At 39.9% G+C, this 72,089-nt stretch overlaps 1 pseudogene; it reads left to right on the top strand.

Moving 5' to 3' along the window:
- The first annotated feature begins 32,174 nt into the window (after positions 1–32,174).
- Positions 32,175–56,557, top strand: LOC107812885 (putative CoA ligase CCL8; annotated as a pseudogene).
- The last annotated feature ends 15,532 nt before the right edge of the window (positions 56,558–72,089 follow it).

The following is a 72,089-nucleotide window of genomic DNA, read 5'->3' as shown; positions in this document are numbered from 1 at the left end:
TATATATCAGGTTTGTGCATGTGACAAGACAAGGTGGGATATTGTTGATACGGGTGTGGCGAGACAAGGCGTGTATTTATTATTTTATTTCACACACAGTGAGATAAAGGTGGCTATATGGGGATGATATGTGATGGCCTGGGGGCGTTTGTTTATGACGTTTATGTGATGGTGAAAAAGGGGTATTCTTGTGTCACGACCCAAAATCACATGTGTCGTGATGGCGCCTATCACGATACTAAGCAAGTCCATAACTCATAAATAACATGCATCTTTAATTTAAAACATACTGAAATAGGCTTAAGTAAATAAAATCTCATAATAACGGGAAGAAAACACCGCAACTCAACAGAATTCCCCAAACTTTGTGTGTCACTAAGTACATAAGCATTTATACAATAACATGGTCTGACTGCTGAAACACTGTCTAGGAAGGTAGAACAGTATAAATAAAACTAAAAGAAAAAAGAGGAGAGTCAAGGTCTGCGGACACCAAGGCAGCTACCTTTATAGTCTCTAAACTCAATAAGCTCCAACACTAGCAACCTTCGTGCCTGAAAGTACCTGGATCTGCACACGAAATGCAGAGTGTAGTATGAGTACAACCAATCCAATATACTCAATAAGTAACAAGACTAACCTTGAGCTGAAAATAGTGACGAGCTCAACCAATACAGTCCAAATATAGAATTTAACATTACAGAAAAGCTAGAAATATGACAATAATATCTCAGAGAAACTCATAATCTATTGGTACACAGTACAGGAATGTAGACATGCTTCCAAGTTTAATAGTTAAACTCAATACAGAGAAAATATGCCAAGTATGACTGATATGAGGAATGTTACATCTCTATATCTACATGTCAATGTGCATGCCACATGTGATGCATCACAATGAAAACGTCTAGGTACTCATACTCTCAGAGTACTCAATCTGTCTATCTCAGATACCCACTCATCACACACACACTTAGCAATGTACGGTACTTGCGCTCACTGCTGGTATGTCAGACTCCGGGGGGCGGATCCTGCCCAAGCACTAATAAAACCCGTTGTAGCACGCAACCCGATCCTATCATGAATTAATAATACCGATTGTGGCATACAGCCTGATCCTATCATGAGTCAATAATACCTGCTACAACGTGCAGCCCGATCCCATCATAAGTCAATAGTACTGCTACGACATGCAGCCTAATCCCATCAAGAGTCAATAGTATCTATTGCGGCGTGTAGCCCGATCCCATCAATATCACTCACAAACAGGCCTTCGCCCTCACTCAGTCATCAATCTCTCCAGTCTCTCGGGCTCACAACACTCATGACAATCCGCCCAAAACTATGACACATGATGTGACAATAAATAGTAATAGAGAGTGAGATATGATATGCAATGATGAATGTGACTGACTACATAGGTGCAATTTAAGCAAATAACTCAACTACGAAAAAGGACCAATATGGGTCCCAATAATTCCAGCACATAGCCTAAACATGATTGCTAACATAAATCACAGCTCAAATTCTCTAGCACATAGAGTAGACACGAGTATTAGCAAGATTCAGCGACTACACAGTTTCACAGAATTGACCGAGTCACAATTACTACGGTGCACGTCCACGCGCCCATCACCTAGCATGTGCGTCACCTCAACACCAATCACATAACATGTATTTAAGGGTTCCTACCCTTAAAAGAAAGTTTAGAAGTGTTACTTACCTCAAACCGTGTAAATCTCTATTCCACTAAGCCATTGCCTCGCGAATCGACCTTCGAACGCCTCGAATCTAGCCACAAACAACTCTATACAATCAACACAGACTATAGGAATCAATTCCATATGATAAAGCTAAGTTCTCAAGACCACCTGCCCCCGCTTCTTCGAATAATGCTCCGCATATGTGGAGCCGTACCAGCGACGTCATATCTGCTTCTGCGAAGACTGCTGCCACATGCCTTCATCGCACCTACACCTCTTTTCCGCATCTACGATCTCGCAGGTGCGGCCAAAAACCTTGTACCTGCTATGCCTCTCAGCTCCACCTGAACTCGCTCCTGTGATGCCTCCTTTGCTTCTGCGGTCGCGCACTTGCAACCAAATTCTTCGCAGGTACAATTGCAACAGACCTGGTGCACATCAGCAATCCCTCAAGTACAATCTTTGATATGTTAACCATCTAAATCCACCCGCCCGAGGCCCGGGGGACCTCAACCAAACAGACCAACAAGTCCTAACACATGATAGGAACTTAGTCGAGGCCTCAAATCACATCAAACAATATCAAAAACACGAATCGCACCCCAATTCAAGCCTAATGAAACTAATGAATCTCCAACTTCTACAGTCAATGTTGAAACCTATCAAATCAACTCCGATTAACCTCAAATTATGCACACAAGTTATAAGTGACACAATAGACCTATTCTAACTTCCGGAACCAAAATCCGAGCCCGGTAACCACAAAGTTAACTCTCGGTCAAACTTCTCAACTCTGCAAACTTCTATTTTTCCAACTTTTGCTAATTCAAGCCAAAACTATCTACGGACCTCCAAATAAATATCCGGACACACTCCTAAGTCCAAAATCAAAATACGGAGCTATCAGAACCATCAAACTCAATTCTGGAGCCATTTACACATATATCAATATCTGGTCAACTCTTTCAACTTAGGCTTCCAACCTTAGGACTAGATGTCTCAACTCATTCCGAAACATCCCCAGAATCAAACCAACCACCTCGGCAAGTCACTTAACAACAAAAGAGCATGAATAAGAAATAAATGGGGGAATGGGCTACTACATTCAAAATGACTGGACGAATCGTTACATCATCCCCCTCTTAAACAAACGTTTGTCCTCGAACGAGTCTAGAATCATACCTGGAGTCTCAAATAGGCATGGATATCTGCTATGCATCTCCCGTATGGTCTCCCAAGTAGCCTCCTCGACTGGCTGACCTCTCCACTACACCTTTACTGAAGATATGTTCTTTGACCTCAACTTTCGAACCTGCCGATCCAAAATGGCCACCGGCTCCCCAGCACCAATACACAACCCACACTATGTCTACGGAGCCTCTATAGATAAAGAAGAGTATAATGATAATGTCGGAAACAAGGCCCCGGCTATACCTCAACCATAATACATAAAGAACAAAGATACATGACCTCGGGATGAAGTGGGGCTCACCAAGTCAGCTAGGAAGAAGGTGTACTGCTATCACTGATCAATATCCCCTGCCGTGGAACCACCTGAATTTAGGATCAAGACAGTGTTCAAATTAATTTCCATATCTCATATTGGGAGATTTTTAGTATCAATATACCATTGTCCACAATACCATTATTCATAAAACCATTATCACTGTACTCTTAGCACGGAGTCCGATCACGACCCGATCGGCTAGGCTATCTCATTAGAGACATCAACCACAATTTCTCTCAATATCAATACCGCCGTCTTTAACACGGAGTCCGATCATGACCCGATCGGATAGGCTATCCATTAGGGACATCGACCACAATCACGATTTCAATTAAAATTTCCATCACAATCACCACCATATGTGCGGCATTGTATCCGATCACGAACCGACCGGTTAGGCTGTCTTATTTGAGACATCAACCTTTTTATATCAATCATCACATTTCTTAATACTTTCACATCTTTTAATTTCATTGGCACTAGTGGCCATAATTATAAGATCATTCTTGGTATGTTGGCCATATTCAGTATTTCATGCTCACCTTATCAATTTCAAATATCATCCTCATCATCAACAACAAATACAATTCAAATCAAGGTATGTAGTACATATGTGAGCAATTTAGAGTCTAATGCACGTAGAGATATTTCACAAAATTTGGCATAATAGCCTTCATTTGAACTTGACTTAAAGTCGAAACATTATTAATGCACAGTCCATATTTTAACACGTCCTCAATTGGTAACATAACATGAATATAGCATTTGGGATGCTTGTTGAACATATATCTTTCAACCCAATCTTACTCGAAATAGCCAATTTCATAATGAATCATTCGGGGCTTACATAATTTACATGAATATCGTAGGATTCAATTCTAAGAGAAGAGTTTAGCCAACATACCTCACTTGAGATTCTTTACACTCTAAATGTTCCGAAATTCTTAGCAACTTCAATCTATTGTAGAAATATAACAAATTGAATCAAAATTAGGAAGATGATCATGGTTCTAGCTCATTTGAGCATTTTATCAAACATTTAGTGTGCATTAAGGTTACAATGACCTTTTATGGAGAATTTCATCATCCCACAACCCAATCTTTACTATTTTTAGCTCAACAATCTTCCTACATCCTTTTACAACACATGCATGTAAATAAACAACCCTCCTGCCCAGAAATTTTCTTGCTAATTGTCCATTTCTACATAAAATTCGAAAGTGAGGGTTAGGGTGTAGAATCTTACCTCTAGGATGAAGTCCTAGTGACTGTCCCTTCTTAATCTTCCAAAACTTGGGCAAGAATTCAAGAACAATTATTGAAGAACACCTTCTCACTCTAGGGTACTTTCTCTCACTCTAAAATATCATATTATAGCTCAAAATGGCCCAAAGAGTGTATTTAACGAAATAGGGTCGGGTTTTAAAAACCCAAAAATGGAGCTCCAAAATGGTTCTGCGATCGCATATGATATGCGGACTGCATATCGGTCGCGTAATTGCTAACAAAAATGATCAAAAATCTGTCTATATATGCGATCGCATAGTCGACCGCATAGCTACTTCCAGAATAGCCCTCTCCTGCTCACTTCTGCAGCCATTATGCGGCCTGCGGAGTGATTATGCGGTCGCATAATGGACCGCATAAACGCGCTTTTCTGCCAAAAATTTTCCTTTACTTTTCGATGCATTGTTCGACCCAAAAAGTCTGAGCCTACAATACTTAAACACGTAAGTCTAGTACGGCACCATGAAATATTATTTTCTTTGCAAAATTTACCGGGCTTTACACTTAAGTACTTCGAAATTTTTCGGGGTGTTACACAGACTAGGAGGAAATGCAAGCTTGTAAGCCACCTCTCTAATCCTCTCAAGCACCTCAAATATCCCAATATACCGAGGGCTCAACCTGCCCTTCTTCCTGAACCTCATAACACACTTCATGGGTGAAACTCTGAGTAGTACCTTCTCCCCTACCATGTAAGCAACATCACGAACCTTCCGATCAGCATAGCTCTTCTGTCTAGATTGCGCTGTGCGAAGCCGATCCTGAATCAACTTAACCTTGTCCAAAGCATCCTGAACCAAGTGAGTACCCAATAGCCTAGCCTCACCAGGCTCAAACCAACCCACCAAAGACCGACACCGTCTCCTATACAAAGCCTCATACGGAGCTATCTGAATGCTCGATTAGTAGTAGTTGTTGTAAGCAAACTCTGCAAGAGGCAAAAGCTGATCCCAAGAGCCCCCAAAATCCATGACACAAGCGCGTAGCATATCCTCCAATATCAGAATAGTGCGCTCGGACTGTCTATCCGTCTGAGGGTGGAATGTTGTACTCAACTCAACCCATGTGACTAACTCTCGCTGCACTGCTCTCTAGAACTATGATGTGAACTGCGTGCCCTAATCTGAAATGATGGAGACCGGCACACCGTGGAGGCAAACAATCTTGCGAATGTAGATCTCAGCTAACCGCTCAGAAGAATAGGTAGTCCTAACTGGAATGAAATGCGCAAACTTGGTCAATCAATCCACAATCACCCAAATAGCATCAAACTTCCTCGAAGTCCGTGGGAGCCCAACTACAAAATCCATGGTGATACGCTCCCATTTCCACTCGGAAATCTCAAGCCTCTAAAGCAGTCCGCCAGGTCTCTGATGCTCGTACTTTACCTGCTGACAATTTAGGCACCGAGCAACAAATCCTACTATATCTTTCTTCATCCTCCTCCACCAATAGTACAGCCTTAAGTCCTAATACATCATTGTTGTACCTGGATGAATGGAATACCGTGAACTGTGGGCCTCCTCAAGAATCAACTCACGTATCCCATCCACATTACGCACACAAATTCGATCCTGCATCCGCAACACCTTATCATCCCCAATAGTAACCTCATTGGCATTACCGTGCTGAAACGTGTCCTTGATGACAAGCACATGGGGATCATCATGTTGACGCTCTCTGATGCGATCATATAAGGAAGACTGAGAAACCACACAAGCTAGAACCCGACTGGGCTCTAAAACGTATAACCTCATGAACTGATTGGCCAAGGCCTGAACATCTTATACTAACGGTCTCTCACCTACCGCAATAAATACAAGGCTACCCATACTCACCGCCTTTCTACTCAAGGCATCGGCCACCACATTGACCTTCCCGGGATGATACAGAATGGTAATATCATAGTCTTTTAGCAGCTCCAACCATCTCTGCTATCTCAAATTTAGATCATTTTGTTTGAACAAGTGTTGGAGACTCCCATGATCCGTAAATTCCTCACAAGACACACCGTAGAGATAATGCCTCCAAATCTTCAATGCATGAACAATGGATGCCAACTCCAAATCATGAATAAGGTAGTTCTTCTCATGAGGCTTTAATTGGCGCGAAGAATAAGCAATCACTCTACCTTTTTACATCAAGGCACACCAAATACCAATCCTAGAAGCATTACAATACATTGTATAAGAACCCGACGTTGAAGGCAAAACTAGAACTGGAGTTGTGGTCAAGACTGTCTTGAGCTTCTGAAAGGTCTCCTCACAGTTATCCGACCACCTGAATGGAGCACCCTTCTGGGTCAATCTGGTCATAGGCGCTACAATGGACGAGAAACCCTCCACACAACGACAATAATACCCCGCCAAGCCTAGAAAACTCTGAATCTCAGTAGCTAAAGACGGTCTGGGCCAACTTTGAACTGCCTCTATCTTCTTTGGATCCACCTTAATTCCCTCACTGGACACCACATGCCACAAGAATACCACCGAACTGAGCCAAAACTCACACTTGGAGAACTTGGCATAAAGCTTTTCTTCCCTCAACCTCTGTAGAACAATCCTCAAATATTGTGCATGCTTCTCCTGGCTACATGAGTACACCAAAATATCATCAATAAATACTATGACAAACGAATCAAGATATGGCTGGAATACATTATTCATCAGATGCATGAATATTGTTGGGGCATTGGTTAGCCCGAAAGACATCACAAGGAACTTATAGTGACCATAACGGGTCCTGAATGCCGTCTTCAGAATATCCAAGTCCCGAATCTTCAACTGGTGATACCCAGAACTCAAATCAATCTTAGAGAACACTCTAGTTCCTTGAAGCTAGTCAACTAAATCATCAATGCACAGCAAAGGATACTTGTTCTTGATTGTAACTTTGTTCAACTACCTATAGTCGATGCACATCCGTATAGTACCATCCTTCTTCTTAACAAATAGGACCGGTGCACCCCAAGGTGACTCACTAAGCCTAATAAACCCCTTATCAAGAAGCTTCTAAAGTTGCTCTTTAAATTCCTTCAACTCTACTGGTGCCATACGATACGGAGAAAAATAAATGGGCTAAGTGCCCGGCACCAATTCAATACCAAAATCAATATCCCTGTCGGGTGGCATGCCAGGCAGGTCTACGAGAAACACATCCGAAAAGTTTTGCACTACCAGAATAGAATAAATAGTAGGAGTATCAGCACCAATATCCCTCACAAAGGCCAAATGTGACAGACATCCCTTCCCAACCATCCGTTAGGCCTTCAGATAAGAAATCACCCTGCTGGGGACATACTCTTGAGAACCTCTCCACTCGATCATCAGCAATACCGGCATCGCCAACGTCGCGGTCTTAGTGTGACAATCCAGAATAACATGACATGGGGACAACCAATCCATACCTAAAATCATGTCAAAATCAATCATACTAAGCAATAAGAGATCAATTCTAGTATCCAATCGCACAATAGTCACCACACGCAACCGATATACTCAGTCTACAACAATAGTATCGCCCATCGGCATAGATACATGAATAGGTGAATCTAAGGACTCACGGGGCATATCCAAATAACGAGCAAAATATGATGATACATATGAATAAGTAGAACCAGGGTCAAATAATATAAAAGCATCCTTGTGGCATATTGAGACAATACATGTGATCACTATATCTGATGCAACGACCTCTGACCTAGTAGGAATAGCATAGAATCGAGCCTGACCGCCGCCTGATCGGTCTCCCCCTATAGGGTGACCTCTAGATATTTGAGCCCAACCCCGAGCTGGCTAAGTGGATGGTGAAGTAACTGGTGCGGAAGTCGCAGCCTGACTCCTCTGCTGAACTAGACCTCCCAAAAAGTGGGGACAATGTCTCTTCATATGACCAAACTCTCCACATTCGAAGCAACCCCGCTTTGACAATGGCGTCAAGTACTGAAGCGGACCCCCAGAACTAGAATAACTACTAGAGGGGCTTGCACAGATGAACCCTAAAGTGATGGAGCATGAGATAAACTCTAAGCGGGGAGTGCACTGAGAGATAACTGACCTGGGCAAGCACTATATGAACCATGGCTAGCTGATGTACCACGATGAACCGGACGATCCATCTGAGCAGGCCTATAAGGACGACCCCTGCTGTGGTGGGACTGACCCCCAGAAGAAACACCGCTGAAACTACCCAAACCATAAGGCATCTTGGCCTCCCTCTCCTCACACTCCTGACTATGGACCAGCTCTAGCTACCAAGCAATATCAACCACCTCGTCGAACATAGCACATCACATATTCTCTTGAGTCATAACAAAGTGCATCCATAGTTGAGGCCATCAATAAACATCCTAATCCTCTCCCTCTCTATGGGAACCGAACAGATCGCGTGCCGAGCCAACTCTAAAAATCTCATCTCGTACTGGGTCACGGTCATACCCTCTTGGCATAGCTTCTCAAACTGCCTACGCAACTCCTCCTTGTGGGTCGGTGGCACAAACTTCTCCAAGAAGAGAACGGAGAACCCGTGCCATGAAAGTGGTGCAACATTAGCTGGCCTACTCTGCTCATAGGTCTCCTACCATCTGAAGGCTGCCCCCGTCAGCTGAAAAGTAGTAAATGAGACCCCATTAGTCTCCAGAATACCCACCATGCAAAGCATCTGCCGGCACTATCCAAGAAGTCCCGGGCATCCTCTAACTCAACCCAATTGAATGATGGAGGCTTGAGCCTCCCAAACCTCTATAATCTCTTCTGCTCCTCATCACTCATAACAGGACCCACCTGGGCCTGAGCAACTTCAACCAGCTAGGCTGGTAGTACACCCGGTGTTTGGAGTCCTTGCAAAACCTACTCTGGAGTATGGGTGGTGGGAGTCTGAGCACCTCCCCCGGCTTGAGAAGTGGATGGTGCGGCCTGAACAGAAATCGCCTGAGCAAGGCTAGTGCAAACAGTCAATATCTAGGCTACAGCCTCCTAAAGGCCTAGAATCACAATGGGCACAGCTGGTGCCTGAGCTGGTGCCACCGGTTCAACCACATCTGGAATCTTCTCCTGAGCTGGAGCAACTGGTGGATCTACAAGTGCTGCTCTTGTTGCTGTACAAACTGCACCTCGGCATCTACCGCGGCTCTGGCCTTTTGTGGCCCTAGCTGGTGGTACTGGTGGCCGTCTACCTGATTTGATACCACGTGTCCTCACCTTATGTGAGAAAATAGAATAACAAAACTTTACTTTCTGGAATCAACAAATTTGCATGACAAGAATACAAGAAAGTGAAGATTTCCTAATGGTTCGGCAACCTCTCGAAGATAAGTACAGATGTCTCTGTACCGATCTGCAAGACTCTACAAAACTTGTTCATGACTCGTGTGACCTATGTAACCTAGGCTCTGATACCAACTTGTCACGACCCAAAATCACATGTGTTGTGATGGCGCCTATCGCGATACTAGGCAAGCCGATAACTTACAAATAACATACATCTTTAATTTAAACCAACCAGATCACGTGACGAGCCAACTCTGAAAATCTCATCTCGTACAGGGTCCTGGACATACCCTCCTAGCATAGCTGCTCAAACTGCCTACACAACTTCTTCATGCGGGTCGGTGGCACAAATTTCTCCAAGAAGATAACGGAGAACTCGTGCCATAAAAGTTGTACAGCATTGGCTGGCCTGCTCCGCTCATAGGTTTCCCACCATCTAAAGGCTGCCCAAGCCAGATGAAAAGTGGTAAATGAGACCCCACTAGTCTCCAGAATACCCGTCGTGCAAAGAATTCATTGGCACCTATCCAAGAAGTGTTGGGCATCATCTGACTCAACCCCACTGAATGATGGAGGCTTGAACCTCCCGAACCACTGTAATCTCTTCTGCTCCTCATCACTCATAACGGGACCCACCTAGGCCTGAACAACTATAACCAGTTGGGCTGGCAGTACCCTCGGTGTCTGGAATACATGCACCATATACTCTGGAGTATGGGTGGTGGGAGTCTGAGCACCTCCCCTGGCCTGAGAAGTGGATGGTACGGCATGAACTAAAACCGCCTGAGCAAGGCTAGTGCAAACAGTCTATATCTGGGCTAGAGCCTCCTGAAGGCTGGAGTCACTATGGGCATAGGTGGTACCTGAGTTGGTGCCACCAGCTCAACCATATCTGGAATCTCCTCCTGAGCTGGAGGAACTGGTGGATCTACAGGTGTTGCTCTCGCTGCTGTATGAGTTATACCTCGACCTCTACCGCAGCCTCGGCCTCTCTTGGCCCTAGCTAGTGGTACTGGTGGTCGTCCGCCCGATCCGGTAGCATGTGTCCTCACCATCTGTGAGAGAATACAATAAGAGAAGTTTAGGTTCCGGAATCAACAAATTCGTACGACAAGAATACAAGAAAATGAAGTTTTCCTAATGGTTCGGCAACCTCTCGAAGATATACAGACGTCTCTATACCGATCTGCAAGACTCTACTAAACCTTCTCATGACTCGTTAGACCTATGTAATCTAGGCTCTGATACCAACTTGTCACGACCCAAAATTATATGTGTCGTGATGGAGTCTATCGCGATACTAGGAAAGCCGACAACTCACAAATAACATGCATCTTTAATTTAAAACATACTGAAATAAGTTTAAGTAAATAAAATCTTATAATAACTGGAAGAAACACCGCAACTCAATAGAATTTTCCAAAATGCGGGTGTCACTGAGTACATGAGCATCTATACAATAACATGGTCTGACTGCTGAAACACTGTCTAGGAAGGAAGAACGGTATAAATAGAACTAAAACAAAAAAGGAGGAGAGTCAAGGTCTGCGGACGTCAAGGTAGCTACCTCGATAGTCTCCGAACTGAATAAGCTCCAAGACTAGCAACCTCTGTGCCCGGAAGTACCTAGATCTGCACACGAAGTGCAGAGTGTAGTGTGAGTACAACCGACCCAATGTACTCAATAAGTAACAAGACTAACCTTGAGCGGAAAGCAGTGACGAGCTCAATGAATACAGTCCAAATATAGAATTTAACAGTACAAAACTGCTAGGAAATATGACAATAATATCTCAGAGAAATTCATAATCTGTTGGTACGTAGTACATGAATGTAGACATGCTTCCACGTTTAACAGTTAAGCTCAATATAGATAAAATATTCCAAGTATGACTGATATAATGAATATTACATCTCTATATCTACATGTCAATGTACATGTCACATGTGATGCAGCAAAATAAAAACCTCACATTCTCAGAGTACTCAATCTGACTGTCTCAATTCTCGCTCATCACACTCAGTCACTCAGCATTGTACGGTACATGTGCTCACTGCTAGTATGTCAGACTCTAGAGGGGCGGATCCTACCCAAGCGCTGATAAAACCTGCTGCGACGCGCTGCCTGATCCCATCATGAATCAATAATACCTGCTGCGGCATGCAGCCCGATCCCATCATGAGTCAATAGTACCTGCTGCGGCATGCAGCCCGATCCCATCATCAGTCAATAGTACCCGCTGCGGCATGCAACCTGATCCCATCATCAGTCATTAGTACCCGATGCACGTCACTCACAAATAGGCCCTCGGCCTAACTCAGTCATCAATATCTCCAGTCTCTCGGGCTCACAACACTCAACCCAATCACCCCAAAGCGATGATACATGGTGTGACAATAAATAATAATAGAGACATAGATATGATATGCAATGATGAATGCAACTGAGTACATAATGCAATTTAAGCAAATAACTCAACAGCGAAAAAAAGATCGCTATGAGTCCCAATAGTTCTAACACATAGCCTAAATATGATTTCTAACATAAATCACAGCTCAAATTCTCTAACACATAGAGTTGACACGAGTATTAGCAAGTTTCAGTGACTACATAGTTTCACGGGATCGACCGAGTCATAATTACTACGGCGCACGCCCATACACATGTCACCTAGCATGTGCGTCACCTCAACACCAATCACATAACACGTGTTTCAGAGGTTCATACCCTCAAAATCAAGTTTAGAAGTGTTACTTACCTCAAATCGTGCAAATCTCTACTCCAATAAGCCCTTGCCTCGCGAATCAGCCTCTGAACGCCTCGAATCAAGCCATAAATAACTCCATACAATCAACGGAGGTTATAGGAATCAATTTCATATGATAAAGCTAAATTCTTAAGCAAAAGTCAAAAAGTCAACTCAAAAAGTCAACCCCGGGCCTACGTCTCGGAATCCAACAAAAGTTACAAAATATGAACACCCATTCAATCACGAGTCCAACCATACCAAAATTACCAAATTCTGACATCAAATCGTCACTCAAATCCCCAAATTTTACTCTCAAATCCCTAGTCCAAAATTCCACCTTAAAAACACATAAACTAGGTGAGAAATGCAATGGGTATTCAATATTAATGAATAAAAAATGATCAAAAGTAACTTACCTCTTGAAATCTAGTGAAATCCCCTTCTAAAATCGCCTACAACCGAGCTTCTAAAGTCCAAAAATGATAAAATCCCGGAAACCCTTCAAAATATATTCTGCTAGTACTTTCGCACATGCACTCCACTTAACCGCACCTGCGGTGCCGCAAGAGCGACCATTTTTCCGCTTCTAAGGTTTTCCTGAAGACCTCATCCCCCTCCCCCCCCCCCTTGAGAACAAGGCTCTACATCTACAAAGCCGCACTAGCGACATCATATCCGCTTCTGCAGAGACTGCATCCACACACCTTCATTGCACCTGCGCCTCTCTTCCGCATCTGTAATCTCGTAGGTGCGGCCAAACACCTCGCACTTGTTCTGCCTCACAGCCCTAGCTTAACTCGCTCCTATGATGCCTCCTTCACTTATGCGGCACCTGCAATCAAATTCTTCGCAGGTGCGATCGCACCAGACCTGGTATATATACCTTATATATATTCAAAATAGTGTATATACTCTGCATCCATAAAACGCACTCTGAATACACAAATGATACATTAGAGATATAATAAGAAATGCAATATCACTATATATACAACTTTTATATATTATATAACAGTGCATATATACTTTTATATTCATTGTATATAAGCACATTATTATACATGATATAATGTGCATAGAAATTTTATACATTGTCTAGCAGTATATATATAACTTTTATACATTGTGTATATACAACTTTTATATAAAATTATACTTGTACCATTGTCACGGCCTAAAATTCCACCATAAAGGTCGTGATGGCACCTAGTTCCTAAGACTAGCTAAGCTTATCACTAGATGAGATCAAAATGGAGTATAACAACTTAAATATTAAATAAAAGCTGAGAAATGTCATAACATAGCCAAAGCGGGAATACAACAGTCATAAATCCCAAAACCCGGTAATACTGAGTCATAAGCTCTACATAGAATATTCAAGAAGTCTCCAAAAAATACATCACGATTTGGGATACAATAAACAGTAGCAAAATAAAGTAAGATAGTGACTCTGAGGCCTGCGAGCAGAATAACAAGTATACCTTGAAGTCTCCAACAGCTCGGCACCACTCTCTAATGACCAGTATGATCTGAGATACCTGGATCTGCATAAAGAATGTGCAGAAGTATAGTATGAGTACACCACAGTCGGTACCTAGTAAGTATCAAGACTAACCTCGGTGGAGTAGTGACGAGGTTCAAGTCAAGGCATTCACTAGTCAAATAACATGTGCAAGATGTCAATATAAACTTGACAACGGAGAATATAACAAAACAAATATCAACCAAGAGTGGGGCATGTGATAACATGGCAAATCAACCAACAACTCATAAAATACAAATTGAAATCATTTAGGGAAAATAAGGATATGTTCAAAACATCAACCCGTTCCAACACATGAGTAACATCAAGGATCACCGTGAAATACCATATAACATCATCAACAAGGCACCCTTATGTCACTACGTGAGCATCACAATAAAATATTTCCCCTTATATTGCTACACACGCATAAGCCACCTTATCCCGCCGCATGCGCATAAATAAATACCATACTTATGCCGGCGCATGCGCATCTCGCCACCCTTATACTCTATACCACAACAATCAACATGCACAACAAGCCCACATGTGCCACAATATCATAAAAGCAACAATCTCCCAAAGTCACATCAAGATATAACTAACAACTCAACAACAAAGTGCATAATAACATGACAATGGCATAAGAGTGCAGGGAATATTCAACAATAAAACATGTTCATATAGCAAACAACCTCAATTCAAGGCATATTAATAGCCTAAGGTCTAATCCGATAACAAACCAAACATACGCCTGTGTACACGCTCGTCATCTCTTGTACACGTTGTTTCACATAGCATAAATAATACAATTTAGACCAAAACCTAAGGGGTAATTCCACCATACAAAGTTAGGCAAGATACTTACCTCAAATAGTCTCAATCAATACTCTAAAAATGCTTTTCCTTTAAAATCACCTCTGCTCGGCTCAAATCTGGCGAAAATGACTTAATAATATCAAACGATGCAAGAGAAACCAAATTTGATTAATAAAGTTGAGATCTTTACACAATTTTCAAAAAGTCAACAAAGGTTAATCGTGGGGCCGCCGGTCAAAACCCGAGTCAAGGGGTAGATCTAGAGATCTAAAATTCCACGAGTCCAAATATATGATTGGTTTACAAATTCGAGTCCAAATCGATTCTCAAATCTCAAAAACAAAATTAAAACATAGTCAAAAATTCCCAAAATTTCCCTTCAAATTTTATGATTTTGATGTTAAGATTCATAAATAATCATGTTATAATATCAAATTGAGTTAAAATCAATTACTCAATAGCTTTGCATGAAAATTACCTCCTAAAATCGCCTCTCACCGAGTATAGGGCTCAAAATATGATAAAATGAAACTAAGTCCCGAAATTCCATCTTTTAACCCAGTTGCACACGTCACATTTGTAACCTGAGGTTCAAAAATGCGGCTTCCACAAATACAACATAGGGAACGCAAATGTGAACCCTGTCATCCCCAATGTCGTAATTGCGATCTGAACATCACACTTGTGATGCCTGCCCATGTCGCAAAATCGGCCAAGTGGTCACAAAAGTGACCTGCCTAAGCCTAGATCCCCTTTCGCAATTGCGATCAAGGCGTCAAATTTGCGATGCATGACATCCCCTGACCACTCCACAATTGCGACATATCCTTCGCAATTGCGATCCGGTGCCTGCATTTGCGATAACTGCAGTACCAACAATCTGAAACTCATTTCCAAAGGTCCGAAACATGTCTGAAACTCACCCGAGCTCTCGGGAGCCCACACCAAATATCCACACAAGTCTAGAAATGTCCTACAAACTTGTTCACGAGCTCAAAACACTAAAATAACATTCGGTACCATGAATCGAACACCAAAATGCATAGAATTCATAATGAAACTCAAAAACTCCTAAAATCACAACCAAATGTCTGATTCCTACCAAACCAACTCGGAATGGCATTAAACTTTGCGCATAAGTGCCAAATGATAAACGGACCTATTTTAAGTCCCGAAACTAAAATTCGAACCCGATAGCCATAAAATTAACCCACGGTCAAACTTAGAAAATTTCTAAACCTTCAAATTGCCAACTTTCGGCAAAAAGAGCCAATACAACCAAGGTACCTCCGAATATAATTTCCAGCATACGCCTAAGTCCAAAATTACCATACGAACCTATTGAGACCATCAAAATATCATTCCGGAGTCAGTTTTATAAAAGTCAAAGTTTGATCAACTCTTATGATGTAGGCCTCCAAACTAGGAACTAAGTATTCCAAATCAATCCAAAAACCTCCTCGAAACTCAATCAATAATCCCCGCAAGCCATAAAACCACAGATACACATACGGAAAGCTTCAAAAGGGAAACGAGGATCAAATACGTAAAATGACCGATCGGATCGTTACAACCATCTAGCCGCCATTAAAATCTCAATCCACTATCAATACTCACTTCAAAGGATCTTTAGTCCCAAGAACCGATTATAAGAACTAGAAAAAGACCCAAAGAAAGAATAAGAAGAAAAAGAAGATAAATAAGAATAAGGAGTCATATTAAAAAATAAGAAGAAGTAAATATTTGTAGGGAGAAACTAAAAATCTAAAAAAGAACTCTTTGTCTAAGTTATGTACCGATGAAATTGGTGACCATTGTAGGGAGAATGGTGATAGATGTGTATAATAGAGGTCAACAAGCAATAATAGAAGAAATGAAGAGTGTCTGAATAAACAAGATGGAGCAAAAGATAATAAAGAACGAAAATGTTTGATTGGATAAAATGAAAGAAAGAGAAAGAGAATGGGACTAAAATTGACTTTGGGAAGGAAAGTATGTGCATTAGAATCAATTAAAGAAGAGAAAGAGGATGAAAATAAAATTGGTTTTGAGAAGGGAAATAAGTACATTGGAAACCGTGGCCATAAAATATTTATTGTTTCACTAGATATGATGAACTAGTCAGGTAATTCCCAAAAGTGGGACCAAAATTTGCTTTTATTTGTTTCTTAGGTGTTACACGGCCTAGATTTCTCAATAATATAAGAAATAACTGATTAGTTTTTCTACTGTAGGTATTATTTTTTTTCTTTCAAAAAATAAGTCACCCGCGGCTAATTCAATTTACTCTTCTTGAAGCTCTTTTGAAATGGTCTATGTCCTGAAATCGGAAGTTCACACTCAGCGTGAAGGAAAGTGCTTCTACTCTCTAAGCCCTCCATAGAGTGGCACATCACTAGCCTTGCCTTAGTTCTCTTCTCGTTCAATATTGTCTCGTAAGAAAATATCTCGAGAACTCTATGAAGATCGAATTAGGTCTCAACACAACCTCGACTTCAGTACGAAAAGCATGACGGAATCGACGGTGATCAATCTTCCTTCTTCTTTGGCATCTCGACTGGGAAGCATGAAAACAAGACTAGAAGAGGGCTCAGGTATCAATGTCCTTAGCCCGCATTGATCAATATCAATAAGAATAGTAGTCGTATAGGTATAGGTTAGCGCTTCCTTGCTTGCATCCTTTCCTCTCTTTCTTAATGAAATAAATATAGATGTCTCGTCTCGTGGATATCTCCTTGCTTGTTAGAGAACCTTGGAGAAGACTATTACGTTGAAGGGGAGAGAAGAATAAGAAGGGGATTCTTACACAAATAGCATGTCGGATTTACTATTATTTTTTCTAGCCGATATACATAGATTATACAATGGTTATACATAGTTATACATATATTATATATGAATTTTACATATATTATACATCCGCTAAGTGGATGGCTATTCGGGTTAATTCTTCAATAAGAAGATTATAATTGTTTAAATATTGCAAATAGATGCAACTCGATTATAAAACTTAGAAATTATAATTCGTGTAATTCAGTTTTAGACTATTAACTTAGAGGATAAACAACATGATATTGTTGATAATAGAAATATAGCACATATTTGTTTTTAGTAATTAAACTTTTATATACCGGGAAAAAAAAGCAAAGCTAGAAAAAACATGCAATCGCCCCGCCAGTAACAACTGAACTATAGAATCACTAAAGTACATCAAACTAACTAAGCACATTTCCAGGGATAGTAATTCATTTTTCTCAACTGGCCAACTATCCTTGTAAAGCATGTATATCCTGGACAATTTGCCTCAGCAAATTTTCCACAGTTCTTGCTCTTCCTTAGAAAATCTTTTGATTCCTCTCTTGCCAAATATAATATGTACCCCTCTACCAACACCATATATCTTTGCCTTTGTATTTTTCTCATTTGCATATTGATCGAGTAGCCCACGCTTCGTCTTCATTTCATCCCATTGCTTATCTGGTAATAAGTTGCCACCTGAGTAATTTATTCCAGATTGAAGCAGCAAACTTGCAATAATTGACTCGTTCTAATTTTAGGATACCAAACGACTTAACCAGGACTACAATAGTTTGTGGTAAGAGTCTATTGAATCAAGTTATTGGCCCTTAATAGATGAACAAGATTCACTTCTTAGAAGAAGAAAGAAAGAACAAGAAAAGATCAAGATACTGAACAGTGTGGTCATATGTGGATTGTAAATCCTTTTAAAAGTGTGGAACCAAACATTGTCACGCCTAGCAGTAACCTTTTTCTTTAAGAGCGTCCCTCAATTTTGGAATTGGAACTATAAGTGGAAAACTCTTTAAAAATAACATAAATTACTAAAATGCCCATAAAAAATTCATCGATCTTTTTCCCTCCATATAACGCCATTCCTATAACATTTATAATACCAAAACGTAAAAGAATTTCAGAAGAAATTGAGTCTTTTCTACTACTCCTATAAAAACATAATAATTCGAGTCTTTGCGACGACTCCTAACGTCGCATAATAACGTGAGTCTTTCCTGGTACTCCTAACATCTCATAATAACTTGAGTTTTTTCTACTACTCCTATAAAAACATAAAATACAAGGTATAACACATGAAGTATTTTTTAGAACTTCTGAAATCCTTTTGTATTCCCAACCAAATTCATATAGTGGTTCGTTTGGTAAGAAGATATCGTTCCTAAAGTTTCGAACCAGTGTTCCACTAAGATATCGATTATATCATATGACTATATTTCAGAAGTATATTTATGATCCAACTCAGGTCATTTAGACTTAGACAGTGTATATAAACGAGAATCGAGTTTTGAGAAAGTTCTTGTCGTTAAAGTTGAGCTTATAGGACTACTGGCTAATGCAGAGGAGGAACTTTCGGGTCAAGCATTAGAGGAAGGCTATCAATTAGTGAAAGGGTAAAATAGAAAAGTAAAACTACAGTTAGGTGCACGAAGCAACCCGCGATCACGCGGGTTTCGGAAAGACTGCACCCTAAGGAGTGTGATGTAGGCAGCTTATCGTGATGTAAATGTAAATGATTGATTCTACTGCTCGAACCCATGAGCTATAGGGTAAAAATAGAAAAGTAAAAGATTAAAAAGAGTTACCCTTTTACCAAGTCCAAGTACCCAAACCCGTGCACTGTGCTTGCTTATATTTTGTTTGGCCAAGCTTTTCCAATCTTAAAAAGGTATTTTTTTTCAAAGTTAGAAGTGTTTGACAAAGCTTTTTGAAAGAAAAAAAGTACTTTTGAGGAAAAAAAATGTATTTTTTTTTAAGAACACTTTTGAGAAAAATACACTTAGAAACAGTTTTTAAAAGCTTAATCAAACACTATTATTTTTTTAAAAAATATTTTTAAGAAAAAACACTTGCGTTCAATTACTTCTAACAACCTTTGGCAGTAACCAACCAACCACTTTATAATCGATGAAAACCCCGCCTGCTTCCTCTGTTTTCTTCTACATACAATTTTTATGTTTTGTTTCTGGTAAAAAATTTCCCACATTATAATATGAGCTCGTTTAAATTACTCAACCACTTTCTCTCTTTGACTCTCCGTTTCGCTTCAATTTTTCTAACTCCCGTACATCTATTCCATATTGTTTTTCTTCTCCTGAAAAACCAACCTTTCGCTCCTACCAATATCGGTTTTTCTCAGCCTGTAAGTTCTTGATTGAATCTTGTCAATTTCATTTCTTGGAATAAAAATGGATCTTTTCATGTGTAGATGAAGGAATTATATCTGGGTCACCAATGTGGTTCAACCCGGATTCATGTCAAAAATTTAGTTAATGTATAATTTCTTATATACTTAAATATTGCAATTGATAAGTGTAATGGATCCATATTTACTAAATGTAACGATAATTCCATATTAAACCAAACTGGAATTACAACTGATTCATGGAACAAAAAAATAGAAAATAAGAAAAGGGAGGTTTCAGATTGCTATTACAAAATAGCTAATGAAAAGAAAAGACCAAATTCTAGCTTCCCTAACAACTACACACTCCTGCTATTTATATTTTTTTTATTTCCTTCAGCACTCTAATATTTTAATAGATTTTCTCAACCCGGATCTCACGTCACATATTGGTTTTTTCTCATTCTAACAACTGGCCCAAATACCAGCCCAATAATATAATTGGTAAAGGGCATGTTTATAACAATACTCTCACCCTCAATAAGAACCTTGTCCTCAAGGTTCGAGCTAGGGAATTTGCCCTCAAGAATTGTCTTTGCTTCATTGTGCATAGGCAATATATCATTAGAATTCAATTCACTCCAAGGATGCCTCAAAGCACCATCTGCAAATAATTTGACTGTAAGGCAAGATTAAGCCTTTTATAGTGAAATACATATCTCCCGTGTCTCCCAGATTCAAAGCAAGCTTCTGTCTGTCATTTGTAAAACCAGTAAATATAGTTTGAAGCAACAAGACTCCAACATATGCTTTTAATCCCTGTAAAAGAAATAGTACAAGGAAGAACATCAATAATTGGGCATTTACTTCAACAGGCTCTTCCCACACAACATTCATTCCCTTGGCCTTGCTTAATGTAATATGAATATAAATTGTTTGCCTTTGATATCTGTTCTGAAGGAGCATTATAAAATCTTGCATGAAAGCCCATTTCCAAGGTGATGTAGAAGTATCAAAGAAATTTAGCTCTTGTCCATAACTCTGCATATTTTCCTTATTAGTTCCAATACAGCAGCAACTCATCCAATCATCAAGATATTGTTGATCTTCACTCAATTTACACAGTAACCCCAACCTGTTGAGCTTGTAGGTAGCAACACACAGAAAATGACACAAATGAGGAAATTATGAAGACTCAACTTTCTGCTAAACCAGGTAGTATAGACTCCACAACAATTGACAAAAATAGGATCATTCATGACAAAGACAAAAAAGTAAGCACTATGGCCAACTTGTCTTTGGTAAGTACTATGATATCCCATCACCTAACTTGTGGCTCTTGGGATATCTCCTGGAATGTAGTCCACCTCAATAACAATATCAAGCGTTGACATTGTTTCCAAGAGCAAAGCAGCAAACGATAAAGCTTCTGAAAATGCAGGGCTAGATATGGCAAGCATGTTCAATGTAGGTTGCAGAATATTTCTAGCCTTCTTGTTGGACGGTTCAGTATCCCATTTAGATTTCAGTTCAAGCAATGCAGATGAAACAGTCACTCCAAATTTAGCTGTAATTAAGTGAAAGAGGTCATTGCTTGATGAGTTTGGATATATCAATAGGCACACGAGGAGACATATATCACAAGCCACCCATTGACTCGAATATACTCTTTCATTATGTTGTGTTTCAGTGGCTCTTTAAAGAGTTCTCTCATATTTGGACTTTTAAATGAAAGCTTTGTGGTATCTATAATGAAGTCGCTAATTGCACCAAATGTGGAGTCTACATGCCTCAGAGAACTTCCACCCCATCGAACATCATGCGCAATATATACACCGGGATCAAACGGACATTGTAACCATTTAATCTTGTGCATCAATATGATTCCAGCCATAATTAAGATGTCACCCCTGTGAGAAAATATATTATTGATATTGGATGAACAATACAATACAAGAGGTCCTTATTTATAGCTATACTATACAAGGACATACTACTCTTCTACCAATATGGGACAATACTATACTATATACATGCTGTAAACTAACACTCCCCCTCAAACAGGTGCATTCAAATCATATGTACCGAGCTTGTTACATATATAACCAATACGAGGACCAGTGAGAGACTTGGTGAAAATATCTGCAAGTTGATCATTCGACCTCACAAACTTTGTAGCAATCTCTCCTGAAAGTATCTTTTCTCTGACGAAGTGACAATCAATCTCAATGTGTTTAGTTCTCTCATGGAACACCGGATTTGATGCAATATGAATGGCAGCTTGATTATCGCACACAAGTTCCATCCGACTGATTTCACCAAATTTCAACTCCTTGAGCAATTGTTTGGTCCAGACTAGCTCACATGTTGCCATAGCCATTGCTCGATATTCTGCTTCTGCACTAGACCGAGCAACTACATTCTGTTTCTTGCTCTTCCAGGACACCAAATTTCCTTCTACTAAAACACAATATCCAGACGTAGAACGTCTATCAGAAGGTGATCCTGCCCAATCAGCATCTGAGTATCCAATGATCTGCTCATGACCTCGATCCTCAAAGAGTAACCCTTTGCCTGGAGCCGATTTTATATATCGAATAATGCGGACAACTGCATCCCAATGACTATCACGGGGAGAATTCATAAACCGACTTACAACACTCACAGGATAAGAAATGTCGGGTCTAGTCACTGTGAGATAATTTAATTTTCCAACCAGCCGCCTATAACTTGCAGGATCGCTAAGTGGCTCCCCCTGTCCTGGCATAAGTTTAGAATTCGGATCCATCGGAGTGTCAACAGGTCTGCAATCTATCATCCCCGTCTCCTCAAGAATGTCTAAAGCATATTTTCTTTGAGAAATAACAATACTTGAGCTAGACTGGGCAACCTCAATACCTAGAAAGTACTTCAATCTGCCTAGATCCTTAGTTTGGAAGTGCTGGAAGAGATGCTGCTCCAGATTGGTAATATCATCCTGATCATTGCCAGTAATAACAATATCATCAATATAAACTACCAGATAAATACAGAGACTTGAAGAAGAATGCCGATAAAATACAGAGTGATCAGCTTCACTACGAGTCATGCCAAACTCCTGGATAACCGTGCTGAACTTATCAAACCAGGCTCGAGGAGACTGCTTTAGACCATAAAGTGACCGACGCAAGCGACATACAAGGCCACGAGACTCCCCCTGAGAAACAAAACCAGGTGGTTGCTCCATATAAACCTCATCCTCAAGATCACCGTGAAGAAAAGCATTTTTAATGTCCAGCTAATAGAGGGGCCAATGACGAACCGCAGTCATGGATAGAAAAAGACGGACTGAAGCCATTTTAGCCACGGGAGAGAAGGTATCACTGTAATCGAGCCTAAATATCTGAGTATATCCTTTGGCAACAAGACGGGGCTTAAGTCGATCAATCTGTCCATCGGGACCAACTTTGACTGCATAAACCCAACGACAACCAACGGTAGATTTACCTGAGGGAAGAAGAACAATCTCCCAAGTACCACTGGTATGTAAAGCAGACATCTCGTCACTCATAGCCTGTCGCCATCCTGGATGAGACAACGCTTCACCTGTAGACTTAGGGATGGAAACCGAGGACAAAGAAGATATAAAAGCATAATGGGGAGATAACAGACGATGATAGCTCAAACTGACATAATGAGGATTAGGGTTAAGTGTGGTCTGTATACCTTTCCGAAGTGCAATCGGTGTACTAGGAGCAGGGTCCGCAGCAGGAGCAGGACGAGAACCAGTTGGGCCTGATGGAGGACGCAAACGACGATGATAAGTCAAGAGTGGTATTCCTGTGGCTGGGGAACTAGGGGGAACAACACTAGACTCCTCAACGGTTGGTATGGATGAAACCTCTGTGGTCGAAGGTGGAGGAGGAGCTATAGTAAACTCCTCAAAGGTCGGTATAGGTAAGACCTCAGATATATCATGGTGGTTAGCAGAGGTAAAGAAAGGTTTAGACTCAAAAAATGTGACGTCAGCTGACATAAGGTACCTACGAAGATTTGGAGAATAACAACGATATCCCTTCTGAACACGAGAATAACCAAGGAAGACACACTTGAGAGCACGAGAGCTAACTTATCTTTCCCAGGGGCTAAGTTATGAACAAAACACGTGCTCCCAAAAACACGAGGTGGAAGAGAGTATAAGGGTGACTGGGGAAACAATACTGAATGCGGAATCTGATTCTTGATGGGAGATGAAGGCATCCGATTAATCAAATAACAAGCTGTGAGAACTGCATCGCCCCAAAAATGCAACGGAACACGAGATTCAATTAGAAGTGTGCAAGCAGTCTCAATAAGGTGCCTATTCTTTCTCTCAGCAACCCTATTTTGCTGAGGGGTATAAGGACGAGATGTCTGATGAATAACTCCTTGAGAAGTCATAAACTGCTGAAATTGAGAAGATAAATATTCTAAGGCATTATCATTGCGAAAAATGCGAATAGAAACACCAAATTGGTTTTTGATTTCAGCACAGAACCTCTAGAATATAGAAAATAACTCAGAAGGATCTTTCATTAAGAAAAGCCAAGTACATCTTGAATAATCATTAATGAAACTGACAAAATAACAAAATCCCAAGGATGAACTGACTCTACTAGGACCCCATATATCAGAATGAACTAAGGAGAAGACAGACTCTGCATGACTCTCAACACTATGCGAAAAAGAGGCTCGGGTATGTTTCCCAAGTTGACACGAGTCACAATCTAATGTAGACAAACTAGATAAACTAGGCATCATCTTCTGAAGTTTGGATAAACTCGGATGTCCTAAACGTCTGTGGATTAGATCTGGAGGATCTGTAACTAGACATGTTGTGGAAGGACTGAGTGAGTTAAGGTAGTAAAGGCCTTCTGATTCACGTCCTGTACCAATTGTCTGTCCCGTACTGCGGTCCTGCATAATAAAAGAATCGTCAATAAAATATATACCACAATGGAGGGCACGAGTCAAACGACTAACAGATGCAAGACTAAAAGGACAGCCAGGGACATAAAGAACGGAATCTAGGGTGATAGAAGACAAGGGATTAGCTTGTCCAACTCCTTTTGCCTTAGTTTGACATCCATTGGCTAAAGTAACAGTGGGAAGAGACTGTGAATATACAATATTTCACAAAAGTGATATATTACCAGAGATGTGATCAGAAGCGCCAGAGTCCATGACCCATGGGTCAAGAGTGCTAGACTGGGAAACACAAGCAAAAGAATTACCAGTAACAGAAGTATCAGTTTGAGCAACTGAGGCTACTTGTGGAGATGTCTGCTTACTTGCTCGATACTGAAGGAGCTCATTATATTCTTCTTTAGATAAAGAAAATCCTTGGTTACCTGGAGTCTCGGTCTGAGCAATGTAAGCATTTTTGGATGGACGACCATGTAAGGAATAGTACATTTCACGAGTGTGTCCAAGTTTGTGACAATAAGAACACTTGAGTCTAGATCATCCAAAACGACCTCCTCCTCGTCTATGCTCCATAGTTTGAGATGCCCGAACATCCATTGTCTGGGATGCAAGAACAGAGGAATCAAGTATCTGTGATGAGATCACTGGTGGACTTGGTGCTGCAGCAAGGCGGAGTAATCGAGAGAATAATTTATCAACTGTCGGGACACACGGACTAGCCAAAATCTGGTCGCGTACTGAATCAAGATCATTAGGAAGTCCAGCGAGGGTAAGAACGAGAAACATCTTCTGTCGCTGCTCTTGTTGTTTTCCACACTAGCAGAAACTGGCATCAACTTCTCAAATTCCTCTATGACTGTCTGTACTTGACCCAAGTAAGTAGACATATCCAATTCCTGCTTCTTTAAGTTTGTCATCCGTGATATCACATCATAGAAGCGAGATATGTCATTAGTGTATAAGGTGCGTGCCTTTGCCTAAACCAAATAACATGTCTAGAATGGATGAAACAGGGGCATCAACTTGGAATCAATAGATCGCCACAAGATGCTACATAACTAAGCATTGATTTTTGCCCAAAGTGCTATTGCCTTTTCATCTCCATCGCTAGACTGTTTGATTAGATGATCTTGAACACCTTGACCTCTACACCATAACTCGACAGATGAAGCCCAAGCTATGTAGTTTGAACCTCCCATTAAAGGTTCCGAGGTAATAATAGCACTAGAGCTTCCAGAACTCATGTTTCTAGACCCAAAAACATCAAATCCCAAAGACATTGTTGCAAATTATTACCAAATAAGAGAAAGAATCAACTGTAATCCACTGAAACAATGTACGAAAACACAGAAACAGAATACTGAAATACTGTAGCTGTCGGAATAGTACTGTAGCTGCCGGAAAAAAACTCAAAGTTGTCAGAATAAAATGAAAGCAGTAGGGGTAGGATCGGAATTACCAGGCGATCCAACTGTTCTGAAGGAAGATTTTCAAAAAATGGCCGGAACTGGTCGTACGCGCCGGCGCGTGAGCTCACGCGCGTGAGCTTCTGGTGGCGCGTGGAGGCGCGTGAGGAGGCTGCTGCTAGAGTTTTTCACTGGGGTTTGGTCGCCGGACAGTGAAGACTCTTGTGGTAGTATTGGATTTTGCACAACACTCACAGAAATGAAGCAGATAGAAAACAGCCTTAAAAAAGTACTGATTTCTTTTTTCCGGAATCGCTGGAATTTATGCACAGCGATTTCTCTTTCCCGGAATCACTGGAATTTTTGCACAGCGATAAGTCTCTCACAATTGCTCTGATACCATGTGAGAAAGCACGGGAGAAAATATATTATTGATATTGGATGAACAATACAATACAAGAGGTCCTTATTTATAGCTATACTATATAAGGACATACTACTCTTCTACCAATGTGGGACAATACTACACTATATACATGCTGTAAACTAACAACCCCCATATTCACGGCACCCAGTTGAGCCAAGATCAAAAGAATATGCATATATATACCTGCCCGACATATCATCAAACCTCTTTAGTGCAATGGTTTCGTTTTTGCATTCTGATCGCTTATCACATTGTTGTACGAAAGGTGAGGTGGTAATTTGATTGAACTCGATGCGCATATCTCGTTCAGAAATTTTAGCAAGCACCTGGTTCAAATTTGTTGAGGCTTCATCTTCTGAATCATATTCGATATTAGGAGTACAGCTGGAGCTTACATCAAACACCCGAGCGACATTAGAAACCAGTATCTCTAATTTACCCACATCAAAATCAGTTGCTATCGCAGGGGCCATGATTTGCGAATTCGACTGCACATCATTGATGACCTTGGAGTAGCAGCTATGGGACATTTCATTGAGCATATGGGGCGAGTGATTATCGTCCAAATCAGACTCTAGTTTTCCGGACGTGCGGGTGGTTTGTTGAGCAGCAAATACCATGGAGAGGTAGTGAGGCATGTCATCAAACATCTTGGCGACGTCTCGTGGGTGACCATAATCTGAACCTGGATCAAATGGAAAATGAAATAGCATGGTTCTAGCCAACATATTATTACAAGTTTCAAGGAAATCAACAAATAACACTACATTTCCAAGCGGTGTAATACGAGTGCAACGCTTGGGGTCTCGTAGGTAGTGGACAATTCCCTTCAGTTCATCTTGTACCTCATTAACACCCCTGATGTCATAGGAATGGAGAGTGATTATCTCAAGCTGGAGAGCATAATCACCATTGAATCGGCCGGTGGAATCAATTCCATTCTCATTATAAACAACTTCCCACACCTTGGAGCAGTAGCTTCTGTTGGACATTATGTCGAACACTTACTGTCCAAGACTTGCAGAGTACCCCAGAAGCGAATCTGCTACGGGATTTTCTAACATCTCAGGAGATACCTTAGAATTATCCAGCAAGCCTGAGTTTTCAGCGATCAAATCAGAATCACTGTCGCCGACACCGACTATCCCAGCACCGTCCCTTGTATCTTCCACAGAGACCTCATCTATTTTTGCATCGTCCAAAGCCGTGGAGTCCAATTGCAGTTCCTCCTGCACCAGTGATTGTATACGGCAAATGGAAGAGATCAGACGAGAATTACTTTCTTGCATCACTGTCACCAATTCTTGCAGCGCCTTCACCGATTCGAAGAGGTTGTTGAACTGTGCATTGGGCATGGTAGAAGTGTAGAGAGGCATGCAGTAAGAACAACGAGAGCACCAATGTAATGGATCCATATTTACTAAATGTAAGGATAATCGGATATTAAACCAAACTGAGGAATTACAACTGATTCATGGAACAAAAAAATAGAAAATAAGAAAAGGGAGGTTCTAGATTGCTATTACAAAATAACTAATGAAAAGAAAAGACCAAATTCTAGCTTCCCTAACAACTACAGGCTCCTGCTATTTATATTTTCTTTATTTCCTTCGGCCCTCTAATATTTTAATAGATTTTCTCAACCCGGACGTCACATATTGGTATTTCCTCATTCTAACAACTGGCCCAAATACCGACCCAATAATATAATTGGTAAAGGGCATGTCTATAACAATAAGCCCCGGGGGTTTAGCTCAATTGGCAAAGGCCGAGGGACTTGTGTCTTAGGTCAAAAGTTCGAGGCCAACTACAGTATTTAATTGGAGAAGGTTAGAGGGATAGGCCATCATCCTAAGTTTAAAAAAATGCAATTAATAGGACTTTTCATAGCTGTTGTATCGCTTAAAAGTAATAAAAAGGAGTAAAACGAGTAGCCGTTGCAATTAAGATTTTGTTCCCCAAAAAGTATTGGAACAATCTTCTGAAACAAGTGATTTTAGACTGAATTTTCGATGTAATTCGTGTTTTATATACATCTGATTACGTTATAGACTAACGAAACAAATTAGTGTGATTCCCGTGAACTGTGTGTTCTTGATTTATTGTTGTCTTTCAGTTGGCATTTTGAGGGGTGAGAAATGATTTCAGTATGGAAACTTGAATTTCGTGAAGCTTCTGTTTGGATTCATTGTCTGAATTTGAATATGTTGGCATTGTCTGTTTGCCTAATTTTTCTTACTAGTAAATTGTAATGAAATGCCAATACTGAAATGCAAAAAAGAACGAAGAAGAGGGAAACACAAAGTGTGATGACCCAAAAGGTCATCTTATGCTTTATAACTCGAATATGTGCTCTTAAGTCTTAAAAATCTCATTTTTACCCTCCTCGATTTGCGTGCGCAATCCGGGCAGATTTCCGGAAAGCTTTTATGCTGAAAACTAATAAAAATAAGATTTTTTGCCTTAAAAGTTAATTTTAGTTGATTTCGGTCAACATTTTTGGTAAACGGATCTGGATCTGTGCTTTGACTGTCCCGGTAGGTCCGTATCGAATTATGGGACCTGGGCGTATGCCCGGAATCGAATTCAGAGGTCCCTAGCTTGAGTTATGAATTTTTGATGAAAATTAAAAGTTAAAAATTATTTGTTTTTAAGAATCTATTGATATTTGGCATTGTTAGTATCGGGTCCGTATTTTGGTTCCGAAGTCCGGTACAGGTTCATTATGATATTTAAGACATGTCTGTGAAATTCGGTGAGAAAAGGAGTTGATTTGACGTGATTCGGACGTCCAGCTGAGAAAATAGAAATTTTAAAGTGTTCTTGAGAATTTCATTTGATTTGGTGCTAAATTTAGAGTTCCAGGTGTTATTTTGGCGATTTTATCGCCCGAGCAAGTTCGTATGATGTTTTTAGACTTGTGTGCATATTTGGTTTGGAGCCCCGAGGGCTCAGGTGGGTTTCGGATAGGCCACGGGATGTTTTGGACTTTGAAAATCTGATTTTTCTGTAGAGTCTGTGTTGTGGCATGTCCTTCTTCGTGTTCACGAAGGTACTCTCGCGAACGCGAAGAGTAAACTGGGCAGCGGGGGATTTCTTCTTCGCGAACGCGAAGGCTTGGTCGCGAACGCGAAGCGATGGGGGCGTTACCCTTCGCGAACGCGACAAGCCCATCGTGAACGCGTAGTGTTAGGCACTGGGGAGGGGGAGTCAGCATTTTCTTCATCGCAAACACGAGCAATGTCTCGCGAACGCGAAGACCAGGGAAGGGTAGCCTACGCGAACGCGAGCACTGCCTCGCGAACGCGAAGGCTTGGCAGGCCATACACTTCGCGAACGCGACAGTGCTCTTGCGAACGCGATGTTTGCCCAAAAAAACTCATTTTTCTCAAAAACCAAACGGTGAGGGGAGATTTTTCAAGAGTCATTCCTTCTCCAAATTGTTGATACGAGTGGTTTGGAGGTGAATTCCAAAGGAAAAGCTGTGATTAAGAATTAAGTGGCCTTCGGAGCGAGGTAAGTGTTGTGTCTAACTTTGGCTTGAGGGAATAGATATTGTGTGAGTATTAGCTAAGTGTTTTGTTGTTGAATACGACGTATAGTTGAGGTGACGAGCATCTATACGTTGTGGTTGAGTCATAGTACGCGAGTGAAATTCTATTAGTGCAAATTTGTAGTCTTAAATCTTGTTATACATGCTTATTGTTGTTGTTGAAATGTTGGGAAACTTGTATCCGGTTCCACCAAGGTCAGTAAAATTGTGAATATTGATTCGAGGTTGAGATGTTAAATTGTGATAGTAATCATTTATGAAATATTGATTTTCTTATGAAACTCCTCTCTATCCGTTGTTATTGATTATGTGAATTGTGAGGAAGAGTGTAAAGCACGAAGGGCGATGTCGTGCATAATTTATTTATATTGTGAGGAAGAGTGTAAAGCACGAAGGGTGATGCCGTGCATAATTTATTTATATTGTGAGGAAGAGTGCAAAGCACGAAGGATGATGCCGTGCATAATTTAATTATATTGTGAGGAAGAGTATAAAGCACGAAAGGTGATGCCGTGCATAATTTATTTATATTGTGAGGAAGAGAGTAAAAGCACGAAGGGTGATGCCGTGCAGTCTTATTTGTTATTTGGTGAGGTTGAGAGCAAAAGCACGAAGGGTGATGCCGTGCAATTTTTCTTGTTGTCTTAATTGCTCAATTCGTTTAAGGATTTCCGGTTTAATTATGTCTTTTCATTATTCTCACTCCTTATGTTGTATTTCCCCACTGTATGTTCCCCTCTCATTATTTCTGCGTTATTTCTTATTTACTATTGTTGCCACTAGCATGATTATACTATTCAGGTTATATGTGGGCGTCTTGTCCTAGCCTTGTCACTAGTTCGCCGAGGTTAGGCTCGATACTTACCAGTACACGGGGCCGGTTGTATTGATGCTGCACTCTGCACTTTCTGTGCAGATTTTAATACCGGCTCAGGTTGATCGAGATTTGCTACTGGTTCGCTGTCCGGAGACTCAAGATAGATCTGTCGGCGTTCACAGACCTTGAAGTCCCCGTCTATCCTTTATGTCTTACTGTTTTCTTTCATTCAGACAGTTGTATTTCTTTCATACCATTACTTATTGTAAATTCTAGAATGCTCGTGAATTGCGACTCCAGATCTGGGTGGTAGTAGTTAATACAGATTTATGATATTCCGCACTTGTTATATTTCGTTATAGTTAATTAATGTTAATTATTGAATGGAATTAAGAAATTGGTAAATGATTCTCTAACGTTGGTTTGCCTAGCAAGTGAAATATTAGGCGTCATTACGGTACCGTCAGTGAGAAATTTCGGGTCGTGACGGAAAGAGAGAAGAAAGAGAAAAGGGATAAGATTAATTCTCATTCAACATAATGATTGCTATTTGCATTTGTAACAAATATCTGCATTCTTGGAGTACCATTTGTATTGTTTGCTGAATATTACACGCGAACTCTATTGAGATTCCCTTGGATGCTACACTTTCTTCTATTCTTTTGTGCTTCAAAAAGTTAGAGATGACTGATAGTGTTATTAAAAGCCATATAAAGAGATGAAGTGATGCGAAAAGAGGGGTTATAGCTTCATGGTTGAAGGCAAATTCATCATATTTGGTATCATTTAGTTTTCCATAAGTTGTGCGTTTCACTTCAAAGAAGTGTGCACTTCACTAGTTCAATTTGCACCTTTTCCCTTTAAGCCTCATGAACCTTGTTGACTTTTTGCACTTTTCACTTTTAGAAACACTCGTAGCAATATGAAATTTTACACAACCTTGAAGTATGTTGCTTTCTTTTTCTTTTGTTTTTCTCTTTCCTGCTTTCATATTACAGCTTCAAATATAGTAGCTATATGGAGCTGGTGAAAGAAATTGCCAGCAAGAGACCTGAGTCCCAGGGGAATACTGCAATAGGAGTTGATGAGAAGAGCTACACTTACCTTCAACTGATAGCATCTGCAAGGAGTATATCAAGTTTGTTAAGCAACCTAGATCCTAAAATTGTGAGTTTCGACATATTACCTCTGAATAATTAAAGCTGCATTCTTGCTGGATTTTAATCTTCGTCAATTAGATGTGACTTGGAGAATGCTTTCTAGTTTTTCTTATTTGGACGTGAGTTGTTTTTCCAAGACACCATTTCTTTCTTCTGTTTATATTGTTCTACCAATTTCTTAGTCAGTCCTTTCCTTGATTGCCTTACTGTTCAAATGCTTCCTCCTTTTTAGGGCAGTGGTGTAAAAAGAAATGTAGATCTTGGTGGAGCAAGAGTAGGAATCGTAGCCAAACCGTGTGCTGAGTTTGTTGCTGGAATACTAGGGACTTGGCTAAGTGGATGAATGACTTGGTTTGTCCATGAATCTTCTATCATCTTCTGCTCAGTCTTTTTGTGACTTGCAAGATATCCAACATGCACAGAATAATGATGCTTTTCCTTTTTACTCAAACATGTGTAATATAGCTTGCATTATTCTTTTGGTTTTTCTTCTAACCTTTTACAATTAGGTCATCTTCAATCAGTTTCCATCTGCATCATATTACTATAACGCAAGGTCCTTTGTTTCATGATATACTAAAATCCTTGTGCAAATTTGACTTTTAGGACATCTCAGTAATTCTGAGTACTGAAGACCCCCAAGAACTTCCTTATCAAAACAAAGTCCAAGAACTTATGAATACACTTGCAGTTAAAACTGGTGCCTGTTTGTCTCTTATTCCTCCTATTCCCAGTGCCCATTTATCGGCGAAGCATGACCATGCAAAAGCCATGGTATCTGATGGTCCTAGAAATATTCTGGAAACGAGAAACTGTGGTGAGATAAAGGGAGCGTTATGTATCTATCGATATGGTTGTTTATTTCTGTGTTCACGTTGTTAGAGCTCTTAAACAGTCCTTTACATTGTTATGTAAATCTTACGTTGCAGGTGAGGTTCCAGCTTTGATTTTGTACATCAGTGGTACAACAGGGAAACCAAAAGGAGTAGTTCATACACACAGGAATATTAGCTCAGGTTCATCTCTGTTCTAGATTTAGTGTTCTGCATTCTGGGATCCTATTAATAAGTTGTGATAAAACTGATTTTTAAGTTGTTTCTGCCTGGTTGTTGTGATATTGACTTCCCTGCTGAGGGTGATGCTTTATGTAGATATTTGGTGATAGTTTATGTGGATAAGTATGGATATATATGATGTGCTTCGCTCATTTACTTCTTTGTAATATTTCACTTTCAACTTCTGTTGGCAACTTGACGTGCGATAAATAAAAGCCCAGTAGATGTCAGGCCTACTAAAGACCTAAACGTGGTTCTTTTTGCCATGTAGGACGGAAATAAATGTAAAAAAAAAGAGTGACTTATCTATGTATAATGCTCTTTTAAAGAGCGCTATACATTAACAGGCGTTTTGGACGTTAATTAAGGTATAACGCTCTTTAAAAAAATGTTATACATCTATAACGTTGTTATTAAAGGCGTTATATGTATAACATTTTTTTAAAAAAACGTTATACCTGTTTTGTGGGCCCACCAATAAGTCTCCTGCATTTAACTGACATAACAATAATTCAAATGGATATAGCGCCCTTTAAAAGAGCGCTATACCTAAAAATATTCAGTCCCCCTGAGCTAGGCATTGCCTTATTTAAAGGCGTTAGGATTTTACAAAAATCCATTCAAAAATATTCGTAACTCTCGTTCAAATTTTTCTTCTTGTTAAATTCTCGAGCATTTTTTCATAATGTCTGAAGAGCGAAAAGTAAGGGTTTCATTATATTGGGGGGTGAGGTTGTGGTGGCGAATAACTCTGTGAGCTATAGTTTATCTCCACAGTGTCATGTTAAATTGCCACTTACAATGGAGTACGATACATTGGTGTCGCTGTTATATAAAAAAATGAGTGTGAGGAAACATTCGGTGAACCTTAAAGTAACCGGAAAATATCCGTATTCCGTCACTTCGCAAGGGATTGCTTGTTACGCTGAGTTTAACATCGACGATGATGAAACTTTGAGGGATTTTTTGAGGACTCCGGATGAATACCGGGAATTTCTTGTGATAAAAATATTGGAAATGTACGTCAAGGTCAAAGACGTTCGCAATAATGAGGTTGAGCATAGTAGGGATAACCCTCAGTCGTCGGGTGGTTATTCTGGAGCAGTTTTTGCTGGACAGGTTCCGGCTGAAAGAGTTTGGCCTGATTTAAACTTATCACCACGGGCGAATGAGGAGCGAGAAAATAATTTCTCTCCTACTTTACATAATCCACAAGACGAGTGGTAAACTTCAATTTTTCTTAGTGTTACGATGTATATTTTTGTTGTATTAAATTTGTATTAACACTCATATATTCCATAGAGGGTACCGGCCAGATATGACTTTTACAAGTTATGAACTCATGCCCAGTTGGAGTATGCGTAGTTCTGGTGTGTTGGATCATGGTGGTCCATCCGGGAGTCATCACCAACAGGATAATGTCCATCAAGGAATGTCAACACATTACGACTTGTAAGTGAAGTGATACAGCTATATGGAAAGTATTTATTAATTTGAGTAGCTTATTATTTTGTTGTTTGTGCAGTGAAAACGAGCAAGTTGAACCACCTGTCCTGACTCAATTGCCCGAAGATGACATATTAAATCGGGATCTGGCAGATGCAGAGAGTGAGGAAGAGAACAGTGATTATGACAACAATGCCGATGATTCCGGAGACGACAGTGCCGACATATTAAATCGGGATCTGTTGATCGTCGTTGCAGTAGATGCTAATGGACAAATATTTCCTCTAGCTTTTGTTATTTGTGCCAATGAAAGCCAAGAGACGTGGACGCTGTTTTTGAACCGTTTGAAAGAGCACGTTGTCAAACAGCGTTCTGGTATTTGTCTAATATCTGATCGGCATGGTAGTATCTTAAGTTCTGTAGAGAATTTGCATGCATGGCAAGAACCTTATGCCTACCACCGTTACTGTGTGAGGCACCTGAAGGTCAATTTCCAGAAGGCACATCCCAACAAGGATCCGCATGATTTGATGTGGATGGCAGCAATAGACCACCATCAGCATAAATTTCGGAGGCACATGGAATCTATCAGGCAGGAAGACGAGAGAGCCTATCGTTGGTTGATGCGACATGAGCTTGACAAGTGGACTTTACATGCGGATGGAGGAAAAAGATGGGGAATTCTGACTACAAATGTGTTAGAATCTTTCAACGGGTTGTTGAAGTCGACAAGAGGATTGCCTGTCACTGCCATGGTGCGCATGTCGTTCAAGCAGATGGCGGAGAGGTTTGTTGAAAGTGCTGCAACTGCAACGTCATTGATGGAAAGGAGTGTTGAATTTATGCCACTGCCGATGAAGAGATTTGAGAAATACAGGCGGCGAGCACATTGGCATTCATTTTTACAGTATGATCAGGACATAAATGTTTTTGATGTTCGCACAACAGGTATAGCGCTCTTTAAAAAAGCACTATACATATAACGTCTTTAATAACAGCGTTATAAATGTATAGTGCTTTTTTAAAGAGCGCTATACCTTAACGTCCAAAACGTCCATAAGTCACTCTTTTTTTTTACACTTATTTCCGTCTTACTTGGCAAAAAGAACCACATTTAGGTTCTGGACTCACTAAAGAGCTTGGTTGTGGTTGGTAGATTATACAATTTGCTTTTAGCTTTCTTGATTTTCTGTAGTTAGACTGTCTATCTAATCTATCAGTTCTTAGGATCAGATATTCTGATTGTGCTTGTGTCGGTGTATCTATTGCTGAGATATGATAGTAAACATGTATTACCAGTTTACCACGTAGGACTACTTATGAAGAATTTGTGATCTCTTTGACTTGCATAACTAACCTTTTCTTTTCGACTGTCAATAATTTGGGAGGTTGAAGGTTCACTCGGTTGAAACAATTAGTTACGGTAAACTGAACCTCGTACATTTCAGATTCTGGAAGTAAACTATTTCCATCTTTGTACTGTTCCAGGTTCAAATTTCATGGGAATACATGTCCAAGGACCAATTTCTGCACTGTCTGCCACTACATCATATCCTCAGTAGCATTTTTTCCCAAGAGATGTTCTGTCGGTGTTTCATTTATGGCATAGTTATTTATCTTATGGGACATAAATAATGTGATTGGAAGCCTTATATTTGTCTGATCCTTAACTGGTACCTTACATGTGCATGGACTTTTCAATGCTTTACTTGCTCCTCTTTATGCAGGTTCCACGTTAACTACTAAAAGAGATTTAACATCGTCAAACTTGTTCTCTAGCAGCATACATGTTGTTTGGACAGGATTTTCATGCTACTACATTTTCTTTCTTTTTTAAGGTCGAATTTATACCAAAATTCAGCGTAAGCAAGATTTGGCAGAGATGGTGTGAATCTTATCCTGCAGATAGGACTAAAACTGATAATGCCATAACAATGTTCACTGAAGTAGGTTGTTCTGACTTGATAGTGAAATATAGTTGCCACGACTTGGCTTGTTACATATCTAGTACGTTGTCTATACATGAGCTTTCGTTCTTAAGCTTCTCAAGGAAGATCATTCACTGACTGGGTTTCTTCAGTTGCTAGGAGCCTAGAACACATTTTATATGCTCGGTTAGCATTCACTAGCACAATGGTGTTTAGTTTGCTTTATTTTTTTCTTAAATTCTCTCTTCAAATAGGTTCCTACTGTTGAAATTGTCAAAAGTCTCATATCGGTGGTTGACAATTTTGAATGAGAATTTCACCCTATAAAAGGAGGCCTAATGTTTAGGATTTAAACACACCTCTCATTTGCCTTTTTTATCTTCTTAAGGCATTTGTATCTTCTCTCTTTAGTATTATTTCACTTGTAATTTTGGAGTGAAATAAAATATTGATTGTGTCCGAGAAAGTAGGCAAAATTGGCCGAACCTTGTAAATTTTGGTGTTCTTTTATTGTTGTCTTATTGTCTTGTTTATTATTTAGTGGTTGTCATAATTTTTGGTATAGTAGTTGTGACTCATTCACACTATATACATTTGGCTTCCGCAACAATTGGTATCAGAAAAGATCTATCTTGGTAACTGAGTCAAGGTTCTGTCTGAGTATGCTTTGTGGTTGCAGCTTAGTCTGATCTTCCACACCAGAAAGGAAATAATCTTGATTTGTGTCGTCAGCTACTAAATAATATTTGTGTCAAAATGGAAGACAATAAACAAGAAGAATCTACATCAAGTGTCAATAATACGTCATCCTTGGCATCTTCGCTTATGACAAGAATTGTGTCAAATGCGAAATTTGCGGTAGAAATTTTTGACGGGTCAGGACATTTTGGGATGTGGCAAGGCGAGGTTCTAGATATTCTTTTTCAACAAGGGCTAGATCTTGCCATTGAAGAAAAGAAGCCAGATGTTATTGGAGAAGAAGATTGAAAAATTATCAATCGTGTTGCTTGCGGTATCATTCGATCCTACCTTGCTAGAGAGCAGAAATATCCATACATAAAGGAAACTTCTGCAAGCAAATTATGAAAAGCACTGGAGGATAAATTTTTGAAGAAAAACAGTCAAAATAAATTGTACATGAAGAAGAGACTGTTTTGCTTCACCTATGTTCCTGGTACCACAATGAATGAACATATCACCAGTTTCAATAAGTTAGTCACAGATTTGCAAAATATGGATGCAACTTTTGATGATGGTGACTTGGCTTTGATGTTGTTGGGGTCACTTCCTAATGAGTACGAGCACCTTGAAACTACTCTACTCCATGGAAATGACAAAATTTCTCTCAGAGAAGTTTGTTCGGCTTTGTACAGCTATGAACAAAGAAAGGGAAAAAAACAGAAGGGCGGAGAAGGAGAAGCACTAATTGTGAGGGGTCGTCCTCAAAATCAAACGAGGACTAAGAAGGGAAGATTCAAGTCGAGATCTAGACCCAGCAAAGATGAATGTGCCTTTTGTCGAGAAAAGTGGCACTGGAAGAAAGACTGTCCGAAGTTGAAGAATAAGGCCAGACATAACAATGGAAAGGCCATTATGGATTCAAATGTAGCTGATTGTGATGATTCAGACTTCTCATTAGTTACAACAGAGTTATCAACATCATCAGACATATGGTTGATGGACTCGGCTTGTAGCTATCATATGTGTCCCAACAAGGACTGGTTCGTAAATTTTCAAGAAGGATAATATGGAGTCATCCACACAGCGGATAACAGCCCTCTTACCTCATATGGCATTGGATCAATAAGATTAAGAAGCCATGATGGAATGATCAGAATATTAACAGATGTTCGATATGTACCGGATTTGAAGAAGAATCTCATCTCTGTGGGAGCCCTAGAATCAAAAGGGTTCAAAATCATTGCAGAAAATGGAGTGATGAGAATATGCTCCGGTGCACTAGTGGTAATGAAGGCCAATCGGAAGAACAATAACATGTACCGCTATCGTGGTAGTACAGTTATTGGGACAACGACAGTGACATCCAGTGATGACAAAGAGGCAGAAGCAACCAGGCTATGGCATATGCGCTTGGGACATATTGGAGGGAAATCCTTGAAAGCTCTATCTGATCAAGGATTGTTAAAAGGCGTAAAGACTTGCAACTTGGAGTTTTGCGAGCATTGTGTCAAAGGGAAACAGACAAGGGTTAAATTTGGTACATCGATCCATAATACTAAAGGCATTTTGGATTATGTACACTCTAATGTTTGGGGTTCTTCCAAAACACCTTCATTGGGTGGGAAGCACTATTTTGTAACCTTTGTTGATGATTTTTCCCGAAGAGTGTGGGTGTATACAATGAAGAGGAAAGATGAAGTGTTGGAAATTTTTCTCAAATGGAAGACGATGGTGGAGAATCAAACAGGCAGGAGGATCAAGTGTATTCGCACAGACAATGGAGGTGAATATAAAAATGATCATTTCAATAAGGTCTGTGAAAATGATGGCATCGTCCGACACTTCACTGTCAGACATACACCACAACAGAATGGAGTGGCAGAACGTATGAACCGGACTTTACTGGAGAAGGTACGGTGTATGTTGTCCAATGCTGGCTTGGGCAAAGAATTTTGGGCTGAGGCAATTACATATGCATGCCACCTCATTAATCGTCTACCATCTGCTGCTATTGATGGCAAGACACCATTTGAAAAATGGTATGGAAAACCTGCTGTAGATTATGACTCTTTGCACGTGTTTGGCTCAATTGCATACTATCACGTGAAAGAGTCAAAATTGGATCCGAGAGCAAAGAAGGCTATATTTATGGGGATTACTTCTGGAGTCAAAGGATACCGCTTATGGTGTCCAGAGACAAGGAATATTATATTCAGCAGAGATGTTACCTTTGATGAATCAGCCATAACAGATAAGGTGACAGTTAAAGATGTCAAACAAACTAGTGGTGCATCAAAGTAGGTGGAGTTTGAGGGAAAATTTATTTTTCCTATACAAGAAGCAGAGGAGGAAAGTCATGAATATTACCCTCTAGAAGAAGAGCCAGTAGAGAGGGAGATTCCAACTCAGGAACCTCGAGAACAACTTGAATCAATAGCAACCAGCAGGCCAAAAAGGACAATAACGAAACCTGTTCGTCTCATAGAGACGGTTGCTTGCGTAACCTCAATTGTAGCTGATGGTATTCCTACTACTTATAAAGACGCAATCCAAAGTTCATAAGAAGATAAGTGGATGATTGCCATGAATGAAGAAATGCAGTCCCTTCATCAGAATCATACATGGAAATTGTCCAATCTCTCGAAGGGAAATAAAACAATTGGGTGCAAATGAGTATTTGCAAAGAAAGAAGGATTTCCTAACCAAGAAGATGTTCGCTACAAAGCAAGATTGGTGGCCAAAGGATATGCTCAGAAGGAGGGAATTGATTACAATGAAGTATTTTCTCCAGTTGTAAAATATTCCTCCATTAGAATTATGTTGGCTTTGGTAGCACAGTTGGATTTGGAACTAGTTCAGATGGATGTAAAAACTGCGTTTTTACATGGAAACTTGGAGGAGGAAATCTACATGAATCAGCCAGAAGGATTCAATGTTGCTGGAAAAGAAAATATGTTATGCAAACTTGAAAAATCGTTGTACGGATTGAAACAATCTTCTAGACAATGGTACAAGCGATTTGACAAGTTTATGTTGCGGCAAGGGTACAAGAGAAGCAAATACGATCATTGTGTGTATTTGCGCAAACTTAATGATGGTTTCTTTGTATATCTTCTCCTATATGTTGATGATATGTTGATAACTTCCAAGAATTCGGAAGAACTTGATAAGTTGAAGATTCAACTGAAGGAGGAGTTCGAGATGAAGGATCTGGGCGAGGCAAAGAAAATTCTTGGCATGGAGATAATAAGAGATAGACGTTCAAAGAAACTCTGTTTATCTCAGAAAGAATATTTGAAGAGAGTACTACAGCGTTTTGGCATAGATAAGAAGACTAAGCCAATTAGTACGCCACTTGCTCCCCATTTTAAGCTAAGTACTACTATGTCGCCAAAGGATGAAACTGAACAGGAGTATATGTCAAGGGTACCATACGCAAATGATGTTGGTAGCTTGATGTATGCAATGGTTTGTACGAGACCTGACATTTCACAAGCCGTTGGAGTTATTAGCAGATATAAGCATAATCCAGGAAAGGAGCATTGGCAAGCTGTGAAATGGATTCTACGGTATATTCATAGTACTGTAGATGTTGGGTTAGTTTTTGAGCAGGAAGGAAATCAGTCTGTAGTTGGATATTGTGACTCAGATTTTGCGGGTGATCTGGACAAACGAAGGTCAACTACTGGTTATGTGTTTACTTTTGCAAAGGCACCCGTTAGTTGGAAGTCTACTTTGCAGTCAACAGTTGCTTTGTCTACAACAGAGGCAGAGTATATGGCTATTACAGAGGCTGTGAAGGAGGCAATTTGGCTTCAGGGGTTGTTAAAGGAGCTTGGTATTGAACAAAAAAATATTACAATTTTTTGTGATAGTCAAAGTGCTATTCAATTAGCGAAGAACCAAGTTTATCATGCAAGGACGAAGCACATTGATGTTCGGTATCATTTCGTACGAGAAATCATAGAAGAAGGTGGAGTCACGGTGAAGAAAATTTATACTACGGAGAACCCTGCTGATATGCTGACAAAAGTGGTGACTGCGGTCAAGTTTCAACATTGTTTGGATTTGATCAACATTGTTGAACACTAAAGATTGAAGATGAAGACACAACCAAAATTTGTTATTGAGAGAAAATTGAAGATGTGAGATTTTGCCAAGGTGGAGATTTGTTGAAATTGTCAAAAGTCCCACATCGGTGGATGACAATTTTGAATGAGAATTCCACCCTATAAAAAGAGGCCTAATGTTTAGGATTTAAACACACCTCTCATTTGTCTTTTTTATCTTCTTAAGGCATTTGTATCTTCTCTCTTTAGTATTATTTCACTTGTAATTTTGGAGTGGAATAAAATATTGATTGTGTCCGAGAAAGTAGGCAAAATTGGCCGAACCTCGTAAATTTTGGTGTTCTTTTATTGTTGTCTTATTGTCTTGTTTATTATTTAGTAGTTGTCATAATTTTTGGTATAGTAGTTGTGACTCATTCACACTATATACATTTGGCTTCTACAACACCTACTATGTATACACAACTAATACAATATTATAAAGAGATGGATCCAAAGCAGAAAGCAGCTTCTGCTTCAGCAGCGAGGCACTTGCGCCTTATGGTAAGTAAGAAGCACGGAACCCCTCAAATCGTTAAGTGTTTGAATAGACCATACAAAATACAATTAGGATCCTATTGTGTATAATCAGTAGAATTGGCCACTGTTTTTTTTTTTCCCCATTTTTGGCACGTTATTGAATTTCAGAGTATAATCCCACTTATATTCCAGTTATTGAAAATGACTGAACAAATTGGTTTGTCTTTCCAGATGTGTGGCTCCTCTGCACTTCCGTTGCCCATCATGCAGCAGCGGAAACTGTAATATGGTCAATATTTTGGCTGATGAATCCCATCTTACATAAGCATAAGTATTTTTGCAAAGTGTAGATTTTGTTAGCAATATTTTTTGGAACCCAAAAATATTGCATTGTGTGGTGGATATCGTTTGCACAAGTTGTATCTCTTCTTTTACACCTAAGAGGCCAAGACTTTTTTGCCTATAAAAGGGTAGACCATTAGTTCATTTTAGACACCAACAAGACTTGAGTCTTCATTTTTTATTTTTTCCTTTCCTCCTTTATTAAGAGTATTTTGTATGAGAGTTAGTGTTGGGAAGCACTAGTGTGAACCCTTTCTTTGGAGTGATCTTGTGAGGTTATTCTCTTAGGGTATTTGGAATTAATTAGAGTGTTTACTCTAATTTTGTACTCTCTTTTGTACTCTTATTGTTATAGTGAAATTGCTTCTCTGCACTTGTGGACGTAGGTCACACTGACCGAACCACATTAAATTGGTGTCTTCTTTATCTGCTTTAATTGTCGTTGTTATCAACTTTCATTGTCTTTGTTATTGTCATTATACCGTTGTTTGGCTAAATTTCGCACTACCCGGGTTCCCGATCCTAACAAATTGGTATCAGAGCCGGATCTAACCGGGTTAGTTTTAATAACCAAAATGACTCTAACAAAGACCTATGTTGAGAAATTTGACCGAAGTGCAAACTTCAAAATATGGCAATTAAAGATGGAAGCTATCCTAATTCAGGATGGATTAGACTTGGCGTTGCAAGGAAAGGAGAAGAAGCCGGATAAAATGACGGATGAGGAATTTGCCGTCATAGACAAAAGGGCAAAAGCAAGTATCATTTTAAATCTCTCAAATAAGGTTTTACTTGAAGTTTCTATTGAAACTAAAACCAAAGGCATGTGAAAAAAATTAAAAACCTTATATATGAATAGGACGGTGGAAAATAGACTTTACCTGAAGCAGAAGCTTTATACAATTTGTATGGGTGAAGGTACATTTATTCTCTCTCATCTTGGCACATTTGATTCCATTCTTATGAATTTGAGTAATATAGATGCTGAAATTAAAGATGAGGATCAAGCCGTGTTACTGCTTTGTTCTCTACCCCATCTTTTAAGCATATAAGAGATACTATCTTTTATGCAAAGGATAATATCTCTTATAAGGATATTAAATCTATCTTAAAATCAAAAGAACAGATAGATAGTGATATTATTGGGGAAGCTAGTGGAACTCAAGCGGAAGTTGGCTTGTTTGTCAGGGACAAATTCGACTCCATATCCAGATACAATAATTTAGAGTGTCGCTATTGTCATAAGAAAGGTCACATTATCTCTGAATGCTATAAGCTGGAAAATAAAGAAAAGCATAAGGAAAGGAAAAATGAGCACAAAAATACTGACATTGCCGAAGAAAGTGTAGTTGCTGATGAGACTGAGGGAACTATTTTTTTAGCAACTAATAATAGTTTCAACTCTAACAATGAGTGAATTTTAGATTCGGGTTGTTCTTATCATATGTGTCCCAATCGGAATTTATTTATCACATATGAATCTATTGGAGGTGGAGTTGTCTTGATGGCAACAATGTTGCCTGCAAAGTTTTTAGAAAAGGTACAGTCCGAATCAAAATGCACGATGGTGTGGTGAGAATTCTCACCGATGTTAGACATGTTCCTGACTTGAAGAAAAATCTCATCTCTTTGGGCACTCTAGAATCTCTTGGGTGCAAGTACGCAGGTGAAGGTGGAGTTCTAAAAGTTTCTCATGGTGCTCTTGTGATCATGAAAGCACACAGATCTGGTTCGTTGTATACTTTATTGGGATCTACTGTTATAGGCCCTACTACAGTTTCGGTATCAGACAACTTATCTGATTTTGATGGCATTAAATTTTGACATATGCCCATTGGGGCTTTTGCGGAGAGGGTGAAGCAAATTTACTATATCAGCCAAAATTAGGCCAATGTGGAGATTTGTAATATGACCAATATTTTGGCTAATGGAGCCCATCTCACATAAGTATAAACATCTTTGCAAAGTGTAGACTTTGTTAACAATATTCTTTGGGACCCAAAAATATTGAATTGTGTGGTGGACATCATTTGCACAAGTTGTATCTCTTCTTTTACACCTAAGAGGCCAAGACTTTTTTGCCTATAAAAGGAAAGGCCATTCGTTCATTTTAGACACACCAACAAGACTTGAGTCTTCATTTCTTGTTTCTTCCTTTCCTCTTTTATTAAGAGTGTTTTGTATGAGAGTTAGTATTGGGAAACACTTATGTGAACCCTTTCTTTAGAGTGATCTTGTGAGTTTATTCTCTTAGGATATTTGAAATTAATTAGAGTGTTTACTCTAATTTTGTACTCTCTTTTTGTAATAACCCAATCGGTTATTTTAACTTTTAGAACCCCGTTCCCTAAAATAAAACTCCTCAAACATACTTTTATTAATTTATAACTTGCGGGGATGGTTGGTTTGGGATTTGAAAGCGTTTGGGTTGAAATCGGAACACTTGGTTCCTTAAGTTAGCTTTAAATTGACAAGTATGACTTCGGTCAACATTTTGAGAAAACGACCCCAGAATCGGGATTCGATGGTTCCAATAGGTTCGTATGATAATTTTGGACTTGGGCGTATGTCCGAATCGGGCTTTGGATAACCCGGGAGCGTTTTGACGCTTAATAGTAAAACTCAACTATTTGAAGGTTTAAAGTTATTTAAATTTGGTTTGGAGTAGGTTTTTGAGAAATTGAAGTCTGTTTGGAATTTCGAGTTTGAGAATAGTTCCGTATAGTGATTTAAGACTTGCACGTAAAATTTCGTGTCATTCCGGATAGTTTAAGTACGTTTCGGCATGTTGGAAGTAATTTGAAGAACTTGAAATTCTTAAGTTTGAATCAATTTGGTTTAGGGTATGATTCTTAGATTTGATATTATTTTACGCATTTCGAGAGTATGAGCGAATCCGTTTTATGATTTCAAACCTGTTGGTATGTTCGGGCGGGGTCCCGGGGACCCCGAGTGTCAATCGGACGAGGCTCGGACCAAGTTGGAAGTTGGGAGCCAAAACTGAAGCTCCCAGCTACTATCAGAATCGCACCTGCGCTTGGCCAGTCGCAGGTGCGACATTCGCAGATGCGACTGAAGCTCGCAGGCGCGGCCCTCGCATATGCGAGATTTTGAGTGCAGAAGCGGAAGAAGGGAAAGGGCAATCCACCGCAGATGCGGACGATTTGCGCACCTGCGAGTTTTGTGCGCAAATGCGAAAATTGGCCAGGCAAGTGGAACTCGCACATGAGAGGATTTTCCGCAGGTGCGGTAATCTGTCTGCAGGTGCGAAAGACCTGTTTGGTAGAAGGCTTAAAAGAACGGGATTCCACCATTTTTGCCCATTCTTCTTTCATGTTTGGGCGATTTGAGAGCTTTTTGAGAGGAGATTTCAACTAGCAATTTGGAGGTAAGTTAATTCTACACCCCTTGAGTTAAGTACATAGATTATAAGTAGATTATAACTAGTAAATCTTAGAAATTAAAGGTTTAGGTGAAAAACCCTAGATTTTTATAAAAATGAGATTTTAACCACGAAAATAGTTATGGAATTGGGTAAAAATTATATATTTGAGTTCTTGAGATTATGGGTAAAGTTTCCATCCAAACATTTCCAGAATTCGGGCACGTGGGCCCGGGGTAAATTTTAGAAATTTTGTCATTTTGGATAAGGTAATTTATTAATAGATGAATTTCGAATTATTGAACATATATTAATTATTTTATATAACTTTTGGATAGTTTCGAATTTTTCGTCATTGAATCGAAATTTTTTACGCGATGCGATAATCGAAAAGTGGACTTTGAGACGAGGTAAGTCTCTTGTCTAATCTTGTGAGGGAAACATTACGCCATAGGGATTAAATTGAATAATTATTGAGAATTATGGGGGCTACGTACGCACGAGGTGACGAGAGTCCGTGCGTAGCTACTATTAATGCTAAAGTCCGGGTAGTTTAGGATTCAAAGCATGAATTACTTGTGTAAATTGTATTCTTTGTTTAATTAATATTATTTTATATATATTTATATTGTGAATTGTTAGATAAAAATATTAAAGGATGAAAATCAAAATATTAAAGGATGGAAAAATTTATATGTTTGATTATTTATTTAAATTAATTAATTATTAAAAGAAATTATTTTTCTTCCCGAATTTATCTCATAATAAATATACTCTCCTTCCGGAGGTACATAAGAAATTGTCCTCCTTTCTTGTGGAGCGGGCCGAACACCTCGGCAGGATAGATGCATCTATGGATCGCGCCGTATGTCCCTCGGCAGTGTGCACGACACTCTGAATCAGGTCGTACGTCCTCGGCAAAAATCGTGCTTAATAATAATAATAATTACATGATACTTTAATAGTTTATTTCAATTTGCAAAGCTAATTAATAATTGGAAGATCTTGGAATTTAATGAATTATTATTCTTGCATGTTAAATAATTAATTGTTATTCCCGGAGATGATATTTAATTGCTAAATTGGGAAATTATTTGAATTGAAGGAATTTAATTAATATATTGAGAATTGTTGCATTTGAAGAATTTTGATTAATTTCGTTGATTTAATAAATTATTATAAATTCTGTAAATCATGCTGATTTAAATATCCTAGTTGTATTTTAATTATTATTATTGCCCCATAGTGAGTGTCAAAGTTGACCATTTCGTCTCTACCACTTCGAGATTAGGCTTGATACTTACTGGGTATACGTTGTTTACGTACTCATACTACACTTGCTGCACTTTTTGTGCAAGAACTGAGGCAAGTACTAGTGGGGGACCTATCGTCTTGTACCCACGTAATCCAGGGACTTAGTGGTGAGCTGTTTCTCTGATCCGTTCTGCAGCTACGAGCGTCTCTCTTTGTATTTTAATACTGTCTATTTTTATTTCGGACAACATTTGAGGTTTTGTATAATCTACTAGATGCTCATACACTTGTGACACCAGGTCTTGGCACACACATTGGTAGAGTTTGGGTTTTATTATATTTTCTTGGTTTTAAATTTTATTAATGTATGCTTAATTTGTTAGTTGGCTTGCCTAGCTGTAGTGTTGGGCGCCATCACGACTTATAGGTGAAATTGGGTCGTGACAACATGGTATCAGAGCACTAGGTTCACTTATGTCTCACAAGTTATGAGCAGGCCTAATAGAGTCTTGCGGATCGGTACGGAGACGTATGTACTTGTCTTCAAGAGGCTATAGGGTGTTAGGAAATTATCTTTCTTCATATTCCATCGTGCAATTAATGTAGTACTAAATATCCTTCTCTTATTCTCTCACAGATGGTGAGAACGCGCTCGAATGAAGTTCCAGACCAGAGAAGAGCTACTCCCCCAGTTGCTAGAGGCCGAGGCCGAGGGAGGGCTCCAGCCCGTGGTAGAGGGTAAGGATGTCCCAGGACTGTTCCAGTTATGCCGCCAGTGGGTCTAACAGAGAATCCCATTATTGAGGAGCAGGGTAAGGTGCCTGTGGCAGAGCCAGCTCTGGTGGATTTCATATCTGCACCGAGATTTCAAGATGTCATGGGTCGTATGCTACGATTCATGGACAATATGACTCAGGCCGATTTATTTCCGGCAGACCCAGCCGCATCTCAGGCGGGCGGGGAGCACAGACCCCTACCACACAGGCTCGTGGACAGGCAGCTGTTGTATATCAGACCCAGGGTGCACTACCCGTGGGCAGAGCCCAGCCAGTGGCAGCAGCTACACCTGAACCCAGGCCAGCTGTAGCCGCCGATCCTCAGAAACTATTGGACAGATGGACTAGACTACATCCTCCTATCTTTGGGAGTGAGGGACATGAGGATCCATAGGATTTCATTGATCGTTGCAAGGATAGACTGTACAACATGAGGATATTAGAGTCTCATAGGGTAGATTTTGCTACTTTTCAGCTAGAGGGCAGAGTCCGTAGATGGTGGCAGTCTTATGCTCTTGGCAGACCAGCAGATTCTCCTCCTATGACTTGGGACATGTTCACCCATATCTTCTTGGACAGGTATATTCCACCATTTTAGAGGGAAGAGTTGCGGTTTCAGTTTGAGCAGCTCCAACAGGGTCAGATGTCAGTGACTGATTATGAGGTGAGGTTTTCTGAATTATCTCACCATGCACTTATGATACTCCCTACTGAGGCGGAGAGAGTGCGGAGGTTTGTAGACGGTTTACATACTGGTATTCAGGCCACTATGGCTCGAGAGGTTGAGATGGGTACTTCTTATGAGCGAGCTGTGGAGATAGCCCGGAGGATTGAGGGTGTGCGTCAGCGGAGCCAAGAGTAGATTATGAGAGATAAGCGGTTTAGGTACTCTGGAGAGTTCAGGGGTGCTCCGTCTGGGGAAGAGGTCAGTTTGTGAGGGGGCAGTCAGTAGACCCCCATATCCAACACCATCACCTCCTCGACGTGCTCCAGTGCGACCTTATCTTAGTGCTATACCAGAGAGTTCTTAACGCCCACCAGTTATTCAGGGTCCTCCCAGTGGGTATTCAGTCCCCCAGGGCCAGACACTTAGTCAGCAGCCCACCGCACTGAAGCGTTGTTACGAGTGCGGGGATCCCAGTCACATGCGGAGGTTTTGCTCCAGGCTTCAGGGTAGACCAGTGTAGCAGGGTCAGCAACCTATGCTTACCTGACCAGTTGCTCCACCAGTAGTCCGACCACCAAGAGGTGGAGGACAGGTGGGTAAGGGTCGTCCTAGAGGTGGAGGTCAACCAAGCGGAGGCCAGCCAGCTGGCGCTCCAGCTCGGTTTTATGCTTTTCCGGCTAGACCAGATGCAGAGGCCTCAGATGCTGTGATTACAGGTATTATTTTTGTTTGCGGCAAAGATGCCTCAGTATTATTTGATCCAGGATCCACGTATTCATATGTGTCGTCTCTATTTGCTCCATTCCTGGGTGTTTCTTGTGAGTCTTTGAGTACTCTTGTTTATGTGTCCACTCCTGTAGGCGATTCTGTTATTGTGAACCGGATCTACCGGTCTTGTATTATTATATTCGGTGGTTATGAAACTAGAGCAGATCTCTTATTGCTCGAGATAATCGATTTTGAAATTATTCTGGATATGAACCGATTATCTCTATATCATGTTGTTCTAGATTGTCATGCCAAAACTGTTACTTTGGCTATTCCATATTTACCTAGGCTGGAGTGGAAGGGTTCGTCGGTTAGTTCATTTAATCAGGTTATTTCTTTTATAAAGGCTCAACACATGGTTGAGAAGGGTTGTTTGGCTTATCTAGCCTATGTTCGGGATACTACTGCAGAGACTCCGGCTATTGATTCAATGCTAGTAGTTTGGGAGTTCTCCGATGTATTTCCTTAAGATCTTCCAAGTATGCCACCTGATCGTGATATTTATTTTTGTATTGACTTGGCTCCAGATACCCAGCCTATATCTATCCCACTGTATCGCATGGCTCCGAAAAAATTCAAAGAATTGAAGGAACAACTTGAAGAGTTATTAGCCAAAGGGTTCGTCGGACCGAGTGTATCGCCTTGGGGTGCACTGGTATTATTTGTGAAAAAGAAGGATGGAACAATGCGGATGTGTATTGATTATTGCCAATTGAACAAAGTCACTATTAAGAACAAGTACCCGTTGACGTGTATTGATGACCTATTTGACTAGCTGCAGGGTGCTAGGGTGTTCTTTAATATCGACTTGAGGTCGGGGTATCATCAGTTGAAGATTCGAGATTCGAATGTTCCAAAAACTGCTTTCTGTACTAGATATGGTCATTATGAGTTTCTGGTAATGTCTTTCGGTTTAACTAATGCCCCGGCAGCGTTTATGGATCTGATGAACAAGGTATTCAGGCCATATATTGATTCGTTTGTCATTATCTTCATTGATGACATTATGATCTACTCGCGCAGCAAGGAGGAACATGAGCAGCATATGAGAGTAGTGCTTCAGACATTGCGGGAACAAAAGCTATATGCTAAGTTCTCTAAATGTGAGTTTTGTCTAAAGTCTGTAGCATTTTTGGGACATATTCTATCGGGCGAAGGTATTAGAGTTGATCCCAAAAAGATTGAGGCAGTTCAGAATTGGCATCATCCCACTACAGTAACTGAGATCAGGAGTTTTCTGGGTTTAGCAGGTTATTATCGTCGGTTCATGGAAGGTTTTTCATATATTGTAGCACCTTTGACCAAATTAACCCAGAAGGGTGTTCAATTCCAATGGTCCAATGATTGTGAGGCAAGCTTTCAGAAGCTCAAGACAACATTGACTACATCACCAATGTTAGTGTTACCTTCCGGTTCGGGAATGTATATAGTGTATTGGTGACGCTTCACGTGTTGGTTTGGGTTGTGTATTGATGCAGGAAGGGCGAGTTATTGCATATGCTTCACGTCAGTTGAAGCCCTACGAGCAGAATTATCTGGTACATGATTTGGAGTTAGCTGCGATTGTTCACGCCCTTAAGATTTGGAGGCATTATCTTTATGGGGTGTCCTGTGAAGCTTATACTGACCATCACAGTTTGCAGTATTTGTTCAAGCAGAGGGACCTAAATTTGAGGCAGCGCAGATGGCTGGAATTACTAAAAGGTTATGATATTACTATCATGTATCATCCGGGCAAAGCAAATGTAGTTGCAGATTCCTTGAGTAGAAAGGCGGAGAGCATGGGTAGTTTGACTTCATTTCAGCAGAAGAAAGGCCATTAGCTTTGGATATCCAATCCTTGGCCAACAAACTTGTGCGGTTAGATTTTTCAGAGCCCAGCCGAGTTCTTGCATGTGTCGTAGCTCAGTCTTCACTATTTGAGTAGATCAAGGCTCGCCGGTATGATGATCCACACTTAATGGTTCTTCGAGAAACGGTACTACGAGGTAGTGCCAAGGAAGTTACTATTGGTGCAGATGGTGTTCTGCGACTCCAGGATCGTCTATGTGTTCCTAATGTGGATGGACTGAGGAAAAATATCATAGAGGAGGCACACAGTTCTCGGTATTCTATTCATCCAGGTGGTACGAAGATGTATCGTGACTTGAGGCAGCACTATTGGTAGCGACGAATGAAAAGGGACATAGTTGAGTATGTAGCTAGGTGTCTAAATTGCCAGGAAGTTAAATATGAGCACCAGAGGCCAGGTGGCCTACTTCAGCAGATGACCATACCAGAGTAGAAATGGGAACGAATTACTATGGACTTTGTAGTTGGGTTGCCTCGGACCTTGAGGAAGTTTGATGCAGTTTGGGTGATTGTTGACAGGTTGACCAAGTCGGCACATTTTATTCCTGTTGTGACTACGTATACTTTAGAGAGGTTGGCCCAGATTTATATTGAGGAGATAGTTCGGTTGCACGGTGTGCCAATTTCCATCATATCAGATAGAGGCCCTCAGTTTACTTCACATTTCTGGAGAGCAGTACAGAATGAATTAGGGACCCGTGTAGGAGGCCGAGGAGGACATGCAGAGAAAATATCCACACTTATTTAGCACTCCAGGTATTATTCTAAACCCGTTCTAGGACGAACGTTTGTTTAAGAGGTGGAGAATGTAATGAACCAACCGCTCATTATAACTTTTAAAACCCCGTTCCCTAAAATAAAACTCCCCCAACATGCTTTTATTAATTTATGACTTGCGGAGATGGTTGGTTCGGGATTTGGAAGCGTTTGGGTTGAAATCGGAACACTTGGTTCCTTAAGTTAGCTTTAAATGGACAAGTTTGACTTCGGTCAACATTTTGAGAAAACGACCCCAGAATCGGAATTTGACAGTTCCAATAGGTTCGTATGATGATTTTGGACTTGGGCGTATGTCCGAATGGGGTTTTGGATAACCCGGGAGCGTTTTGACGCTTAATAGTAAAACTCAACTATTTGAAGGTTTAAAGTTATTTAAATTTGTTTTAGAGTAGATTTTTGAGAAATTGAAGTCTGTTTGGAATTCCGAGTTTGAGAATAGTTTCATATAGTGATTTAAGACTTGCACGCAAAATTTCGTGTCATTCCGGATAGTTTAAGTACGTTTCAGCGTGTTGGAAGTAATTTGAAGAACTTGAAATTCTTAAGTTTGAATCAATTTGGTTTAGGGTATGATTCTTAGATTTGATATTGTTTTACGCATTTCGAGAGTTCGAGCTAGTCCGTTTTATGATTTTAAACATGTTAGTATGTTGGGGCGGGGTCCCGGGGACCCCGAGTGTCAATCGGACGAGGCTCGGACCAAGTTGGAAGTTGGGAGCCAAAATTGAAGCTCCCAGCTACTGTCAGAATCGCACCTACGCTTGGCCAGTCGTAGGTGAGACATTCGTAGATGCGAGAGAAGCTCGCAGGCGCGGCCCTCGCATATGCAATATTTTGAGCGTAGAAGCGGAAGAAGGGAAAGGGCAATCCACCGCAAATGCGGACGATTTGCGCACCTGCGAACGCGGAGGTGCGAAGCTTTGTGCGCAAATGCGAAAATTGGCCAGGCAAGTGGAACTCGCACCTGCGAGGATTTTCCGCAGGTGCGGTAATCTGTCCGCAGGTGCGAAAGACATGTTTGGCAGAAGGCTTAAAAGAACGAGATTTTACCATTTTGCCCATTCTTCTTTCATGTTTGGGCGATTTCAGAGCTTTTTGAGAGGAGATTTCAACTAGCAATTTGGAGGTAAGTTAATTCTACACCCCTTGAGTTAAATACATAGATTATAAGTAGATTATAACTAGTAAATCTTAGAAATTAAAGGTTTAGGTGAAAAACCTAGATTTTTATAAAAATTAGATTTTAACCACGAAAATAGTTATGGAATTGGGTAGAAATTATATATTTGAGTTCTTGAGATTATGGGTAACGTTTTCATCCGAAAATTTCCAGAATTCGGGCATGTGAGCCCGGAGTAAATTTTAGGAATTTTACCATTTTGGATAGGGTAATTTATTAATAGATGAATTTCGAATTATTGAACATATATTAAATATTTTATATAAATTTCGGATAGTTTCGGATTTTTCGGCATTGAATCGAGAATTTTTACGGACGCGATAATCGAAAAGTGGACTTTGAGACAAGGTAAGTCTCTTGTCTAATCTTGTGAGGGAAAAATTACCCCATAAGGATTAAATTGAATAATTATTGATAATTGCGGGGGCTACGTACGTACGAGGTGACGAGAGTCCGTGCGTAGCTACTATAAATGCTAAAGTCCGGGTAGTTTAGGACTCAAAGTATGAATTACTTGTGTAAATTGTATTCCTTGATTAATTAATATTAATTGATATATATGAATATATTGTAAATTGTTAGATAAAGATATTAAAGGATGGAAATCTCATATGCTTGATTTTCTGTTTAAATCAATTAATTGTTAAAAGAAATTATTCTCCTCCCGAATTTATCTCATAATAAATATACTTTCCTTCCGGAGGTACATAAGAAAATGTCCTCCTTTCTTGTGGAGCGGGCCGAACGCCTCGACAGGATAGATGCATCTATGGATCGCGCCGCACGTCTCTCGGCTATGTACACGACACTCTGGATCGGGTCGTACGTCCTCGGCAGAAATCGTGCTTAATAATAATATTAATTACACGATACTTTAATAATTTATTTCAGTTTGCAAAGCTAATTGATAATTGGAAAATCTTGGAATTTAATGAATTATTATTCTTGCATGTTAAATAATTAATTGTTATTCTTGGAGATGATATTTAATTGCTAAATTGGGAAATTATTTGAATTGAAGGAATTTAATTAATATATTGTGAATTGTTGCATTTGAAGAATTTTGATTAATTTCGTTGATTTAATAAATTATTGTAAATTCTGCAAATCATGCTGATTTAAATATCCTAGTTGTATTTCAATTATTATTATTGCCCCATAGTGAGTGTCAAATTCGGTCATCTCGTCTCTACCACTTCGAGATTAGAATTGATACTTACTGGGTACACGTTGTTTACGTACTCATACTACACTTCCTGCATTTTTTGTGCAGGAACTAAGACAAGTACTAGTGGGGGACCTATCGTCTTGCACCCACGTTATCCAGGGACGTAGTGGTGAGCTATTTCTCTGATCCGTTCAGCAGCTACGAGCGTCTCTCTTTGTATTTTAATAGTGTCTATTTTTATTTCGGATGACATTTGAGATTTTGTATAATCTACTAGATGCTCATACACTTGTGACACCAGGTCATGGCACACACATTGGTAGAGTTTGGGTTTTATTATATTTTCTTGGTTTTAAATTTTATTAATGTATGCTTAATTTGCTAGTTGGCTTGCCTAGCTGTAGTGTTGGGCACCATCACGACTTATAGGTGAAATTGGGCCGTGACACTTTTGTACTCTTATTGTTATAGTGAAATTGCTCCTCTCCGCTTGTGGACGTAAGTCACACTGACCGAACCACGTTAAATTGGTGTCTTCTTTATCTGCTTTAATTGCCGTTGTTATCAACTTCCATTGTCTTTGTTATTGTCATTATACCGTTGTTTGGCTAAATTTCGCATTACTCGGGTTCCCGATCCAAACAAAAACAATTGCAGGGCATCGGTTATTAGAATATTACGGCATGACTGAGGTATTTTTTCCCTCATAGCCCCTTAAATTGATCTGTAGACTGCTCATAACTTTATTGCTCCTTAATTCATTTCCATCTTTATGTGAATGGCGAATTTTGTCTAGTTTGTGATGGCAATATCTAATCCCATTAGAGGCAAATGCAAAGGAGGTACCGTTGGCAAGCCCTTTTCAGCTGTACTGGTTAGTAAGTTTGGTTTTTTTATATAATTTTTATTTTTATTTTTATGGTATTCAACATCTAACTTCACCAAAGTTCAGACATAGTCTACAAATAGCATTATCCAACTTCTCGTTGCTGTAGCTGCGTGGTGAAATATCTTTGACTATTCTGTCATTTCCTGGTTTGATTAGATGATGAAAGTGGGTAGTGATTAATCAGAATTAGGGGAGCTTTGTATTAAGAGCCCTTCGTTGTTCAAAGAATATTGGAAGCTACCTGAGGTAATTAATCACTATACAGTCGGTAGTACGATCTCCAACCATTTCCTGTTTTGATATTCTTTTCCACATAAATTGGCACTAGCGTTTTGTTTATATTCTTCTTCTTTGAGACACCCCCTCTCTCTCTTTCTCTCAAGCACATATTTTATGTTGGCATGTGAGACTAAGTCACCTTTTTTATGTGAAACTGATGACTTCTAATATCATTTTTTTCATTTAAAATTCTCTTTCATTCATCTGGTGAATTACTAGGTAACCAATCAGTCATTTACTGATGATGGGTTCTTTAGGACTGGAGATGATGCTACAGTTGATGAAGATGGATGTTACATCATTTTGGGACGTAATTATTCCACATATTCTATACATGGTACTTGTTTTACTTGGATATTTGGTAATTTTTTTAATACCAATCAATATTCTGACTATCCTCTGCCAATATATTATTATCAATACTAATATTTTTTGTTGTTGTTGTTGTTGTAATGAGATATTGGTGGCAACTTTTCAGAAAGCATGCACCTTTCCGGAATTTCTGCTAAACAACAACAACAAATTCGGTGTAATCGTACAAAGTGAGGTCTGAAAAAGATAATATGTATGTAGACTTTGTCCCTACCTAGTGAAGGTAGAAAGACCGTTCCCTGTAGAGTCTTGGCTCAAGGAATGATGAAAAAGAAACATAGCAGCATGCAGTAGCAACAATACGATAACAGAATAGCCTAAGTGAAAGAAATAACAAAGAAGTAAAAACAAACTACGAATAAGGAGATACAAGAATAATGCCAATATAATTGGTATGGAAAAGAAATACATTCAACTACCTACTAACCTACTACTATAATCCTCCACCTCCATACCCTTCTACTAAACTTTTCAGAAATTCATTTTCTAATTATTTATCTGTGTGTCCAAGGAACCCAAAAGAAGACAATTCTACCGTAGCAAATAACTTCGAAGCGGAAGCATAGATGAATATATATATATATCATTGTTTATCAGCCAATTCTTTTTCCAATCCATCAAGCTTTGGCATAATGATCTCCTTTAGGTTTTTGAACTGTATCTATTGGACGAAAATAGTTCATTATTTTCTTTTTCCAGGAGCCAATTCTGATATTATGAAGGTCGGTGGATACAAATTTTCGGCATTGGAAATTGTAATATTACCAAATTTTCATGACATTTGCCATGACATAATATTCATTATAAGGCCAAGAATTTCTTGCTATAAATAGAGGAGTTTCTCCTCATTTGTAAACACACCAATTCAAGAGCTTTTCACTCGTGTCTTTCTTTCTTCTCCTTTATTTCATTATAGAGTATTTTGTAAGAGAGTGAGTGTTGGAAAACACTTGTGTGAACCATTTTCTTTGGAGTGATCTTGTAAGGTTATTCTCTTGGGGTATTTGGGATTAATTAGAGCATTTACTCTAATTTTATACTCTCTTTTGTACTCTTGTTGGTATAGTGAAATTGATCCTCTCTGATTGTGGACGTAGGTCATCTTGACCGAACCACGTTAAATTTGTGTCTTCTTTATATTCTTTAATTGCCATTATTATCAACTTCCATTGTCTTTGTTATTGTCATTATACCGTTGTTTGGCTAAATTCCGCACTACCCGGGTTCCCGATCCTAACAAATTAGTATCAGAGCCAGATTTAACCAGGTTAGTTTAAATAGCCAAAATGACTCTAACAAAGTCTTATGCTGAGAAATTTGACCGAAGTGCAAACTTCGGAATGTGGCAATTAAAGATTCCAAGCTATCCTAATTCAGGATGACTTAGATTTGGCACTGCAAGGAAAGGAGAAGATGCCGGATAAAATGACGGATGAGGAGTTTGCCGTCATAGACAAAAAAGGCAAAAACAAGTATTATTTTAAATCTTTCAAATTAGGTTTTGCGTGAAGTTGTAGCAGAAAGCTCAGCCAAAGGCATATGGGAAAAGCTTAAAACCCTATATATGAAAAGAACAATAGAAAACAGGCTTTATCTAAAGCAAAAACTCTACACTTTTCGTATGGCTGAAGGTACCTCTATATTTACACATCTTGATACTTTTGATTCTCTTCTTATGGATTTAAGTAACATAGATGCTGAAATCAAATATGAGGATCAAGCTGTGTTATTGCTTGTTTCCTTACCCCAGTTGTTTAAACATATAAGAGATACTATGCTTTACAGAAAGGATAATATCTCTTATAAAGATATCAAATCTATTTTGAAATCAAAAGAACAAATAGATAGAGATATTACCGGGAAAACTAGTGGGAACCAAGGGGAAGGCTTATTCATAAGAGGTAGGTCGAATAAGAAAGATTCAAGTAGTGAGAAACCTAAATCAACGTCAAAATCTAGATACAGAAATGTCATGTGCAAATATTGTCATAAGAAAGGTCACATTATTTTCTGAATGCTTTAAATTGAAAAACAAATAAAATTATACAGAAAAAGAAAAATGAGCACAAAAATACTGACACTGCCGAAGCAAGTGTAGTTGCTGATGAGACTGAGGGAACTATTTTTTTAGCAACTAATAATAGTTTCAAATCTAACAATGAGTGAATTTTAGATTCGGGTTGTTCTTATCATATGTGTCCCAGTCGGGATTTATTTACCACATATGAATCTATTGGAGGTGGAGTTGTCTTGATGGGCAACAATGATGCCTGCAAAGTTATTGGAAAAGGTACCGTCTGAATCAAAATGCATGATGGTGTGGTGAGAACTCTCACCGATATTAGACATGTTCCTGACTTGAAGAAAAATCTCATCTCTTTGGGCACTCTAGAATCTCTTGGGTGCAAGTACACATGTGAAGGTGGAGTTCTGAAAATTTCTCATGGTGCTCTTGTGATCATGAAAGCACGCAGACCTGGTACGTTGTATGCTCTTTTGGGATCTACTGTTACAGGTGTTGCTGCAGTTTCAATATCAGATAAATCAGATTCTGATATCACCAAATTGTGGAATATGCGATTGGGGCATATGAGTGAAAAAGGTATTTCCATTCTCAGCAAAAGAGGTCTCTTATGTGGCCAAAGTACCGGAAATATGGAGTTCTGTGAACATTGTATGTTCGGGAAGCAGAAAAGAGTCAGCTTCAAATCTCCAGCGATTCATAGAACAAAAGGTACTTTGGATTGCATTCATTCAGATCTTTGGGGTCCTTCACGTACCCCATCAAAAGGTGGTTCCAGGTATATGTTAACTTTCATTGATGATTATTCAAGAAAAGTTTGGGTTTATTTCCTGAAAAATAAAGTGATGTTTTCTTAAATTTCAAACAATGGAAAATTTTGATTGAGAAGCAAACAGGAAAACAGGTTAAGCGGCTTAGAACAGATAATGCCTTGAAATTTTGTAATGATGAATTCAACGAATTTTACAAGAATGAAGGAATTGCTCGACATCGTACTGTGAGAATGACACCTCAGCAAAATGGTGTGGCGGAAAGGATGAATAGAACTCTTTTGGAAAGGGCTCGTTGCATGATTTCAAATGCTGGGTTGACAAATGCCTTTTGGGCAGAAGCTATCTCTACAGCTTGTTATATTGTCAACCGAGCTCCTTCTGCACCTTTGAACTTTAAGACTCCAGATAAAGTGTGGTCAGATACTCCTGCTAATTATTCTGATTTAAAGATATTTGGTTGCCCTACATACATGCACGTAAATGATGGAAAATTAGAGCCAAGGGCTAAAAAGTGTATTTTCCTTGGGTATGCTTCTGGGGTGAAAGGATACCGACTATGGTATCCTTATCCCCTGACACCAAAATTTATAATTAGCAGAGATGTAACCTTAGATGAATCCTCTATGTTACATTCTAGAAAAGAGTCTTCTAGTTCTTGTGATACAGATAAAGGAAAGTGTACATAGAAACAGGTGGAGATTGAGATTGGCATTCCTTCTGAGCCAAGCTCATCAACTTTGGAGCAAAATACAGTTGAAACTCCTAAAGTTGAGACAAAAGCTGAAATTCCTAAAGTTGAACCTCCTGAAGTTGAACCAGAAGAAGAGGAGTATTCTATAGCCAAACATAGACCAAGAAGAGAAGGTAAACAACCATTAAGGTTTGGAGATTATGTTGCATTTGCTTTTTCAGTTGCACAGAAAACTGAAAAAATTGGAGAACCATCAAAATATTTAGAAGCAATTTCTGGTGCTGACTCAGCCAAATGGCTGATTGCAATGAATGAAGAAATTGAGCCTCTCCACAAGAATAGTACTTGGTCTCTTGTGAAGCCGCCATCAGGAAAAAGAATTGTTGGTTGCAAATGGGTCTTCAAAAAAAAGGATGGCATTCCAGGGGTTGAAAATGCGAGGTATAAGGCACGATTAGTTGCAAAGGGCTATAGTCAGGTACAATGAGTTGATTTCAATGATATTTTCTCACCTGTTGTTAAACATAGCTCTATTCGTGTCTTGCTTGCCTTCGTTGCCATGTATGATTTGGAATTAGAACAACTTGATGTTAAGACAACTTTCTTACTTGGCGAACTTGAGGAACAAATATACATGCATCAACCCGAAGGATTTGAAATTGAAGGAAAAGAAGATCATGTTTTCTTGTTGAAGAAATCCTTGTACGAATTAAAGCAGTCTCCAAGACAATGGTATAAAAGATTTGATTCCTTTATGTTGGGTTATGGTTATCCGAGGAGCATGTATGATAGTTGTGTTTACTTCTGAAAGTTAAATGATGGTTCATTTGTGTACCTATTATTATATGTTGATGACATGCTCATTGCTGCTAAGGATTTAACAGAAATTCACAATTTGAAAAGTAAGCTAAAAAGTGAATTTAAGATGAAAGATTTGGGAGTAGCTAAGAAAATCCTTGGCATGGAGATCAAAAGAGATCGAAAAGCCATCACGTTATTTCTGACCCAGAAGAAGTACTTGGAAAAAGTCTTGGAGAGGTTTGGCATGAAAGATGTTAACCAGTTAGTACCTTTCTTACTGCTCATTTTAAGTTATCAGCTGCTCAGTCCCCGCAGTCAGAGGAAGAAGAGAGGTACATGGCACAGGTTCCTTATTCCAGTGCAGTCGGCACTATTATGTATACAATGGTTTGTACACATCTAGATATTTCACAAGCAGTGGGTGTGGTAAGCCGGTATATGGCTTGCCCTGGTAAAGTATATTGGCATGTTGTGAAATGGATTCTCAGATACTTGCGAGGTACTTCAAACACGTGTTTGGAGTTTGAGAGAAATACTAACACTTTGGTTGGTTTTGTAGACTCAGATTATGCAGGTGATCTTGACAAAAGAAGATCACTGACAGGCTATGTATTTTGCATCGGTGGTTACGCTATTAGTTGGAAATCTACATTATAACATGTAGTAGCTTTATCTACTACCGAAGCAGAATATATGGAAGTGACCGAGACGATCAAAGAAGCTTTATGGTTGAAGGGTCTATTTGCGGAACTCGATTTACACCAAGGCGGTATTACCATTTTCTGTGATAGTCAAAGTGTCATTCACTTGACTAAAGATCAAATGTATTATCAAAGGACGAAGCACATTGATATAAAGTATCATTTCATCCGAGAAACCATTGCTGAAGGAAAAGTCTCTGTTCAGAAGATCAACACTAGAGACAATCCTGCTGACATGTTCACAAAACCTCTTCCAGTGTCCAAGTTCAAGCTTTGCCTGAACTTGATTTGCATTTATGAAGAATGATTTTGCCCATTGGGGTTTTCGCGGAGAAGGTGGAGCAAATTTACTATATATAAGCTGAAATTAGGCCAAGGTGAGATTTGTAATATGACCAAATTTTCATGATATTTGTCATGACATAATATTCATTATAAGGCCAAGGATTTCTTGCTATAAATAGAGGAGTTTCTCCTCATTTGTAAACACATCAATTCAAGATCTTTTCACTCTTGTCTTTCTTTATTTTCATTTATTTTATTATAGAGTATTTTGTAAGAGAGTGAGTGTTGGGAAACACTTGTGTGAACCTTTTTCTTTGGAGTGATCTTGTAAGGTTATTCTCTTGGGGTATTTGGGATTAATTAGAGTATTTACTCTAATTTTGTACTCTCTTTTGCACTCTTGTTGGTATAGTGAAATTGATCCTCTCCGATTGTGGATGTAGGTCATCTTGACCGAACCACGTTAAATTTGTGTCTTCTTTATATTTTTTAATTGCCGTTATTATCAACTTCCATTGTCTTTGTTATTGACATTATACCGTTGTTTGGCTAAATTCCGCAATACCCGAGTTCCCGATCCTAACAGAAATTGAAGCAGTACTGTTGGAGGTAGCTGTTTATCCATCTATAATATGAACTGCCCTTTTGAAATTCCATTGCTTCAGATTTTTTCCTTGGAAACATGTATCCGAAAAAAAAAAGATTTTGACTGCCAACATACTGATTCTGAGTATATACATTTCCTTTTCACATCATCCAGCTATATCAGAATGTTGCGCGGTGTGTGAAATTGTTGTTCCTTACTCTGAGCTCAAAGGAAGTAGAGATGAGGAATTAAAACTTGCACTAAGATTCCAAGAACTTTCAGATTGGGCAAAAGAGAGACTTGCCCCTTATAAGGTATCTCCCTTGTTTCGTGAAGTATTCCCCTGAGCTCAAAGGAATTTGACACAAAATCCTTATGCAAGATATCGCGTGAATCTTAAGACGCGTATTAGGCAGTAATTGCTAAGTCACCTGCCATATAGCAGAGGTTTTTAGTTCTCCCACGGAACTATATTCCTTCTTTACGTTCAGAGGCTCCTAATTTCCCAAATCAGGATAGTGTTCATGACATTAATGAGCGAGCGAGAGAGAGAATGATTGAAAAATTACATGGCCGGGGATTATGGATTTTGGCTCTTATTCTGTTGATATTGTTTTACTATTAACTTACCGGAAAAAAAGTGATTTGCTTGTTTTGCAAGATAATCAAGTATAGTGATCAAGATATTCGTATTAAACTAATGCTTGTCGCTCCACCTATACTACTGTCACACCCAAATTCCTTCCGTAGGAAGTTGTGACGGACACTAGTATCTAAAACTAGGTAAGCCTACCAACATGCGGAAAAAAGTTGAAATAACAACTTAAAAATCTCAAAACTTCAACAACTGCATAAATAAAATCTGTAACTCAAAATGTACAACTCCCAAAACCTGGTGAAGTATAAGTCACAAGCTCTAGTAACAATTTTGAACAATCCTATATATCATTGTCTAAGATAGTGTAATGAAATAAGGAAAAACATGATAGAAGGGGACTCCGAAGCCTGCGGACGCGGGCAGGTATACCTTGAAGTCTCCAAAGCAACCTCAACTCACGAATGTCGGGACTGATAGGAAGTACCCGAATCTGTATAAAAAGATGTGCAGAAGTGTAGTATGAGTACACCACAACGGTACCCAGTAAGTGCCAAGCCTAACCTCGGTAGAGCAGTGACGAGGCATGTCAAGGCCCTACTGGAGATAATATGAAACATGACGAAATATATAACAATATAATGATAATGACAAAAGAAATGAAACAATAAGAAATTTACGGAAAGTTAACAACACAGAATCAACGTCAGTTAATACAATACGGAAGGAAACAAGGGTTTACATGTTAAGGAAACAAACAACCAAGGCAAATACAGGAAATAGAGAAAGATCAACAAGGGCCACTACCGAGGTACCGTCTCGTAGTCCCAAATCATAAAAGTAAATCACAGTCTTACCTTATATCACCGCGGGAGCCTTTACATTTATTTTTGAAAATTATTTTTCGGAAATAGCATCCCGCGTTTTAACCTACCTTATCACACCACATGACTTCTAGTAGTTCCCCTACTAGCCGCACGTATTGTAACGACCCGATCGGTCATTTTGCTTTCTAGAATTTCGTTACCCTAAATAAAACTTTTCGTACATGCTCTTACTATTTTATGACTTGCGGGAATGGTTAGTTCGGGATTTGGAAGGCTTCGGGTTGAAATCGAAACACTTGGTTCCTTAAAGTTGGCTTAAAAGGCCAAGTTTGGCTTCGGTCAATATTTTGAGTAAATAACCTCGGAATCAGGATTTGACGGTTCCAATAGGTTCGTATGATGATTTCAGACTTTGGCGCATGTTCGGATCGAGTTTTGGATGACCCGAGAGCGTTTCGACGCCTAATAGTGAAAGTTATTTCTTGAAGGTTTTAAAAGTTCCTTAAATTTGGTTTGGAGCGAGTTTTCGTTAAATTTGATTTGGAGCGGATTTTTATAATATCGAGGTCCCAATGGAATTTCGATACCGGGAATAGTTCTGTAATGTCATTTAGGACTTGCACGTAAAATTTAGTGTCATTCCAAGGAGTTTAAGTACGTTTCGGCGCATTGGAAGTAAATTGAAGAACTTGAAGTTCTCAACTTTGATTCAATGGGTTTTGGGGCGCAATTTTTAGTTTTAATGTTGTTTTGGGTGTTCCAAGAGTTCGAGCGAGTCTGTTTTATGATTTCAAACTTGTTCGAGTGTCAATCGGACGAGGCTCGGACCAAGATGAGAATTTGGAGCAGTAGCTGATGCACCAGATATGTCGAAACCGCACCTGCGCTTGGTCAGCCGCAGGTACAAGCTCGCAGGTGCGGGCCAAGCCTCGTAGAAACAACCAAAGGAGGGCAGCCCAGGTTCCGCAGATGCGGCCCATCCTCCGCAGAAGCGGGTACCTGTCCGCTGAAGCGATCCCAACCAGCCCAGTGAATTTCCATAGAAGCGGACCCTTGTCCGCATAAGGTGCGGAAACTGCAGGAGGTAGTGAGCCTCATTTATTACGAGTTAGGACCATTTTTATCACATTTTCATCCACTCTTGGGCGATTTGAGATCTTCTAAGGAGGGGATTTCGACCTAGCTTTTTGAGCTTAAGTAATTTCTTCTAAATATGAGTTTAGTACATATATTATGGGTAGATTTCCACATGAAAATTGGTAAAAATCATGGGTTGAGATGAAAAACCTAGGGTTTAATAAAAAATGAGATTTTACCACGAAAATGATTATGAAACTTAGTGAAAATCGTATATTATGTTCCTAAGTTTATGGGTAACAACTTTCTTTAAAGGTTTCCGGAATTCGGGCGTGTGGGCCTGGGGGTGAATTTTAGGAATCTTGCAATTTTGGTTGGGTAATCACTTTAATAGTGGAGATATGAACTTTTGAGCAATAGATTGATCGATTTATATAGTGTTTGACAAGTTCCGAGTCGTTTGGCATCAAATTGGAGGTTTGAGCGCATTCTTGAATTAGGAAGTAAGCTTTGAGACGAGGTAAGTCTCTTTTCTAACCTTGTAAGAGGGAATTTACTCCATAGGTGAACTTAATTAATATGTGTTGTTATTTGTGGAGGCTACGTACGCACGAAGTGGCGAGAGTCCATACGTAGCTACTATTCCTGTTGATGTCCGGGTAGTTTTAGGTTTACACTATGCTTGCGAATACCGTTATTTAATTATATTTGTTGACTGTATCAAATGGAACTGAGTTGAGGATTTTTAAGGATTTAAAAGCTTCAAGTCGAATTGTCTTTATTTTGAGAAGAATCAAGGAAGGGTTATGATTTATTGACAAATTTATATTTGACCGCGTCGCATGTATGATTCACTAGCGAGGTAATAGATGCATCTATGGTTCGCGTCGTTCGACCCTCGGCAGTGCACAATTTATATTTATGTTGGATCGGGCCGAACGTCCTCGGTGGTATTCGTGTGTGATAATAGAACTGGAAGTTCCTTTCATAATCGGTATAAATTCATTGTTTGTGTGATCTTATGTTTTAATGGAATGAAGTAATTCAAGCTCTTAAATATTTCTGAAGACTTGTTCAGTTATTTCTTCTTCTGAGTCTTATTGTTGTATATCATGCTTAATTAAAATTTCATATTATCATATTATTGGCCCTAGTAAGTGTCGGAGTCGACCCCTCATCACTACTTTTTCGAGGTTAGACTAGATACTTACTGGGTACATATTAATTATGTACTCATGCTACACTTCTGTACTTAATTGTACAAGATCTGGGACAGGTGCATCTGGTTACCAGTCTAGTGCGCAGATTTGATCCCTTCTCGAGACTTCACGGTGAGCTGCCTTCCGAGCTGTTTTGCAGCAGCTGGAGTCTCCCTTATGTTTTATTTTTTTCTGTCTATTTCATTTCAGACAGTAGGTTACTGTCCTTTTGTATATTCTACTAGATTGCCCACATACTTGTGTCACCAGGTCTTGGCACACACATTAGTAGACTTATGATTTTGGATTTGTTTACATGATTACGATTTGTACTCGTTTGCTTTCGTTTAAATATGTCAGATTCGCAAATTTCTAATTCTCTTTAACAAATGAGGAAATGTAATCCACTTAGTATTTTATTTAAATGGGAAACCATTAGTTTGATCAGTGATGTCTTGCCTAACAATAAGGTTGGATGCCATCACGGCCTAAGATGGAATTGGGTATTGGGTCGTGACAACATGGTATCATAGCTCTAAGTTCACATAGGTCTCACAAGTTATGGGCAGACCTAGTAGAGTCTTGCGGATCGGTGCAGAAATATCTGTACTTATCTTCGAGAGGCTATAGGGTGTTAGGAAAATACTTTTTATTCATCTCCTATCGTGCAGTTGGAGCTATACTAAAACCCTTTCTATCATTCTCTCACAGATGGTGAGGACGCATACGACAGACATTCCAGACCCGGGAGGAGCTGCTTCCCCTGTTGCTACAGGCCAAGGTAGAGGTTGGGGGAGGGCACCGGCCCGAGGTAGGGTACTAGGGCATCCCAGAGCTACCCCGATAGAACCACCAGTGGATCCAGTGGAGGGTCCCATCATTGAGGAGCATGGCGAGGTGCCCGCCACAGAGCCAGCCTCGGTAGATTTCATGTCAGCATCGGGTTTTCAGGAGGTCATGAGCCGTATGCTGCGGTTCATGGACACTATGACTCAGGCTGGTTTATTTCCAATAGACCCAGCCACATCTCAGGCGGGAGGGGGAGCATATACCCCTACTGCCCAGGCCCCATGGCATGCAGCTGCAGTATATCAGACTCCGGGTACACTGCTCGTGGGCGGAGCCCAACCAGTTGCAGCGGTTGCACCTGAGCCTAGATCAGCTGCGGACGGTGATCCACAGAAGCTATTGGATAGATGGACTAGGCTACACCCTCCTATCTTCAGGGGTGAGCGGCACGAGGATCCCCAGGACTTCATTGAACGGTGCAGAGATAGACTGCACAACATGAGGATATTGGAGTCCCATGGGGTGGATTTCACTTTTTCCAGCTGGAGAGCAGGGCCCGTAGATGGTGGCAGCCTTATCTACTTAGTAGACCAACGGGTTCTCCTCCCATGACTTGGGACCAATTTACATAGCTTTTCTTGGACATGTATATTCCACCCTCTCAAAGGGAAGAGTTGCGAGGTCAGTTTGAGCAGCTCGAGCAGGGTCAGACGTCAGTGACCAATTATGAGGCGAGATTCTCTAAGTTATCTCGCCATGCACTTATGATACTTCCTACCGACGCAGAGAGAGTGCGGAGATTTGTTGCGGGGTTGCACCCCGGTATTCGGGCTAGTATGGCCCGGGAGGTTGAGATGGGTACTGATTATCAGCTAGTGGTGGAGGTTGATCGTAGGATTGAGGGCTACCGCCAGAGGGTTAGAGAGAAGATGCAGCAGGACAAGAGGACCCATTTATCTGGAGAGTTTAGAGGTTTCCGCGTCTATGGGCAGAGGTCAGTTTGGGAAAGGTCAGCCTAGCAGGCCCACATATCCAGCACCACCACCTCCTCGGGGTGCTCTAATACGAACCTATTTTAGTGTTATGCCAGAGAGTTCTTATCGCCCACCAGCTCATCAGGGTTCTTCCAGTACCTATTTTAATGCCATGTCGGAGAGTTCATACTGCCCACTAGCCATCCAGGGTTCTTCTAGTGGGTATTCAGGCCATCAAGGTCAGACTTCGGGGCAGCAGTCTATGGTACTAAGAGGTTGTTACGAGTATGGGGATCCGGGTCACATGAAGAGAACCTGTCCGAGACTTTGGGGCAAGGCAGTACAGCAGGGTCATCAGCCCATGATTGCAGCACCAGCCGCCCGATGGCCCAAAGGTGGGGGACAGGCGGGTAGGGGTTGTCCTAGAGGTGGAGGCCAGGTAGGGGGAGGTCAGCCAGTTATTTATCAGCCAGGTGGAGGCCAGCCAGCCGGCGCTCTAACTAGATTCTATGTTTTTTCATCCAGACTAGATGTAGTGGCCTCATATGCCGTGATCACATGTATTATTTCTTTCTGTGGTAGGGATGCTTCGGTATTATTTTATCCAGGGTCTACCTATTCATATGTATCATCTCTGTTTGCTCATTTCCTGGATATTCCTCGTGAGTCCTTGGGTACTCCTATTTATGTGTCCACTCCCGTGGGCGAATATGTGGTTGTGGATCAGATTTATCGGTCCTGTGTGGTCACATTCTGTGGTTACGAGACTAGAGCGAACCTTCTGTTACTTGATATGACCGACTTTGAGGTCATCCTGGGCACGGACTATTTATACCTATATCACACAATCCTTGATTGTCATGCCAAGACTGTTACCTTAGAAATGCCAGAGTTTCCTAGATTGGAGTGGAAGGGTTCGTCTGTTAGTACATCTAGTCAGATTATCTTTTTTCTAAAGGCTCGACATATGGTCGAGAAGGGATGTTTGGCTTATCTAGCCTATGTTTGGGATACCACCGCAGAGTCCCCAACGATTGATTCAGTGCCAGTAGTCTGCGAGTTTGCCGATGTGTTTCCTTCTGACCTTCCAAGCATGCCACCAGATCATGATATTGATTTCTGTATTGACTTGGCTCCAGGGACTCAGCCTATATCCATCCCACCGTATCGTATGGCTCCGAAAGAATTGAAGGAGTTGAAGGAACAGCTTGAGGAATTGCTAGCGAAGGGGTTCGTCATGCCGAGTGTATCACCTTGGGGTGCACCAGTATTATTTGTGAAGAAGAAGGATGGGACTATGCGGATGTGCATTGATTACCTCTAGTTGAACAAAGTCACTATTAAGAACAAGTACCCGTTGCCGCGTATTGATGATTTGTTTGACCAGTTGCAGGGTGCTAGGGTCTTTTCTAAGATCGACTTGAGATCGGGATATCAGTTGAAGATTCGGGACTCAGATGTTTCGAAGACTACCTTCCATACTAGATATGGCCATTATGAGTTTCTAGTGATGTCCTTCGGCCAGACTAATGCCCCAGCGGCATTTATGGATTTTATGAACAGAGTGTTCAGGCCTTATATCGATTCCTTTGTTATTATCTTCATTGATGACATCTTGATTTACTCACGTATCATGGAGGAGCATGAGCAACATTTGAGAGTGGTGCTTCAGACCTTGAGGGAACAGAAGCTATATGCTAAGTTCTCTAAATATGAGTTTTGGTTAGATTTTGTGGCATTCTTGGGGCATGTGGTATCAGGCGAGGGTACTAAGGTGGATCCCAAGAAGATTGAGGCGGTTTAGAGTTGGCCTAGTCCTACTTCGGCGATTGAGATCAGGAGTTTCTTGGGGCTAGCAGGTTATTATCGCCGATTTGTGGAGGGCTTCTCATCCATTGCAACACCTTTGACTAGATTGACCCAGAAGAGTGCTCCGTTCCGTTGGACCGATGATTGTGAGGCGAGCTTTCTATGGTGTATTGCGACGCTTCACGCGTTGTCTTGGGTTGAGTATTGATGCAGGAGAGGCGAGTTATTGCATATGCTTCACGTCAGCTGAAGCCCCATGAGAAATATTATCCTGTGCACGATTTGGAGTTGGTTGCGATTGTTCATGCTCTTACGATCTGGAGGCATTATCTATATGGGGTGCCTTGTGAGGTTTACACTGATCACCGCAGTTTGCAACACTTGTTCAAGCAAAGGGATCTCAATTTGAGGCAGCGCGGATGGCTTGAGCTACTAAAGGACTATGACATCACTATTCTTTATCATCTGGGCAAGGCGAATGTAGTCGCGGATGCCTTGAGTAGGAAGGAAGAGAGAATGGGTAGCTTGGCATTCATTTCAGCAGAGGAGAGGCCACTAGCTTTGGACATTTAGTCCTTGACCAACAGACTTGTGAGGTTAGATATTTCAGAGCCCAGCCGAGTTCTTGCATGTCTTGTTGCCCAGTCTTCACAATTGGAGCAGATCGAGGCTTGACAATTTGATGATCTGCACTTGGCAGTTTTCATGGGTTGAGATGAAAAACCTAGGGTTTAATAAAAAATAATATTTTATCACGAAAATAATTATGAAACTTAGTGAAAATCATATATTATGTTCCTAAGGTTATGGGTAACAATTTTCTTCAAATATTTTCGGAATCTGGGCGTGTGGGTCCGGGGGTAAATTTTAGGAATCTTACAATTTTGGTTGGGTAATCACTTTAATAGTGGAGATATGAACTTTTGAGCAATAGATTGATCATTTATATAATGTTTGGCTAGTTCCGAGTCGTTTGGCATCAAATTGGAGGTTTGAGCGCATTCTTGAATTGGGAAGTAAGCTTTGAGGCGAGGTAAGTCTCTTTTCTAACCTTGTAAGAGGGAACTTACCCCACAGGTGAACTTAATTAATATGTATTGTTATTTGTGGGGGCTACGTATGCACAAAGTGACGAGAGTCCGTACGTAGCTACTAGTCCTGTTTATGTCCGGGTAGTTTTAGGTTTACACCATGCTTGTGGATACCGTTATTTGATTATATTTGTTGACTGTATCAAATGGAACTGAGTTGAGGATTTTTAAGGATTTAAAAGTTTCAAGTCGAATTGTTTTTATTTTGAAAAGAATCAAGGAAGGGTTATGATTTATTGACAAATTTATATTTGACTGAGTCGCATGTATGGTTCGCGAGCGGGGTAATAGATGTATCTAAGGTTCGCGTCATTTGACCCTCGACAGTGCACAATTTACATTTATGTTGGATCGGGCCGAACGTCCTCTGTGGTATTCGTGTGTGATAATAGAACTGGAAGTTCCTTTCATAATCGGTATAAATTCATTGTTTGTGTGATCATATGTTTTAAAGGAAAGAAGTGATTCAAGCTCTTAAATATTTCTGAAGACTTGTTCAGTTATTTTTTCTTCTGAGTCTTATTGTTGTATATCATGCTTAATTAAAATTTCATATTATCATATTGTTGGCCCTAGTAAGTGTCAGAGTCGACCCCTCGTCACTACTTTTTCGAGGTTAGACTAGATACTTACTGGGTACATATTATTTATGTACTTACGCTATACTTTTGTACTTAATTGTACAGGATCTGAGTCAGGTGCATCTGGTTACCAGTCTGGTGCGCAAATTTGATCATCATCTCGAGACTTCACGATGAGTTGCCTTCCGAGGCATTCTGCAGCAGCTGGGGTCTCCCTTATGTATTATTTTTTTCTGTCTATTTCATTTCAGACAGTAGGTTAGTGTCCTTTTTTATATTCTACTAGATTGCCCACATACTTGTGTCACCAGGTCTTGGCACACACACTAGTAGACTTATGATTTTGGATTTTTTTTACATGATTACGATTTGTAATCGTTTGCTTCCGTTTAATTATGTCAGATTCGCAAATTTCTAAATCTCTTTAACAAATGAGGAAATGTTATGCACTTAGTATTTTATTTAAACGGGAAACCATTAGTTTGATTAGTGTTAGCTTGTCTAACAATGGTGTTGGGCGCTATCACGGCCTAAGATGGAATTGCATCGTGACACGTATCAAGCCCACCTTATCTCACCGCATGTATTTCAACACCCAGGCCTTACACTACTACATGCGTATCAATATTATAATATATCATAATTTGCACCTCAAGTACCCAATATCACAAACTTGCCAGAAAAAACAAACAATAACAAATTTTCACAATAAGGAGCCCATGGCTCAACCACAATGTACACAACGTCTCAACAATAACAATCAGAGAGCAACTCAATAAATTATATTTCACAACTTACACTTTTCCCCAATAGAAACCACGACCTTTGCAACTTAATACCAAGCTTAACGGTAAGATATTCCGAGAATAGCAATTTCAAATAAGGATTCACAGTTAAATAATGAATACGGAATAACAGAAAGCAAGTAATTCAACTAAACATGTAGGAAAATTTGCAAATAAGAAATAAAACAAGTAGACATGTGAAATTAGACTAAATATGACTACGACATGTTAAAGTAACTCAATTAAAGCAGGAAAGGGAACTACATAGCTAAAAAGCAGAAATTTCACATTTAGCTCGTGTACGCACTCGTTACCTTGCGTACATGACTTTCACATATCACAATTATCACAACAATACCAAATCCTAAAGGGAATTTCTCCCACACAAGGTTAGACAAGTCACTTACCTCAAATCACGTTAAATTAATCAACTAGAAGGCATTTCCCTCGATTTTCTAACTCTGAACGACTCAAATCTAGCCAAAATAATTTCATACTATAAATATAACTATAGGAAACTAATTTAAACAATGAAATTACGATCTATGCAATGAATTAAAAAATCGACCCAAAAAGTCGCCCCGGGCTCGCGTCTCGAAACCCAACCAAAATTACAAAAACCGAACACCCATTCGATATCGAGTCCAACCATACAAAAATTATTCAAATCTGACCTCATTTTGCCTTTCAAAACTCAAAAATTTAGCCTAAAAAGTTTTATCACTTTTCCCCAATCTTTCCAACTCCAATCCCTAATTACATGATAAAAACAAGGATA

Source organism: Nicotiana tabacum, chromosome 4 (genome assembly GCF_000715075.1).
Source record: "Nicotiana tabacum cultivar K326 chromosome 4, ASM71507v2, whole genome shotgun sequence".
Taxonomy (NCBI): domain Eukaryota; kingdom Viridiplantae; phylum Streptophyta; class Magnoliopsida; order Solanales; family Solanaceae; genus Nicotiana; species Nicotiana tabacum.
Note: the sequence above shows the minus strand (reverse complement) of the source record. Positions and strands in the feature narration are given on the sequence as shown.